The 72,089-nt window shown below is 37.7% G+C and overlaps 1 protein-coding gene across 1 annotated transcript; it reads left to right on the top strand.

Moving 5' to 3' along the window:
- Positions 1 to 29,185: 29,185 nt before the first annotated feature.
- Positions 29,186 to 47,926, top strand: LOC114289489 (triosephosphate isomerase, cytosolic). Its single transcript, XM_028233235.2, has 9 exons — positions 29,186 to 29,408; positions 29,608 to 29,683; positions 42,998 to 43,121; positions 43,848 to 43,932; positions 44,081 to 44,213; positions 44,561 to 44,655; positions 45,750 to 45,828; positions 47,383 to 47,465; positions 47,570 to 47,926. The coding sequence occupies exons 1-9, from the start codon at positions 29,370 to 29,372 to the stop codon at positions 47,615 to 47,617; spliced, it is 762 nt and encodes a 253-aa protein (XP_028089036.2). The 5' UTR covers positions 29,186 to 29,369; the 3' UTR covers positions 47,618 to 47,926.
- The last annotated feature ends 24,163 nt before the right edge of the window (positions 47,927 to 72,089 follow it).

Consider the following 72,089-nt stretch of genomic DNA (forward strand, 5'->3'; position numbering starts at 1 on the left):
GTGCCGGCCATCATCAATGGCCAGCAGTGGCTCATTGATGGCCGTCAGGGCCTCACTTTTGGCCGGCATTGGCCAATCATGGCCAGCACACTCCCATAGAGGCCGGCAACAAAAATAAGTCCTAGTCCCTGTTTTGAAGAAAGCCTAAATCCTTCATCTGGATGCCTTTTCAGGTCATTCTTGAGCCTAAACTGTAGCCCCGGAAGTCTTCTTTCCAAATTTGGAAGCCTCACCTAAAAATTCCATGTGTACGAAGAGATATCCCTCTTTTAGTGAAGACTGCTCAGTTTCGGTCCAACCGGATTGATGCCCGACTTCCAACAACCATATCTCTCCCATCCGGACTCAGCTCGAGGAGATTCTTGAATGAAAATTGAAGCCCCAGAAGTAAGCTTTCCAACGGTGGTGGCCTCATAGCTGAAATCCAAGTATTAAAATGGATAGGCCTGATTTAGCGAGGGCTGCTTGGCTCTTTCTTAAAGGTTCATGCCCAACTCCTTCCCCAATTGGGTTTCTTCTCTCCTCTCCTCTTTTCTTCAACTCCAAACCCCTAAACAAGGTGTTTTGAAAGATTTTTCAAAAGAGTTCATCTCTCCTTCATTCATTTCCACTTTGTCCTTGCTCGGTTTATCGAAAGGCGTGACATTTAACAAAATGCGAGCGTCGGGACACTGTAAGAACCTATTTTCAAAAAGGTTTTGAAAGAGAGGGTTTTAAGGTCTAAAAACCATTCAAAATAGCTTTGGTCCAAAATGGGGTGTGAGGTTATGATTTGACTCTCCTCTTGCCGAAGAAATCGAACTTTTGCCCTGCACACCTTTCACCACCAAGTAAACCATCAGTAGTACCCAAGTCTTAAGGGCGGTAAAAAATGGGGTGTCTACAGTATAATGAAAGATTTACAAAATCATAGAAGTTTAAATTTAAAGAAGAATATGACTTTACAACCAATGCAATAATGAAAAAGTGATATTTTACGTATGGAAGTGGCTTTTCTTTTCTTTTCTTTTCTTTGCAGGCAAAAGAACTGCTATTATTTGTTAAATTCAACTTCCATAGGATTGCGGGGAAAAAGAAATCGATGATGGAAACTTTTCATATGATTTGTTTTAAGATTTTTTTTGATCGCGATGAAAATTTACTATCATCGTTGATCACGAACCAAAAAAAAAAGTTTTCATCAACTTCTATCAATTTTTTCATCATTTCATCGTTGATTAGCTCTAGAGATTTTGGTGAATTGTTGGATATGTCGGAGTCACTGTTGTAAAGTGTGTAAATGTGTTTTGTGTGGTGCGTGTTTAAATTATGAGTTAGGGATATATTTAGAACATTTGATGTATGGAATGAGAAAAATATAATGTAACTATTAATAAGTGTGTAAACTAAGAAATGATGTGCACAAAGTGTAAATGGGATGTAGAAATAAAACTACCTGAAAGTTTTAAATTAACTGAAATGACGGTTACGGCCCTTATATAATTAACAATTGATTAATTTTTTCTAGATAGGATAATAATTTATTGATACTGGCCTATTTTGACATTTGAGTTAAAAGTTAATTTTTTTAATTTTTTTTAGCTGTTTTAGATCATATCATCTTAAAAAAACCAAAAAAGTCAACTTTTAACTTACTTAATTCTATTTTCACACACCTATTTATTTCTATGCATATCATTTCTCAGTACACCCACTTATTAATTTTGTTATATATTATTGTTCTCAATCTACACACCAGATGTTTCAATTATACTACTAACTCATATCTTTGTACACACACCACCTAAACCCTCCTTCCACATTTCTATTCAAAATTCTAGACCCATTTTCCGCACACTCATTTTTTATTCCATTGTAGCTTGCTTTTCGTGTTACTTTCGAATACGATAGCCCTACATTTTGGACTCTATATGGTTCTGGATCTGATTTCACAAGTGCAATGTGAAATAGATAAACACAAATGAGTCCAAATCCGACAATCTTTTAGAAAATCGATTTTGAATCAAAATGCCAAAAATAGACTACTTTGTCAGATTTCAGAGTTGTTACCTAAATATTTTTTTGAATATTTAGGAAACCAGAGACTCGTGCCAAAGGCCACTTATCCATCTTCACCAAAGTGCCTCGACTCAGGAACTTAAGTATGAGAGGGGAATGTCATGAATTAAGTACCCCACTCACTCGATCAAAGATCGGCCTCTACTAATCATGATGTGATTCTTATTTACATCATATGCTCTTGTTCTGATTATTAGGCTAACTTTACTATGTGATGCACACAAGTATAGACTAATATGTAAAAGTCGGAACACTTTGATTTGATATTTGTTTTGAATGTGTACCACTCGAAAAAGTGATCTCATATGTACATCAATCAAATTGTCCCAATTTGAGCAATTAGTTTTCATCCACTAGCATTCAGACAAGTACAACAACTAAGTACTTAGCCTCATGGAAAATATGCTTGATATGACGACAATCACATGCATGCAATAAGCTAAAGCCATAAATGCTCACCTAGTACTCCAAGGCAAGCCAAAAGGAATAAAACAATTAAAAAAATGCATGCTCTAATATGCAAGTGACTAATGCTATACAAAATGTAACTACTAGGTTCGGCTACTAGCATGACATGTTAGTCAATTCAAGGCATGCAACAAAGCACGTATTCGAATAAGGAATTTGAAATTGACATTGATTAGTATGATGAGCTGAAACCTTATGAGTGCAAGACGAATGGATGCAAGGCATGAAAAATGCTAATTAAAACATGATGCTCTATGTTATCCATCATAAGCGAGTAAATAAAAGAGAGAAAGAAATAGAGGTTGGAAGGCATATACATTATTACATGTTCACTCTCATACAAGAGGGCCCGAATAAATGCCTTAACTAATTACCAATTTAACTAGCTATTACAATACCAAAACGAATGAATTAACTATACTAGCTAATTATTATAAATTAAGATTAAACTAACTAATTAATTACAATACAAGATGAATTAACTAAGTTATTACAAATTCAAGGGAATTAACTCACTAATTAATTAACTAATTAACTAAGAGCTATGTAAACTAATTAAACTCGAGCGAGGGTTAAAGAACCATGCATGCCAATGCGAACATCCGTTCGGAAACGCCTCTGTTTTGCTGCCAGAACTATTTTGTCTACAGAAAATACTTCTGTTTTTACCTCAGCTTCTGTTCTATTTTGTAGGAAAATGACACTGCCATGCTGAAAAGAGGTGGCCGGTCGGCCAGTAAAAGTGGTTGGCCGGATGCAAATGGTGGCCGGCCGGCCACTATTCTTGGTGCTGTCCTGCTGCAGCAGAAAAGGAACAGAGCAAAAACAGAGTGTTTCCAGGGGATGTTTATCCTCTCTACTTCTCCCTATCATGGAATTGCTTAAAGAAGGGGTAGAATTGATTCATAAATCATCAATGGTTGCAAAGTTGTTGCATGATGATCTATAACTCAATTGGACAAAAGCTCAATAAGTGCAAATAAAAGACCTACAAAACCTCCTCCCTATCATGGAATTGATCAAGGAAAGTAGTTGACATTGATTCTTGAACCATTATCATCACTAACAAGTATGAAATGGCTCAAGACTCAATGGGTTCAATTAACGTCCAATTGAACCCAACTTGATTTTATTATCCTATTGCATTTTAGTCCAATGTTATTGCCTCTTTTAATTACCTTTCCATTCCTTAGTCATTTTAGTCCAAAAAATGAGATGTCTACTAAATGGAGATAAGTGTCAAACAAGAAGTTGTTTTGGACATGAGAGAGATGTCATGTCTTGGTAATGAACCTCTGAAGAGATTAAACGATTAAGCATAGAAGGGTCTCTTTCTCAAGCTTAAACAACACTCGGTTGAAGCAACTCTCAAAGAAATAAAAAACCAAGAAATGAAGGAGGTTGCAGAAATGATTATGTATGAACACAGGTATGAAAAGTATGAAATAAATTTTATCAATTCAAATAGGTTGGTGTCTAATGACTAAACCACCCCAAACCTATGAGGACCACTACACTACAAGCATGCTATATAAAGCATAAATGAAATGAACAACCTAAAATAGCTAAAAATAGTGCTGGTATTCGTAGACGTCCCCGAACGCCCCGGGAGGGAAATCCCGTTCTGTTCATATAGGCTCACTACAGTTCAGGACTCAAATGTCACGGCCCTGTATCTAATCTTGCAGGGTGCAATGCAAGACCGATGAATCATCAAAGAGTTCAAATCCGGCAAATCGTTTTTGAAAACAGATTTTTTTGAAAGAAGTGCCAAACATGGACTGCTTTGCCAGATACAGAGTCGCCACCTAAATATTTTATTTTGGAGAATTTAGGAAACCCTGACTCGTTTGCCTAAGGCCACGTGTCCGTCATCACCAAAGTTGCCTCGGCTCGGGAACTTGGGTACGATTGGGGAAGGTCACTTCGTGAGCACCCCTGCTCGCCCAATCAAAGATCGGCCTCTACTAACCATGATATCGAATTTTGAAAACATTATGTGCTCTTATTCCAGTTATTAGCCTAGATTTACTACGTGATGCGTACAGCATACAAGTATAGACCGGATCGCCTGAATTAGAACAAAACATTTCATGTTTATTTTTTAAAGCGGTTTGCTACTCGCAAGTAGGCTTAAAATGCAGATTTTGCCACCCTCAGGTGAGTTTAGAAAAACATGGTTTTGCCACTATCTAGTGGGCTTAAAACTCACAATCAATGCATTATTCAATTCAAATAACCCAACCTTCACCCACAAGCACTCAGGTAGGTATATCACATAAGCAAATAGCCTCATGGTAAGCATGCTATCATGGCAGTCACTCACACGCATGCAAGGATGCTAAAGCATAAAACTTACCGAGTACTCCAAGCCAAAATAGAAGCTGATTAGAAATCATGCATAAATCCTAACTATGCTGGAATGCCTAATGCAACACATGCAAAATGCTACTAAAATAGGCTCGGCTATTCTACAATGGCATGTGAAATGCTACAACTAACACGTATTCAACTCGGAATTGAAATACAATGCAGTTAGTATGATGCGCCGAGCCCGGTGCATGCAAGACAGATGAATGAATGCAAACATGCGAGCATAAGTATGCTAATTGAAACATGCCCTAATCTAACCATCATAAGCTGATAAATAAAAGGGAGAAAGACGTGGGGTTGGAAGACATACATCACACACACACACACTTATTACAACATTGCCCCCCTCGAGGGGTCCGAATAAATGATACAATCCGAATAAATAACAGCTACAGCTAATTATTACACAACATTAACTAATTAACAAACTAGCTAAGTAAGCATGTAAACTACATGAATGTGACTGCCTCGGCGCTGTTTTGGGTGACGATGGATGCATGCATGCATGCTCGAGTCGCCTCGTCGGGAATTTCCATCGCGATGCCTCGTCTCGCCTTTGTTTGCAACTGATTTTAGAAATTTGCACAAGGCTCCAAGAGGCTAAAACTCCACCCTAGGAAGGCTGCCGACCAGATATTGGCTTGGGAGACACCTGCCGACCACCCTTTGTGGTGGGAACCAAAAAAAGTGGTCGGCCTGCCAGAAAACCTGGTCGGCCGACCACTTTCTGCCCCTGGATTCTGGTTTTTTCTGCAACAAAGGCAAGAGAGAGAGAAGGCAATGTATTTTCAACATATGTGTGTAAGATCACTCTCCCCGTCCTTACACGAGCTCAAAGGAATGTAATCCTCGATCCTCGTGCCACCAATCACGTATCTCAATGCATGATAACCGAGGAGTCGAATTGCACGACTCAATATGAAATGAATGCACATATAAGCAAGTAAAGCCAACAACTCTATCATGGACAGTCAAGAGTGTCGGCGACCGAGATCGAGGCACGTTTCGTCACTTGGGGTACGAAACGTCCATCGTTTCCCGTGTTTGGACTAAACCCTACTCCAAACACAATGTAACAAATAAGGATGGCATGACATGCACAAATGCAACTAGCATGCAATCCTAATGCAATGCGACCTAATCAAGCAAACATGCAAGGATGAGATGCAAATATGCTACTAGCATACACAATGCTATGAACCATATGACATACACAATGTGACTAACAACCTAGCATACGCAATGCAAGAAAATGAGATGGCATACACAATGCCTAAAACAACATAACATGCACAACACATTGTAACATGGCATACACAATGCACGATGGACTTATACCAAAATGGAGAGGCCTCAACCACACCCAAATCAGTGGCCATATGATAAAAATGAGACAACCGAAATACATGCAAACATGCACGGATGCAAAGGACCAATCCTAAGGCACAACATGCAATTCTAACTAAGCATGGCAAATGATGAAGTATGGCATACAAACACACATGACGCAGCTCTGAAATGGCATAAAAGATGATCCCAAAACATGAGAATATGTCACACAATGCATGCTAGATGGCCCAGGTACCGAAACTAGTGAAACGGGTTACACTAGAGGTACACAAAGCAATGTACCAATGGAAAAACCAATCCCAAAAAGACCCCAGACAAGTCTGAAACAGTGGGGAAATGGCCTAAAATGATGGCTCGGAATGCAAAGAAATGGAGCTCATTCAATGGTCAGTAAATGAGGCATACAAGCATGACTCTCAAACGCATTTAAAGAGTACAAAACACGGGAATATGGCATTCACATAAGCTCTAAAATATGATGTATAATGGCCCCAAAACAAGAAAACATCTCAGTATATGCATGTAGTGGACCTCAAAACTCAAAGCTAAGCATGGACATTGAACTATAAGCATGCAAAACAAGCATCATTCGACCATGAGACCCAAAAAAAGAGCTAAGGCAGTCCAAAATATGCACAAAATTAGTTTAAGGTATGGCCAAAAAATTCTAAAATCACGGGTCAACAAAGCATGCAAAGAAAACTAGTGAACCATGAGTTGTACTACAACTATATGAAGCATATGAGAGCTCACCATACAAGCCAAAAAACAAGTATGCCATGCCAAAATATGCCCAAAAACCCACGGAAACTCAGTCAATGCATGCAAGAATGATAGGCTCCTTTGGAAGGCCATACAAGGGGTTATTCTACACATGTATGATGGACACACAAAATGGAAAAACCACCTTTGGAAAGAGGTTATGAGGGTCCTAAAACCTACCAAAAAGGTCCTGAAATTAGTCTAGGAAGCATGCAAGTGAAAGCCCCTTTGAAAGGCCTTGAATAGGATTGTTCTACACATGCATAATAGACACTTTATATGGCAAAATGGGCTCTAGAAAGAGCCTATGCAGACCTTAAAACTCACCAAATAAGACTTGAAATATGGCTTTGAAACATGTAAGTAGGAGCCCCTTTGGAAGGCCAACAAAGCTAGTAAACAAATCAAAGGGTGAGAGGGTCGCCCCTCTCTGATTTTGAGGCTCCAATACACAAGTTAGCCACTGAAAATCTGCTGGATTTCAGTGGCTAAAAGGCCAAACCAAGGCTAACACAAATGCTCTAATGCATACCTCAAAACATGAGGAAATGAAGCATGCAAAGGGGTAGATGACCCCCAACAGAAAAATGACCTTAAACAAACATGTTTATAAGCTCAAAAAAAAAAATTCAGTTTATGACGAAACCCAAAGATGCTTGCAAATAGAGCTAAGATATGAAGCAAAAAGAGTGCTTAAAAGGGAAGAAATGTGTTACCCTTGTAGCACAGCAACTCCAGCAGCTCTGGACCAAGAATGTGACTCCTTAGCCTCTGAAAACAAGCTCCAAGATGTTTAGATGGATGATGGGGAGGTGGTAGGAAAAGGGGTCAAGAACTATTGAGTTTGAAGCTTGAAATAGAGGGATATGGAGAAGAGGTGTATGCAATGCCTTGGCCAAATTTTCCAACCCTTGCAAATGAAGAGGAGGGCCTCTCTTATAGGAGAAGAGGTCCAAGGCTTCTTGGAGAAGCCTCAAGCAAAGGGACCAAGCTTCTAAAAGAAGCTAAACCAAAGGGGTCAAGCTTCTCTTAGAAGCTAAGCAAAAGGGACCAAATCTTCCTTAAGAAGGCAAAACAAAAGGGTTAAATCTCGGAGGATGGGGCAAATGCCTCCCAGTTAGCACAGCCGTATTGCACTCAGGGAGACAAAAAAGGAGATGGCTGGCCGACCAGTTCAAGTGGTCTACCGACCACTTGCCCTGGTCGGCCGACCAGGGGTCAAAAGGTTCAGGTTGAAAAGGTGGTCGGCCACACCAGATTGGTGGCCTCCCAGGTGAATGCAACACAATGATGGTATAGGAAACCATAAATTATGGTCTAAAAGTGAGGGAGACCAGTTTCCCAACAAGAAAACTGGCCGGAGGAGAGAGAAAAGTGGTCTCCAAGGAGAAAGCTGGTTTCCAAGGAAAAAAGGTGGTCTCCCACCCTTGTACCACCTTCCTAACAATGAAACTAGGGTCCATGCCAAAAATGAACCCTAATCGATGTAAAACGAGGGTTCGGGGGTCAAACGCGCAGCCGGGGGCCACGAAAACTGACTGTTAAACGCTGGTCGTGCGACCCCGAAGGTGGTCTCCCAGGCGACAGTGTCCCTCTAAGGAGAGGAAACAAGATGTGTGCCAAAAACCGAAGCAAACGGAGGTAGTTAAGTAGTCCCGAACCAAGGCACACGGTCGACGGCTCCGAAAAACTAGAAACTGGTCTCTAAACAGCAAAAATGGCCTACGACCACGAAACGTAGCCTACGACCACTGAGAGATGGTCTATGAGACCTCTCCCTCCCTTCGGGAAGAGAAAAAAGAGAAAATAGGACCTGGTTCGCAAACCGAGGCAAAGTACATAAGAGCCCCGAAGTCTGGAGATAAGGCTCTCAGCCGAGACTCCGCAACCTCAGAACGAGCACAATATGCATCATCACCGAGCGCTCAATCGATGATGTCTGAGTCTTAAGGTCGGTCAAAAATGGAGTGTCTACAGTATTCTAAGAGAAAAGCTTGAAAAAGTTAGCTACAATAATGGAGAAATTGAGCTAGTAAACAAGCATATGGAGGGGTGGTTAACCCCTCCATTTTTGGGACCTCAAAACAACATTTTTAGCCTCGAAAAAACTTTGAAAATTAGTGGTAAAAAGTTAGAAAAAAAGTTGAGGAAGATATGAGAAACACAAGGGCAAAAGCTTAGGAGATAAGGTTCAAAGAAAGGTAGTTAACCCTTCTACCTTAGATAGCTTTTAACCACAAATTTCAGCCCATAAAAAACAGTTGAAAAATAGTCCAAAAATAACAAATGAAGATAGGAAATAAGTAAGGGAAAGAAGCTAGAAGTTATACCTCTTGAAGAGGAGTAACACTTTGAGTTATAAACCAACAATTTCTCACCCTCAAGAGCTGGAATTCAAGCTCAATAACCTCAACAAAGAACCCTAAAATTTTGGTTTAGGAGGTCTGGGTAAGCTGTGTATATGTTGCAAGGTAGAGAGAGAGAAATATTTTCTAAGAATTTGCTTCACCAAAATTTTTTTAACCTAAATTCTAGAGGGGGGTCAAGTATATATAGAGAAATATTTATTATCTCGAAAATATCAGTCTAGAGACAGCTGGTGCAGTGCATGCACCTGTGGAAACAACTAGCACAGTTGGCAAGAAAATATCTGTTCTACCAGCATTACTAGCTGGCCGGCCACTAAAGGAGACGGTTGTACACTCATTTCTGGCCTGTCGGCCACTAGTTGGCCTGCAGGCCTCTGAATGGTCAAGCTTAGAAAAATACTATTTTGGTCCAAAAGTGGTCTAAGGTTTGTAGGCTTCTGAGACTCAAAACTGAGGTTTCTTGCTGAGGAAATCGAGCGTTTGTCCAATGTATAACTTCATCATTGGGTGAGCATTCGGAGGTGCCAAAGTCTTAAGGGCGGTCAAAAATGAGTTGTCTACATCCACCCACATTGAAAACTCTGGGAAAACCCTCCATTAAAGACATAATGAAGACCCCTTCATTGAAAACCCTCCACCTACATTGCATTTTTAATTTTTTTAACTAAAATACCCTCTATCCAAATGAGGCCTTATCATTCTAGAAAGATAACAATTCCTTGCATTGGACATGGACATCATTGTGTGTATAAATTGTATAAATTGAAGCAAACCCACCAAACCAAAACAAACACAGACTCTTTCAAACAGCAAACATCAAACATCTGACACTCATCAATACAAACCTAACCAACCATCTCAAGAACAACAAGCTGTAATAACCCCGACCTCAGATCAACGTTACTTCGTGCTTAGTTAAGCCTAGCAATAATTTAGGAAGGATTTGGAACTAAATTGCATGTGTGATTGCATGATTTTGTGTTTCTATCTGTTTGATGTAGAAATATCTGTTCACGTTTTAGTTTCGGTTAGCGAATTGAAAGTCTTATCAGCATTCGAACTAGAAATTGACTTGATTTTTGTGCTTATTAAAATTTATAGAATTTTATGGTAGGGTTAATTAAAATTTGATTCGGAGCGATTAAATTTGATTAAAATAATGTTATTTGGTTACTTTTGACCAATTACCACTTAATAGGTCATTTGAGCCCACTCACCTTCTATTATTCATTCTTTGATCACTCTTGAACTTTGAGAGGAAGAGACAAACGGCTAAGAGAGTGAGAGAAGGGGAATTGGTGTAGGGCTTGAAGATTTAATTCACAAGGAGAGGATTTGCTAGGAAAACTTGGAGACCACCACTAGCATAAGGAATTGAGGTCCCTATGTAAGAATGTTAATCTCTAGTCTTGAAATTTAGTTGATGAGATCATGAATTAATGGTGTTAGGTGGGTTAGCATGTGATTTGGACTTAAAAAGGGGATTTAAGAATGAATTCATGCATGCATGCATGTTCCATAGCATTTTGGAGTTTGATTGTCAATAATCCTTGCATGCATGTCATAATCCAAGCTTTGTTTAGAAATTCTTCATGTTCCATGTCATAATATCATAGTTGATCATGTTTTTGGGATAAACATTTGCGTTTAGTCATGTTTTGGAAGATTTGAATTCAAGGAGTTGCATACTAGTCATGTACATGAGTTAATGTTAAGTTTCATGTTGGATTTGTGCATGATTGATTTACTCTTGGGCCATGATTTCTTGAATTGAAGCTTTACACTTGTTGTTTTATGAATTACGAAGGGTTTTTCAAAGTTTTGGCCCAGAAAAATGAGTTTTGGAGGGTTGATTATCGAATTTGAGCTTGGGTGGTCAATCTGGATTTTTCAGAAAATTGACCCACGCTCGAGCGAGGACTTTCACGCTCGAACGTGAAGATTGAGTACATGCACTTCTGCTCGAGCGGGGGAATCCACGCTCGAGCGAGAGTCTGTGTCACATGCTCGAGCGGGGGTCGAGCGCCCGTCGAGCGTGAATTTCTTGTATCCAGCACTTTTTCATAGTTTACAGTACGCTCGAGCGGGGAATTTAATACTCGAGCGAAGCTTCATTGTCTGCATGTCCGCTCGAGCGGGGAAAGCCACGCTCGAGCGTGGACCTTATCTTCAGCAAAATTTGACGAATAGTTTTCAATACATTTTTGCATCCTCATTCCATCCTAGGCATTCCTAGGCCATGTTTCAGACCCCGTAATGAGGATAAGAGATTAGAAACACACTAAGAGCCAACGAAATAAGTTTTGTACAGTTAGAATGTGTGTTTCAAGTGTGCATCTGTTATGTGTTGTGTAGGTCACGTGCCACGTACTGTTTGACCAAGCTTACTCCGTCTGTCTGTCTCAAGGCCCACTGTGAGTAATAACTTTGTAAATTTATGTTCAATTATAAGTATTTTCCGAGCAATGCAAAATGATCTGTTTGCCGAGGTGATATTTTCTGTATGAATGAATGGTTATCCAGTGTTTCTGAAATGTATTCGTGACATTCTTAGCCTCAAATGATGATTGTTATCTGTTCTATTACGTCCATTTATAGGTCAACTGTACGTCTCATGAGCCAACTGTTATGGATCCTTACGTCTCTTTATGGGTCAACTGTACGTCTCATGAGCCAACTGTATCGTCTCCGTGCACGTAAGTCAACTGTATGCCTTTATGGCCGTCTCTTATGGGCCAACTGTTTCTGCTAGTGCTAAAGAATGTATCACGTAAACTTAAACAAGGGTTATGATTTCTGTCTGTATATGATCTAGACAAGCTATGATTTTGATACGAAACTGAATTATAAATTCTGAATCTGTTTGGACTCATTCATATAACCCCTTTACTCTGTTATTATTCAATGGGCTTTCGCTCACAGTTTATATTATGTATGTAGGTGAGCCGGCGTGTGACCAGGGCCAGAGTTGACGGCCTTCCGTTCTGTTTTGTCAGCCAACTGTTGTGCCTCCCGAGGAGGTTCTGGTCGAAGTCTAATGCTATGGCTGTTTTTGTGTTCACTCTAGTCTCTGCATGTGGTTTGTAAAGACAGATCTTGGGATGTAAATACTTTGTAAATATTGGTGCCCTCTGACTGGCATGCTTATGTATATATATATATATATAAGTTTTGAAATTTTCTGTCCCATGTACGTTATCACAGCTCATTGGACCTTGTCTATTTTATATTATTGCTTCCGCAGCCCCTTATTATTTGCTAATATGTCCAAAGGCCTTTGGTAATCCACGGATTACTGGCCGGTTACGGTGCTAAACCTACAGGGACGGGTTTGGGTCGTGACAGAGTGGTATCAGAGCACGTGTTCTACCGCACACACAGGTCCGTATGAGCTTAGGATGTCCTAGTAAGTGTTAGGGGCATTCCATCTGCATGTGTGAGTGTGTGGTAATGCAACTGATTATGAAAACTGAATGTACATCTGAATTAAATGAATTAAAGAAAACGAATAAGATTATGCATGTGTTTATTATCATTTGATATCTGTATAGTAAGATGGAGAATGCAAGGGGAAGTGGTGAAAGTGAATCTTCAGAGGCTCGTATGGGCCGAATGGAATAGATGTTAGCAGCGTTGACTGAAGCCTGGACACAACAATAGAGACAACAACCTTTGCCCCCTCCGCCTCCACCAGCACAAGCTGAGGCAGATAATAATGGCATCATCAATCTGACACCGAAATTCATGAAAATGAAACCGCCAATGTTCTATGGTGGAATTGAACCTTTGAAAGCAGAGACATGGCTACGTGAAATGGAGAAGTTGTATGAAGTGTTCCCTTGTACCAAAACTCAGAAAGTCTTCCTAGCCACCTATACTCTGAAAGATGAAGCCCGAAGGTGGTGGCTATTGATCAGAAATGTCAATGGGAATATGACGTGGGCACAGTTTAATGCGGTCTTTTATGATAAATATTTTCCCCAATGTTTCAGGGATCGAAAAATATCTGAATTCCAGGAACTCGAGCAGGGAAGAATGTCTGTAGCAGAGTATGAAGCTAAATTCACCGAACTGGCACGGTTCGCTCCATACATGGTAGATACTGATTACAAGAAAGCACGAAAATTTGAAGGTGGATTGGATTTGGAGGTGTTTGATCGAGTGAGCGTGTTGAAATTGCCTACTTATGTGGAAGTCTTGGACAGATCCTTAATGGCGGAAGCTACCATAGCCGCCATGAAACAAAGTAAAGCCCCAGCCGCTACAACAACTGAGTGGAGAGGAAAAAGATCCGAGTTTGGTTTTAAGAACGGCCGGTCCTTTATTAGTAAGAGACAGAACACAAGATCTACAAACAGCTCGAGTCAGAGTAATGGGTCTAACCCGGTTTGTCCCGATTGTGGTAAAAGACACATGGGTGTGTGCCACCGAGTATCTGGTGCTTGTTACTGATGTGGCCAGCCAGGTCATGTAGTGAAAGATTGCCCATTCAGGTATGACAATGCTAGCCATTCTGCGGCAAGTTCAGTTGGATCCGTCTACGTAGCCAAAACAAATGCAAAGGCCAATATTGGGAAAGAACCTCTGAGACAAGGTCGAGTGTTTGCCTTAGTGCCCGGCGACGTACCAAACACCTATACTGTGGTGTCAGGTACACTCCCTATATGTTCTCAAAATACGTGTGTGCTGATAGACTCTGGTTCTACACATTCTTTTGTATCGCATGCTTTCTCTCAAAAATTGACTAGACCTTAGAACTCATGACATACATGTTATCTGTATCTACACCATTTGGGGATTCTATGATGTGTACTCATGTTTACCCTGCATGTGATATTACGATTGGCAACATGGTATTATATATTGATTTATTGCCCTTGGACATTAATCATTTTGACTGTATCTTGGAGATGGACTGGTTGACTAAATACTGTGCTACCATTGACTGTGCAAATAAAACTATTGTGTTTAGACCACCGAGTATGCCTGAATTTACTTTTATTGGGAATGAGGTAGTTTCTCCCCCATATTTGATTTCGGCTATGAAAGCTGTAAAACTCCTTAGGAAGGGATTTAGGGGTTATTTGTGTTGTATACTGACTGCAACATCTGACAGTACTACTGTAGAAACAATCTTTGTTGCTTGTGAATTTTCCGATGTGTTTCCAACTGACTTACTTGGGGACTTAATTGATAGAGAAATTGAATTCACTGTTGAAGTATTTCCAGGGACACAGCCTATTTCCAAGACGCCCTATAGAATGTCTACCTCTGAATTGAAAGAATTGAAAACCCAACTTCAGGAACTGTTAGATAAGAAATTTATCCGTCCGAGTACTTCACCTTGGGATGCTCCAGTGTTGTTTGTCAAAAAAAAGGATGGATCTTTAAGATTGTGTATAGACTACCGAGAACTTTACAAAGTGACTATCACGAATAAATACCCTCTGCCCCGGATGGATGACTTGTTTGATCAACTTCAAGGTACCCAAGTGTTTTCCAAAATTGACCTCAGGTCCGGGTATCATCAATTAAAGGTTAGAGCCGAGGACATAAAGAAAACTACATTCCGAACTAAATATAGATATTATCAATTTTTAGTAATGCCGTTTGGGATGACCAATGCACCTGCAGCTTTCATGGATCTTATGAATAGGGTATTTAAATCATATCTGGATGAATTCATTGTTGTATTTATTGATGACATTTTGATTTATTCTAAAGACAGGAAAGAACATGAGAACCATCTGAGAACTACCTTGCAGATTTTGAGAGAGAAAAGGCTGTATGCTAAATTGTCCAAATGTGAATTCTGGCTTGACAGTGTGGCATTTTTGGGACATGTAATCAACAAGGATGGAGTTTCTATTGACCCTCAGAAAATTGAAGCCGTTGTGGATTGGCCTAGACCAACAAATGTGACAGAAGTCCGAAGCTTTCTGGGACTTGCAGGTTACTACCGGAGGTTTGTAAAAGACTTTTATAAGCTTGCCATGCCATTGACTCAGTTAACTCAGAAAAATGTGTCATTTGACTGGAATGAACAAAGGGAGGTAGCTTTCCAAGAGTTGAAAACCAGGTTAGTGACTGCACCAATCTTAACCTTGCCTAACAGTACTAATGGGTTTCAAGTGTACAGTGATGCTTCCTATAAAGGCTTGGGGTGTGTACTAATGCAAAACGGAAGGGTGATTGCCTATGCCTCTAGACAACTTCGACCTCATGAAAAGAATTACCCAACACATGATCTTGAGTTAGCAGTTATGGTGTTTGCTTTGAAAATCTGGCGTCACTACTTGTATGGGGTAACTTGTGAGGTGTACACCGACCATAAGAGCTTGAAATACTTCTTCACCCAAAAGGAATTGAACATGAGACAGAGACGATGGTTAGAGTTAATCAAAGATTATGATTTGCAGATCATGTACCACCCAGGGAAAGCTAATACCGTAGCAGATGCTTTGAGTTGGAAATTAATGGAAAGTTTGTCATGTCTGTTATCTAATCGGAAAGAATTGTTGAATGACCTAGAACAAGTTGGGCTGTCAACTGCTATTTCTGCTCAACTTGTTATTCTTGATGAGATCAAACAAAAACAATGTGAAGATGAATACTTGAAGAAGATCATAGAGGAATTTGATTCGAAGCCAAGGCCAGGATTTGTGTTTGAGAATGATGTGCTGAAATTTCAGAACCGTCTTTGTGCACTCGATTGTGGTGATTTGAGAAAACGTGTTATGACCGAAGCTCACAGTAGTAAGTTTGCTATGCATCCGGGAAACACGAAGATGTATCATAACTTAAAACAGGGTTTTTGGTGGCCTGGAATGAAAAAGAGTATTACAACTTTGTGGCTAGATGTCTACATTACCAATAGGTTAAAGCTGAGCATCAACGACTTGCTAGGTTGTTACAACCACTCCCAATATCGGAATGGAAATGGGAGCACATTACCATGGACTTCATTGTGGGATTGCCTCGTTCTTCTCGAGGTATGGACTCTATCTGGGTTATAGTTGACCGTTTTACTAAGTCTGCCCATTTTCTGCCTATTAAAACTATTTATAACGCTGACAAATTGGCCAATATCTATATGACTGAAATTGTGAGATTGCATGGAGTGCCAGTATCTATTGTGTCTGACAGGGATTCAAAGTTTGTGTTGAGATTTTGGCAGAGTTTGCAACAGACTTTGGGGACTGAACTGAGACTAAGTAGTGCCTATCACCCACAGATGGATGGCCAAACTGAACGAACGAACCAAACTCTGGAGGATATGCTCAGAATGTGTGTGTTAGACTTCCAAGGGAATTGGGAGACCTATTTGCCTCTAGCTGAATTTGTGTACAACAACAGTTACCATTCAAGCATTGAAATGGCACCTTCGAAGCGTTGTATGGAAGAAAATGTCGTTCTCCAATATGTTGGGCTGAAGTAGGTGACAAACCTTTGTTGGGACCGAAACTTGTACAAGAAACAACTAAGAAAATGAAACTGATCTAGCAACGCCTGAAAACTGCACAGAGTCGGCAGAAAGAGCTATGCTGATGTTCGAAGGAGAGATAGAGAATATGAAATTGGGGACCATGTGTTCATAAAGGTGACCCCAATGAAGGGTCAAACTCGGTTTGGTGATAAGGGCAAGTTGGCGTCGAGATACGTTGGACCTTATGAAATCCTTGAAAAGATCAATCCAGTATCGTATCGGGTAGCCTTACCACCGGTAATGGAGCACATGCACAACGTATTTCATGTATCAATGCTTCGAGAGTATTTGAGAGATCCACTCCATGTCATTGAGCCAACACACGTACTTTTGAAAGATAATTACACCTACGAGGAAAGACCTATCCAGATTATGAATCGGAGGATCAAAAGACTGAGAAATAAAGAAATACCACTAGTAAAAGTTGACTGGCAAAACCACGGAGGGACCTATGCAACATGGGAAACCGAGGAAGACATGATGAAAAGATATCCAAAACTGTTTCCATAAAAACCGATGTTCTCCTAGAATGAAGGTAATTTGAGTTTGGGGACCAAACTCTTTTAAGGGGGGGAAGACTGTAATAACCCCGACCTCAGATTAACGTTAATAATGCTTAGTTAAGCCTAGCAATAATTTAGGAAGGATTTGGAACTAAATTGCATGTGTGATTGCATGATTTTGTGTTTCTATATGTTTGATGTAGAAATATCTGTTCACGTTTTAGTTTCGGTTAGCGAATTGAAAGCTTTATCGGCATTCGAACCAGAAATTGACTTGATTTTTGTGCTTATTAGAATTTATAGAATTTTATGGTAGGGTTAATTAAAATTCGATTCGGAGCAATTAAATTCAATTAAAATAATGTTATTTGGTTACTTTTGACCAATTATCACTTAATAGGCCATTTGAGCCCACTCACCTTCTATTATTCATTCTTTGATCACTCTTGAACTTTGAGAGGAAGAGACAAACGGCTAAGAGAGTGAGAGAAGGGGAATTGGTGTAGGGCTTGAAGATTTAATTCACAAGGAGAGGATTTGCTAGGAAAACTTGGAGACCACCATTAGCATAAGGAATTGAGGTCCCTAGGTAAGAATGTTAATCTCTAGTCTTGAAATTTAGTTGACGAGATCATGAATTAATGGTGTTAGGTGGGTTAGCATGTGATTTGGACTTAAAAAGGGGATTTAAGAATGAATTCATGCATGCATGCATGTTCCATAACATTTTGGAGTTTGATTGTCAATAATCCTTGCATGCATGTCATAATCCAAGCTTTGTTTAGAAATTCTTCATGTTCCATGTCATAATATCATAATTGATCATGTTTTTGGGATAAACATTTGCGTTTAGTCATGGTTTGGAAGATTTGAATTCAAGGAGTTGCATACTAGTCATGTACATGAGTTAATGTTAAGTTTCATGTTGGATTTGTGCATGATTGATTTACTCTTGGGCCATGATTTCTTGAATTGAAGCTTTACACTTGTTGTTTTATGAGTTACGAAGGGTTTTTCAAAGTTTTGGCCCAAAAAAATGAGTTTTGGAGGGTTGATTGTCAAATTTGAGCTTGGGAGGTCAATCTGGATTTTCCAAAAAATTGACCCACGCTCGAGCGGGAACTTTCACGCTCGAGCGTGAAGCCTGAATACATGCACTTCTGCTCGAGCGACGAGAATCACGCTCGAGCGTGAAATGCGTATACCCAGAAGTTTGTGTGTTTTACAGTCCGCTTGAGCGAGGGAATCCACGCTCGAGCGAGAGTCTGTGTTATACGCTCGAGCGAGAGTCGAGCGCCCGTCGAGCGTGAATTTCTTGCATCCAGCACTTTTTCATAGTTTACAGTACGCTCGAGCGGGGAATTCCACGCTCGAGTGAAGTTTCATTGTCTGCATGTTCGCTCGAGCGGGGAAAGCCACGCTCGAGCGTGGACCTTATCTTCAGCAAAATTTGACGAATAGTTTTCAATACATTTTTGCATTCTCATTCCATCCTAGGCATTCCTAGGCCATGTTTCAGACCCCATAATGGCCCTGTTTGGTAGAGCTGTGGGAAAGTGCTTATAGCTTATGCCTTAACAGCTTATAGCTTATAACTATGAACATAAGCTGATTTCTGACTAATAAATTAAGCTTCTCCTTCCCCACTCAAAGAATAAGCTGATTTCTGACTTACAAAAAGCCATAAGCTGCATTGTTAAGCTAAACCAAACACATCAAAATAGCTTAAATTAAGCTGAAAGCTGAAATAAGCTGAAAAAAAAGCTGTACCAAACAGGGCCAATGAGGATAAGAGATTAGAAACACACCAAGACCCAACGAAATAAGTTTTGTACAGTTAGAATGTGTGTTTCAAGTGTGCATCTGTTATGTGTTGTGTAGGTCACGTGCCACGTACTGTTTGACCAAGCTTACTTCGTCTATTTGTCTCAAAACCCACTGTGAGTAATAACTTTGTAAAGTTATGTTCAATTATAAGTATTTTCCGAGTAATGTAAAATGATCTGTTTGTCGATGTGATATTTTCTGTATGAATGAATGGTTGTCCAATGTTTCTGAAATGTATTCGTGACATTCTTAGCCTCAAATGATAATTGTTATCCGTTCTGTTACGTCCCTTTATGGGTCAATTGTATGTCTCGTGAGCCAACTGTTATGGATCCTTACGTCTCTTTATGGGTCAACTGTACGTCTCATGAGCCAACTGTATCGTCTCCGTGCACGTGAGTCAACTGTATGCCTTTATGGTCGTCCCTTATGGGCCAACTGTTTCTGCTAGTGCTAAAGAACGTATCACGTAAACTTAAACAAGGGTTATGATTTCTGTCTGTATATGATCTAGACAAGTTATGATTTTGATACGAAACTGAATTATAAATTCTGAATCTGTATGGACTCATTCATATAACCCCTTTACTCTGTTATTATTCACTAGGCTTTCGCTCACAGTTTATATTATATATGTAGGTGAGCCGGCGTATGACCAGGGTCAGAGTTGACGGCCTTCCGTTCTGTTTTGTCAGCCAACTATTGTGCCTCCCGAGGAGGTTCCGGTCGAAGTCTAATGTTATGGCTGTTTTTGTGTTCATGTTAGTCTCTACATGTGGTTTGTAAAGACAGGTCTTGGGATGTAAATACTTTGTAAATATTGGTGCCCTCTGACTGGCATGCTTATGTATATATATATATAAGTTTTGAAATTTTTTGTCACATGTATTTTATCACGGCTCATTGAACCTTGTCTATTTTAGATTATTGCTTCCGCAGCCCCTTATTGTTTGCTAATCTGTCCAGAGGCCTTTGGTAATCCACGGATTACTGGCCGGTTACGATGCTAAACCTACAGAGGCGGGTTTGGGTCGTGACACAAGCCCACTTTACTACCACCACCACTCAATCACACTCTCTCCTCGAATGGAAAAAAAAAATTTGTACAAAAAAGACTTACTTTTTTATCATTGTAATTGTTATAACTAAACATATTCTTATTTGAATTTGAACTTTTATTAATTTGCAACTCTTCTATCACAAAAAGCAAGAATAATGGTAGATTCTAATAAGAAAACGTTATAACCATAGAGTATGAAGGCAGAGAGTGTTGCTATGAGAGTATTGCTTTGTAAGAAAGAGAGGACAATAGAGTGTATAGTAAACAATGGACAATAGAGTAAGTAGGAAACAATGGAGAAACTAGAGTTTAAAAACTTTTTTTAATCAAAAGATGTGACCTGAGATTTTTTGTTTTTAAAATGTGTACAGAGAAAATTTTGATTTAATATTAAGGGTGTGATTTAATATCCATTATGAACATTTTGTTGTCATTAAAATTATGTTTCATTAAATGTGTATACAAAGATAAATAGGAGTGTGAAAATAGAATTACCCTTTGTTTTGGGTAGATAGACCATATTTTAGTCAATAAGTCAGTAAAAAAAATTAAGCAGGAATTTTGTTATTTTAGTTGATTTTTTAATTTTTGAGCTATTTTATGAGATTAAAAAAAAAAAAAAAACTTGTGTTTGAGATGATTTGTGAATTTTTTTGTAATTGAATATATAGTTGTAAGAGAAAAAAAAGTGATTAATTGTTGTGTAAGATGTAACATTTTATCTTATTAACTTTTTTAACTTCTTCTTTTTTTTTCTTTTTTCTTTTTTTTTTTTTGTCTTTATTGGTTATTTTAACCAAAATCTAAGGCCATGTTTGGTTTCTATTTGTAAAATAATTTTGAAAAATATTTTTTTGGAAAGAGTTTATAAATTTGAAATTTTGTTTGGTTGTATGTTTTGAAAAATAGTTTTGGAATTTAAGATGATTTAATTATTTTTTTTGTAGTTAAATAGATAGGTGTGGGAGAAAAAATGAATGATTTTTTTTTTTTTTTTGAACTCCAAAAAAGGATGCTATGAGATGTCATTACGGCATTCGTGGGCTTAGGCCTCGGGGTAGCGGGTTGTCAGCCTGATTTAACTCAACCCAAAGGAAAGGACCCATCACCGAGGCACCAACGAAGCTCAACTATACGCCACAGACAAGTCCAAGTTTCGATCGTAGTACAGAGCAAGGTCACCAGAGTGAGCCACTAGAAGGATCAGCATTTCACTCACACCAAGAGTCGAACCTGGGTCACACTAAGAGTCGAACCTGGGCCACACCTGTGGAGAATCCTTCTCCACTAGACCACCACCCTCCTGGTGGTAGAAAAAATGAATGATTGATATTGATATGTAGGATGTGAGAAAAGAGAAAAAAAATAATTGATTAATGTGTAATAGAGAGAAAAGTAATTTTGATTTTTTTTTTAAATTGTATTTTAAGAGACAAACTAAACAAGGCCAAACACTACCTAATCTTTTCACTCTTTTATGCGTTTTTTTTTTTATAAAAAAAATTAAAAAAATAAATTTCAAATGGATGCTAAGTTTGCTTGTTTATTCTTTTTAATTCCAATATTAAAATACTAACAGTGAAAGAACGTCCAGATTTTAGTGTAGTTTATTTATTAAAAATTAAGTTAATAATTCAAAAGTAAAGTAAAAGTAAAAGTAAAAAACACCACCTAATCAGCTTTCAAAAAATTTATTTTTAACTTGTTTAAATTATTTTTACCTAATAAGCTACCAGCATAAATTGCGTTAAATAATCTAGCACAAATTTCTAAAATAAAAAATTATAAAAACCTCGCATAAATTGTGATTTGCGTCAATTATTTTATGATAAATTTATTTAAAATCACACGAAATCAATATAGTATTGTGATTTATTAATTATCTCCAATATAGTAGTGTCATTTATTAATTAACACCAAACCGATAGCCGTCTACAATTTCAAAGAACTTTTTTAGTATATTAATATTAGTTATTAATTATTTTTAATTAATACAAGTTTGTACCCTATGAATTCAAAAAAACTCTTTTACTATAATAGTGTCATTTATTAATTATCACCAAATTATTTAAGTTCGTCAATCTATTTTTTTTTTAAAAACAAACAAAATAAAATTAGATGATAGCTTTCAAATTAGGCCTAGTCTTAGGATTTATAGAGACTGAAGTCCATAATCAACTAATAAGTATCACTTAATTATTTTGAGGGCCTTCTCATTTATTTATTCAATGAAAATTTATAAACTACTACAATATAGAGTAACTAAACATAGTTCTTACAGACTAAATAAACAATCCCAAAGGAAAATACAACCTGGTTAAAGTAGAAGACTCTTTTCGTTTTGGGTAGATTGGGCTTACGAGCCCTTAGATTTTCAAATGGACGAGTTTATTTTAAGTTAATTGTGACACTTTTATTTTATTTTCTTTACCAGTTTAAAAGACACATAATATGTTACACCAACCCATAATAGGAGAAAATTCTTTTTTTTTAAACTTATTTTGGGAGCCCTAAGCCATAGTTTGGTAGACCTGGTGTGAGGGTCGGCCTTGTCTATAATAAGGTCTTGTTTGGCAAGTGGTGATTTTAGGTAAAAAGTTATTAAAAAATTAAAAAGTTAATAACTTATACCAAAAAGTCAAAGATTTCCTTTTCTTTCTACTTTTTGTACATCTTTTCGTAAAAAACTAAAAAGTCATCCCAAACATACTAGTTTTTTTACATTATATTTTAACTAAAAAATCAAAAAATTAGTAAAAAAACTTATTCCCAAACGAGGCCTAAGATGTAGATGTGATAAGAGTCCTATGAAATCAATTGTTAATTTTATATAAAAACTAATTATAGAATCGAACACAATATTCTCAAATGAGATTTGATTTTATGATCAATTTTTTCAATCATTTTTCTCATTTATTTAAGAGCTCGTTTGGGATGTAAGTTGGTTTTTAGGTTTTTGGCTATTTTAGCGTGAGGCTAAAAAGCCTTGTTTACGATAGATTTTTTGATTTTTTTGACTTTTATGAGAGAAAAAAATAGCATGATTTATGGATTTGAGTGACATTTTGCCCTATTTAACTAAAATAGTCTATTTTATTTTATATGACTATTTTAATCCAAAATGTTCCGGCACACGACCCCTAAATTTTGTTGACCAATTTCTTAAGTTAACCAAACCCTTTTAATTTTAACAATTTGACATTTTTAGGTGTATGGATACATTTGTCATTTTGGAGCTGTTTGGGAAGTAGGATTTTAGCCTAATTTAGGTCTCGTTTGCAAGTACTTGTTTTAGGCTTTGTTTGTCATAATCTAAAAAAGTTAAAAAGTCAAAAAATCACTATCTTATTTAAGCCACATTATCTTATTTAAGTCACATCATCTCTCTACCACATCACTTCAAATCTAATCCATACTCAATCTATATTTCATAAAAAGTCAAAAATTACACTTATTTAGATCATTCCAAACCACTCCTTAGTTTAAAGTCAAAAAGTTATTAAAAAAATTCAAAAAACTTATAACCTATACAAAAAAGTCAAAGATTTCATTTGTTCTCTATCTTTTGCACATATTTTTGTAAAAAATTAAAAAGTCATTTCAAATATATTAATTTTTTTATGTTATATTTTAGCCAAAAAATCAAAAATTTACAAAAATAGTCTGTTCCCAAAAGAGGCTTTAGGCTAAAATTCACAAAAAGATAAAACATGCTAAAATAATTAATAAGATAAAATGTCACATTAAATCCATAATTATTTCACTTTTTCTCTCACAAACATCACATTAAACTAAAAAAAATTTAATCATCTTTCTTTTTTTTGATCGAAAAAAAAAAGAAAAATGATTGAATTTTTTTTAACTTATTAAAATAGTCAAAAACTGAAATAATTTACTAAAATTGTAACTTTCCAAATATCATTCCTAGCCGAGAAAAAGCATAACGAATAGAAACGCAGCGGTCTCTCCTCCGTTATATCACGCTACCTTTACTTTTAGCGGGACCCACGCAGCGCCCATTAACGTTCAGAGCATCTCCAACCCATCATCCATATCTTCAAATATGGAGGATCTTCTCCCAAAAACAACTCCAACCCATCCTCTATATCCTCCTCCCAAATGGAGGAGGATGAATGGATCCTCCAAATATAAAGGGAGGATGAAAAAATGGAGGAGACTCTAAAACACTATTCACTCTATATTTCTTAATTATATTCGAAATAACTTTTAATGTGTAAATTTAATTTTTATAAAATTGACATCGATAAAAAGTATGAAATCATACCTTTAAAATGAATATAATATTAAATACGTTTTATAAAAATTTTAAAATTAAATATTTATTAATGAACAAAAATTACTTTTTAATTGGAGTTTGAATGAAGGAAATGAAGGTTTGTGGTTGGAGTATGAATGAATAGTGACCTCCTCTATATTTACTTTTTAAATAAAAAATATTATTTTCATCCTCTTGAGAAGAGGATGTGGTTGGAGATGCTCTCAGATCACGAAAAGTGCTCTGTACTAAAGTAAGGCCTGGTTTGTTTTCAGAGGTAGAATGAAGGGTATTGATAGTGAGAGAACTAATAGTGAAGGGATTGATAGTGAAGGAATTAAGTAAAATTGTGTTTGTTTTGATAATAGTTGTTAGTGTAAGGATTGTTAAATTATTTTTATATAAAATAAATAAATAAAAATACAAAAATATTAAACATTAATGTTTTAAAAAAAAAATGCCCAACACGTAAAAAATTTTAAAAAAATTAAAATAAAATAAAAAAATTTCAGAAAAAAATAAAATAAATAAAATAATAATTTTTACTTAACAAAAAATACAAAAAATTAAACATTAATGTTAAAAAAAATGCCCAACATGTAAAAAATAAAAAACTTCTAGTTCGCCGGACTATTTTTCTAATACCAAGTCCTTGAGACCCATCTAAATCCCATCTGCAAGGCCTATCTTAAGCCCTTTGGCTTATTAGTCCTTTACTCAACTCTGTAAACAAACAGTACATTAAATGGGGCCCACAGCTATCCTAATCCCAATCCTTCTCTCATACCCCAAAACAAACGGGACCTAAAGGTAAACTTGCTATCTGGACTGACACTGTTGACTTAGGCCATGTTTGGTTTTAAACTTGTTTCAATTTTTTTTTTAATAAAAAAAAATTAGATTAGTAAAAAAATATGAAAAAGTTTAAAAAATTTATCATTTTTAAATATTTTAATATTTTTTGAGGAAAAAATTAATTTTTAAGAATATATTTATGATATTTATTTTTATCAAAAGAGTTTATAAATTTTTTAAAAATTTCTGAAAAAGATTTCAGAGAATGAAACCAAACATGACTTTGTTTAAGGTGTAACTCATTTTTATTAAATAATTAAAAAATAAGTGATAATTTATTTAAAGATACTCGATTTATAAATCTAAAATTTAACTTTATTAGTGAAAAGCTTAAAATATATTGTCCATAAAAACATGTTTAAGTAAAATGATCAACATATTTTCTCCATGAGAAAAGATAGGGATCATGAAAAAACTTTCATGAAACTGGTCATGAAAAATTTATGACTCTTGGATTATCTTGATTAGTGTGTAGTGCTTTATTTTAAGTGTAATCCAAAGGTCATAAATTTTTCATGATCATTTTCATGAAAGTTTTTTCATGATACCTAGCATTGCTCTTTCTCCATACATACGGTAGTTCGAAACCAAAGTTCTCTCCATCTTTTCTCTCTTCTTTGCTTTCACCCAAACACCAGTGTCGACTCATCGTTGTCACTACCATATTCTGTCGCCTCCTCCCCTTCTTGTCATTGCTTCCACTCCACCTTCACATTGACTCCGTCGTCCACAAATCTCTCTTTGTGGAAGACGATGAATAGTTCAAAAAGAGCGTCGACAAGCGTTTCACTGCCCTAGATCTGAACAACGACGGCGTTGTCTCGATTTGAGCTATATAAGGCGTTCGAGTCATTCAAACCCTCTCATTCATTTTTGTCGTTGCCGCCGAGAGCTGTTGTAGCACGACATTTGCAAAAACAGACTCATCGACCATTGCCACCGCCGGAGCCACCGTGGAAAAAAGCCAAATGAGGCATTAGAGGGAAGATCTCACCGACGGTGGACTTCCGAAGGGTTTGGGGTGGTATGTAGCAAAATGGGCGCATTTTAAGGTCCATTTCGATAATCCGAACCGTTCAACATATCTGTAAAAAATCAAGTTAATCATATTTCGTTTATCCATTTATCCACCTACATTTGTATCTAAAAAATAAATAATAATTGTGATTTAAAGTATTTAATAGATATAAATGTGAGTCGATGAATGAGAAAACGATATCTGATTAATTTTTTTTACAGGCATGTTCTACTTCATATATTCTAAAATGTAAGCGGTTCAAATTATCGAAATGAGCCCATTTAGTTGCACAACAGTAGCTGCTATGCCCTTGCACAACAACCCCCTCAAATTGACTTTCAAAATTGCATCGGAGTGAAGATCTCAACAGATCCAAGACCTGAGATCCATCATCCAAGATCTCGCAGTGGTGATCTTAAACTAGAGCTCTCGAACCAGAACTTTGTGGAAATTGAGGTACTGTTGTTGTCGATGACCCTGTTTGGTTGCCTAGAAAATGTTTCAGAACTAAAGGATTTTCAAAACTCTATTGTTGTTGTTGATGATGATGGAACATTATTATTTATTATTATTATTTATTTTTGTGTTGAACAGATGAGGAGTCTCGTTGTTTCTCTAAGGAGTGGTATTGTTAGGATGGGGCAGATTGATGAAGAGATTCTCAAAATTATTATTATTATTATTTTTATAGTTCTTATTCAATGGTATATTTCTCAAATGTTCATTTTTTTATTTTTTATTTTTTGTAAATTGAATAGATAAAAGAATTTTAGGGAAAAAAATGAACAAATAGGCTCAGATTTCTGTTCAATACATCATTGTGATCTGTGTTTTTTTTTATTTTTTTTGTAATAGTTGATGATGATGATAATGATTAAACAAATTGAAAAAAAATCACAGATAATATATCTGTTTTGAACAGATAATAGAATAGATTTGTTCAAAATAGATAGAGACTTGGTATTGCAACAGATAAGGGTTAGTTTGGCTTAGTATCTCAACATATAGAATTTGGTTTGGCTTGGTATTTCAACAGATAGAAAAAAAATGAATAGATAATAAAATGTGAACAGATAGGAAAAAAATTAAACAGATAGATATAAATTTAAACAGATAAGGAATTTTTTTTAAACAAATAGAATAAATTTGAACATTTAGTCAACAAAAGTTAACCGATAAAAAAAAGTCAACAGATAAATTAAGGGGTAAAATTGAAAACATGTCCTTCAAAACAAATAAAGGAATATCTCATCAAATTATTTCAGAAGAGGTGAATCTTTCACCAATAAAAAAAAATTCACTAGATCTAATATTTTAGACAATCGCCAAAATAAATTTTTCAACAATTTTCTCTTTATTTAATATATATTGTAATTTCTCATTGCCTAATAATATATATAATAATATGTCAAGAGTATCTAACAATATTTTCAATTAAATTTGACTAAAATACTATTCAAAATTAATTGGTTAAGTAAATAAAGTGAATACAACATATTTTTAAAGTTAATACTTTTATAGTTTGACTTTAACTCAACTTAATAAATTTATATGCATTAATTAATTATATAAAATTTAAATTACTCGAATTTAGTTTATGATTGACTTAAAACTCACTTCAATGACGCCTCTTGAACTTTTCTTCATTGGGGCTAATAGGGATGAGCTTTCCACCATAATTTGATCTCTCTATACCTTTCCATAACTTTTTTTTATGTCTCAATTCAAATCTACATTGATAATTCAAACCATTTATCTCGTAAGTTTTGTAATAAATGTTATCGTTACAAAAAATGAGTTTTATTAGAAAATTATAAGCTTAATAAAAAAATTACATTTTGTTTGATAAAATGAATGACAAATGTGATTAGAAATTTAAACTATCCATTTTATAAAATAAAATATTTTTTTCTTCTGTATTTATCATTTTTCGATAGAGTTTATTTTTTTGCATGTATAATCTTTATTACGAAAGTTACAAGATAAATAATTCGAATCATCAGTACGAATCCAAATTAGGGACCTAAAAAGAGATATGGAGATCAAGATATGAATGGGGAGTCTATCCCCAATAAAAAAACTGATACAATTTATTTTATTTTCAATCCCCTATCATTGATATTTATTTAAGTAGTTTGACATAAGAATTGACACCAAACTATGTCGACTTGTGAGAATGTTGCCCAAGCCCTTTAGAGGGATTTTTATTTTATGAGCCAAGTCCTAAGCCAACCCATGGACTCTGCCTAACGAATCAAGATTCAAATTTTTTTGTGGAGTTTATGGGCAGGCCAACGGGTTGCCTCTCACATGCCAATGGGCTATGCCTCATGGATCAGGATGGGCTTCAAATATGAGACCCACACCAATGTCATTCATTTCTAGCTAGGCTCCTTGCGATATGGGCTTGGCTCGAGAGAGCTTGGACTGGGTCACGATGCCTTTGACCCAAATAATGATCTTAAATTTGATAAATATGACTTAATTTTTAAAAAAAATTACAAATAAACAAATATTTTCTATCTTTATATTATATTTTAGAGAAAAAAAAATGCAAATAAGGTTCCTTCTCATTGATTTTAATTTTTGCACTTTTTTTTTTCCTGTACAAAGTTACATCCAACTAAAAAATATATATATTTTTATTTTTAGTTTTTGTTTTTAATAATTTTTAAAAAATTATTTTTCAAGTCTGTCAGAGACATTTCTAAAAAACAAAATAATTAAAAAAAAATTAAAAAATTCATTAAAAACATAAATAAATAAGTCAAAAAATTTTTAATTTTTATATTTTTGTGGTCCGTCTGGTCGGGTAGAGGCAAAAAAAAAAAAAAAAAAAAACAACTAACCCTAAAAGTGTAAGCTCGGACTTGGCTTTCCTCTTGGCTCATTCGCGCTATAAAAAATCATCGCCCTGTCTTGGCGATCTCTTCTTCATTATCGATTTTGTAGTTGAAACGCAAAATGAGCAGAAAATTCTTCGTCGGCGGCAACTGGAAATGCGTACGTATCTCTGGTTTTAACTTAATTTGGACTAGTGGGCACACTCACAAGTCCAGAATCATCCACTAGTTAATTTTTGCTTTGCTTTTTATTCTAGGCCTATTTCCTAGTCTGCATCTCAGACACAACTTATGAGACGAGCGAATTATTAGTTATGCATACATTCTAAACTCACTTAGGTTGATAATTGTACCTGCAGAATGGAACAACTGAGGAGGTGAAGAAGATTGTTACCACTTTAAATGAAGCTGAAGTCCCTTCAGAAGATGATGTGGGTAAGTTTGCAAAGAGTATTAAGAGTTAACTTCCTTTCTTATTATTTTATTTAAAGCTACTTAAAGAGAAGCCTTTTGCTGCTCCAACCCTTCCACCTAGGATATCTTAAATTTTTCATCAAATTGAGGTTGGCTTGTTACTTTCATCAATTTACTGTTCATGACCAGCCGGTTGTCCCCCGAACGACCACCTCCTTACAAAAATCTATGGAAAAATTACGTTGGCCGGTGGTTTGATGAAATTCCAAATTGTTCTGTTGGAACGTGCGATATCAAATGAAATTTTTACTCAAATTTGATGAAAACAAAGGGTAAATGTTGGAGATGCTCTTAGCCGTGTGTTTAACCATGTTTCATGCTGTTATGATTTCTTTAGTTTACTTTGGGAAATCTAAATAAGATTTGGTGGTTATCATTCTTGATTGAGAACCTCATTCTAAATAAGATTAGTAAATATGGAAAACTTTTTAAATTAGTTTTACTGATGCTTTTAATGGAAGTTTCATATGAGTGTTATGTGGATGTGGGAGCCGAATTTCATTGGATCAATAGGGACGAATGGACGAGTCTAGTTCGGGACATAATATTTATTCGGCGTTGATCCTAGTCAATTGAAGAGCCGAATAAAATAATCGACATTCTAACTAGTGGAACAAAGGCCGAGTAGAAGTATATGTAAAGTATCAAGGATGGGCCTGACCCTAGGGCCCAAAGAGAATAATATAAATACTGGATCATTAGTCAGAGAAAAGTATGCTTGAATTAGTATGTTTAACTTAAGATACAAGTAATCAAGAGAGTATATACTGACTTATCCGTCGGAATGTTAATTCCGGCATCCCTGACTGGAGTGTTCATTCCTTTTCAGGTGACTAGCTGACGATTACGAGCGTCTCCCAAGATCTGAAGAATATTTCCAAACTACTCCCCCACAATTGGCGCCATCTGTGGGAATACTCAAGAACATCCAGAGCGGGCGTAACGGAAGACCCTCCGACAGTCACTGACTAAACCACACAGAGAGACGACCTCACCCCAACAAACATGCTTGGACCGGAGACTATCGCCGCAAGACGCGCTTTGAACTTCGCCTCACCCTCGACTTCAGAGCATGAGACAATGCAAGCGATCATGGAACAAGCAAAGCAAAACGAACAGAGGTTGGAGAACATAATCGCTGAGAACGAACGTCTCCGTCAGGATTTGGCCTTGGAGGTGGCGAAGTCCAAACAAGCTGTATGCCAAGATTCGGAACGACCTCTGAGGGCAGGTGGTCGACGACCTCAAGCCCGACAACAAGACATTGATAGCGACTCCGACTCATTATCCCCAGAGCCCAAGAAGAAGGGACGACTCGAAGCGTCCAGTTCCTCTGAAGAGAGTCCACGTATAAGGCATAAGCGAAGAGGAAACAGTTCAGATGAAGAAGACCAGTATGATCCCTTCGTGCGACGGATCGTAAGGGCTGTTCTGCCCAAAAAGTTCAAAGCTCCGTCGTTCACTCTCTATGATGGAAAATTAGACCCCACCGATCACATCCATCATTACAAGCAAGCCATGACATTGCATGCAGACGACGAGGCCCTCATGTGCCGAATATTCCCCAGCAGTTTGGGCCCATTGGCTGTCAGGTGGTATTATAAACTGGAGTCGGCTTCGATCAAAAGCTTCCATCAATTACAGAAATCCTTCAGGGCCAGATTCATCACCAACGAGGTCCAGCCGAAACAAGCCGACTTTCTCTGGGCAATGCAGATCCAGCCAGGAGAAATACTAAGAGCGTACTCTGCGCGCTATTGGGAGTGTTTTAATCTTGTTGATGACGCTTGCAACGACTTCATGGCCATAACCGCCTTCAAAATGGGTTTGCATCATGACAGTGCTCTCCGCAACTCCCTGACTAGACGACCTCCCAAAACAGTCTGGTCGCTGATGAAGAAAGTTGAGGAATATTGTAAAGTGGAGGATGACGCCTTGCGGGTTAAAGTCGGAAACGTGGCCAACAAAACGACCCCTTCTGAAATTGCTCAGCCGTTAAATTTTGTACCACCTCAGAGCCCTAAACCACGGCATCGGGCTAAACGAGACAAGAGATGGGATTCTCGCCGGCCAAGCGATCAATGCTCCCACCGAGAAAATGAACAACTGCAAGTTGATAGCAGGCGCTTAAGGCGCGCCGACAAGAAATATATGGAGTTGACAGAGCTGATCAGCGCGGTTATGTCCAAAGTCCAACACCTTCCGTTCTTCACATGGCCGTCCAAAATGGTGGGACCTCCCGACACGAGAAGATGGGATAGACGGTGCAAGTATCACAAGGACCATGGCCACGATACTGAGAGTTGTTATGCATTGAAGGATCACCTAGAGAAATTGGTACAAGATGGTAGGCTACAACAGTACGTCTGAAAAGGCAACTCAACCAAAGCAATAGCCTTGAGACAGGATTCCCCTCCACTCGGCGTGATCCACGTGATATACAGCATGCCAATGTCATCTGCGGTGCATATGATTCAGTCGAATCCTGACCCTCAAAATCAACTCACTCCGGCAAAACGGCCCCATGAAGCTGCGAGCATTGCTTTTGATGATTCAGATTTGGCCGGAGTGACACTTCCCCACATCGATCCCTTGGTAATTGAGTTACGCGTAAACCGATTCACCGTTGAGCGCATACTCATTGATCCCGAGAGCACATCGGAGATTCTGTATTACAAGACATTCACCAAGCTCTGCTTCTCCGAATCGGATCTTTCTCCGGCCCCTTATCCACTATTCGGCTTCAACGCCAATCCAGAATACCCATTGGGGAAAATTACACTACCCGTTCGAGCGGGCTCCCGAACAGTGGATGTGGAATTCTTGGTCGTCAAGCTGCCATCGCCGTATAATCTCATCATGGGGCGAACTTGGTTGCATTCTATGCAGGCCGTGCCAAGCACCTATCATCAACGGCTACGCTTCCCGACAGAGCACGGCGTTGAGCAAATCCGTGGCTCACAGAAGTCGGCACAAGCATGCTATCTCTTTGCTGGAAAAACGCCAAAGGAGTTGCAAGTGAATTCTATTAAGGTGCCGGATCGGGAGAGCCTCGATGATGTTGGGCAGCCCCCAAGTGAAAAGGCCACGGAAGCCCTAGATCGAGTTGAAATCGACGGAAACCCATACAGGTTCTTCATGGTCGGCGCATCCCTGAATTAAGCCGACAGACAGTAGCTGATTTCCTTCCTGCTCAGCAACCTTAATGTCTTTGCATGGACTCCATATGAGATGCCGGGTATAGATTCGTCTGTTTCGCAGCACCGTTTGAATGTTGACCCTAAATGCAAGCCGATCATTTAGAAAAGCCGACGGTCAGGCGCAGAGCACACTGCCGCCGTTGTTGAAGAGGTTGACAGGTTGCTTGACGCGGGGGCAATCAGGGAAGTGACCTACCCTACGTGGCTCTCTAATACTGTGGTTGTGAAGAAGAAAAATGGGACTTGGCGAGTGTACGTTGATTTCACGGACCTAAACAAAGCCTGCCTCAAAGATTGTTTTTCCCTACCCAGAATTGACCAACTTGTAGATGCGACAGCATACCATCAGCGTATGAGCTTCCTCGATGCTTACAGAGGCTACCATCAAATCACCATGCATCCGGAGGACCCAGACAAAACTGCATTCCTCACCCCAAGAGGAACCTACTGCTATAAGGTTATGCCTTTTGGGCTGAAGAATGCAGGGGCAACTTACCAAAGACTGGTCACTGCCATGTTCAAGGAGCAACTCGGCCACACTATGGAAGTGTACATTGCTGACATGGTGGTCAAGTCCAAAGAAGAACAAACTCATCTAGCCGATCTGGAAGATACATTCAGCATTTTACGTAAATACAAAATGAAGCTAAACGCTTCCAAATGTGCGTTTGGGATCGGCTCTAGCAAATTCTTGGGTTACATTGTCAACCACCGAGGAATCAAAGCCAACCCGAGGCAAATCACAGCAATCTTGGAGCTCGGCTCCCCTCGTTCAGTAAAAGAGGTTCAAAAGTTAATGGGGATGGCCGCCGCACTCAACAGGTTCATCAGTCGGTCTACAGATCGCTGTCGACAATTCTTCCATATACTACGGCAGGGCAAGGCTTTTGAATGGTCCGCCGAGTGCGAAGCCGCTCTCAACGGCCTCAAAACCTACCTCTGATCAGTTCCACTCTTGACAACACCTTCGGCAGGTGACCCGCTCATTTTGTATCTGGCAGTTTCTGACCAGGCCGTTAGCGCCGTACTGATGAAGGAAGAGCTGGGGGAGCAGCGGCCAGTATATTATGTGAGCAAGGCAATGGTCGACGCCGAAACACGTTACCTTCCGCTGTAAAAACTCATCCTAGCCCTAGTCATGGTAGCAAGAAAACTGATGCATTACTTCCAGGGGCATAGCATCGGAGTGCTAACAGATTACCCCCTCCGATCAGTACTACGTAGTGCGGAAACATCAGGACGCGTTTCAAAGTGGGCTCTTGAACTTGGCCAGTACGATATTCAGTTTCTACCTAGAACCTCAATCAAGGGACAGGTGTTTGTCGACTTTGTGGCCGAATTCACTGGTGGTCTTGTCGATTTCAAGTCTGATGAAATTCGACTTAAGCCGAACTGGAGAATTTATGTTGGGGACATTTGACAGTTGTACTGTGATGGATCATCCAATCAGCGGGGCAGTGGAGCTGGAGTAGTAATCATAGCTCCCGATGGCGCAATAATTGAGTAGGCCGTCAAACTCGGCTTTGAGGCGTCAAATAACGAAGCCGAATACGAAGCCCTTCTAACTGTAGAATGCACATCTTCTGGGTGCTCGGCGTCTGCTTGTATTTTGCGATTCAAAATTGGTGATCAATCAGTTAAAAGGAGAGTACGCGGCAAGAAATGACCGTATGGCGGCTTACATGAAAACATCTAACTCCTTGCTGGCAAAATTTGACCATTATGAATTGAATCAGATAACACGTAATCAGAACACACATGCAGATGCCCTAGCTTGCCTAGCCTCCGCCATTAACTCAGAGATTAAACGGACCATCGAGGTGGGTTTCATCCGGGAGCCAAGCATTGGTCCTTCGGAGGAAGTGCAGGTCAATGTCATAGAATCTGGACCGAGTTGGATGGATCCCATTGCTGCATTCTTGTCTTCCGAACAGCTCCCAGAGGACAAGAAAGAAGCGCACAAGCTGCGAAACAAAACCCTGCGATACTACTTGGATCCGCAAGGAAAGCTTTATAAAAAATCGCTTTCTGGTCCATACCTGGAATGCGTGCATCCGGACAAAGTCGAAGAGCTTCTGACTGAAATACATGAAGGCAGTTGTGGCGCACATTCTGGCGGGCGCTCTTTGGCCCATCGAGCTATAACACAAGGATATTATTGGCTGACAATGAGATCTGATGCCGAATGCTATGTGAAAAAATGTGAATAGTGCCAGAAGTTCTCCCCGTTAGCTCATCTGCCTGTTGAAGAGTTAAGCTCTATTACCAGTCCCTGGCCGTTCGCCTAGTGGGGACTTGATATCGTAGGACCATTGCCGAGTTTCCTAGGGAACAAGCGATACTTGATCGTCGCGACAGATTACTTCACAAAATGGGTCGAAGCGGAGGCATTAACGCACATTCGAGATGCTGATGTTAAGCGCTTTGTATGGAAAAATATCATAACACGATTCGGCATTCCAAGAGCTCTTATCTCAGATAACGGCACCCAGTTTGATTGTGGCGTCTACCGAGAGCTGTGCAGCAAGTATGGTATCCGGCCTTACTTTTCCACGCCAGCTTACCCCCAAAGCAATGGTCAAGCCGAAGCCTCTAACAAATCCATCTTGGACGGCATTAAGAAGAGGCTGAAGCAAGCTAAAGGCAAATGGGTTGAAGAATTGCCGAGTGTATTGTGGGCTCATAGAACTACGCTGAGGCGATCCACTGGAGAAACGCCGTTTGCTTTATGCTTTGGAACCCAGGCGATCATACCCCTGGAGATCGGCCACCCAACCCTGAAATCGCAAGTTTTTTATATGGGCCGAAATGACATGATGTTGGCTTTGGATTTGACTCTGATCGAAGAACGAAGAGACCGTGCCCTTGCGTTTATGGCATGATACCAGTAATAGCTTGCTAAGTCGTACAATCAACGTGTTCAGCTGCGCCGCTACACACCAGGAGAGTTGATCTTGAAGAAAGTACTTCTAGCTGCCAGGAAATCGGCTGATGGAAAATTGGGTCCTAACTGGGACGACCCCTATCAGGTCGATTCGATTGTAGGAGTAGGGGCATATCGGCTCAAAGACATGTCCGGAAGGAGTCTGCCACGGCCTTGGAATTCAACGCACTTGCGTAAATTCTATCATTGAACCCGACTTGTAGGGAATGATACTAGTTTTGAATGGTTCACCATGTACACTCTCCACTTTTGTAATGCAAAGATCCCTGTTTACTCATTGCAAAGTCCAGTTCAAAAGTGTTCCAACGAAAGCCTCCGGATTCGGAGCGCCCTTCGTGGATATCACGATTGACCAAATAAAGTCTCCGAATTCGAAGCCCCATTAGTGCATGACACTTTTGGGCTAATTAAGCTTCCGGATTCGGAGCGCCCTTCGTGGATATCACAATTGGCCAAAAAGACTCCGGATTCGGAGCCCCATCGGCGCATGACGCCTTTTGGCCGATTAAGCCTCCGGATTCGGAGCTCCCTTCGTGGATATCACGATTGGCCAAAAAGACTTCGGATTCGGAGCCCCATCGGCGCATAACGCCTTTGGGTCGATTAAGCCTCCGGATTCGGAGCCCCATCGGCGCATGACGCCTTTGGGCTAATTAAGCCTCCGGATTTGGGGCGCCCTTCGTGGATATCACGATTGGCCAAAAAGACTCCGGATTCGGAGTCCCATTGGCGCATGACGCCTTTGGGCTGATTAAGCCTCCGGATTCGGAGCGTCCTTTGTGGATATCACGGTGGATATCACGATTGGCCAAATAAAGACTCCGGATTCGGAGCCATATCGGCGCATGATGCCTTTGGGCCGATTATGCCTCTAGATTCGGAGCAACCTTTGTGAATATCACGATCGGCCAAGTCTCCGAATTCAGAGCCCTAGTAGTACATGACACGTTTGGGCCGAATAATCCTCCTAATTCGGATGGCCTTCGTACAAGCCGTGTAAACAAAGGCTGAAATATGCAAATATTCAAAATGAAATAGTTCAAGCCGCATAAACGTAGGCTAAAACGTGCGAACATTCAAAATAAAATGTGTCCTTAGATAAATCTATTGGCATCAAGTGCACTAATATAAATAAAAAGTACACTACAAATTGAAAACGAAGTGTTTTATTAAAATTAGCCAATAAATACATAATTTCGCTCTCAATCTACATAAGCATTACAAGGTCTGCTTCTATTCGGCGGCTCCCTCATCATCACTCTTCTTAACTTCGAAAGCGGAAAAGGTAAAATCATTCTGTTGGTACAACGGCAACGCAGAATTCACACCTGCTGCCTGGAGAGCCTCAGCTTGCTGAAGTGCCTTGATCCAGCCGTGCTTAAACCCACGATTTTCACATCGGCAAACTTCTTCGACGAGTTTCTCCATGGTCTTCTGTATTCCGACCTTTCGGCCGTCATGGAAGCCTTTTTCATAGGCCGTGGTCCTTGCAGTCTCAATCGCGAACATGCTATCCGTGTTCCGATTGGCAATAGCATCACTTATCAGCCTTTGAGTCACCCTCTCTTCCACAACCGGGTTGGGATGGTTGGCCGATTGAGACTAGGCAGACTTGATTTTCCTTAGCTCACGCTCAGCCTTCTCCGCGCGAGCTTCTAACTTCCGAATGCGTTCATCTCTCTGCTCTATATCGCGCCGAGTGGCGCGAAGACGCATGCTAATTTCATAAGTGGTGTACAGCTCCTTCACCGCCCCGTGAACGCCTTCACGAAACACTTTGAAATCTTGCCGACCTACCATCGATTGCTGGACTTTGGGTGGAAAAATCTGTCGAGCAAACTCGACTGCCACATTTGGATTTCGAACGATCGAATCCGTCTCTGTCATTGGTCTATTCCCCACGAAGACCGCAAAACTCAATGGGCGCAGAGTCGCATCGGATTCCCTTCCAGAACGGGGTTGAGGAGATTTGCCCTGTGGCTGCTTGTCCCTCTTGGGCGACCTACTTCGACGACGAGGAGATTGGTGTCTCTCCCGATCCCTCGAAGTCCTACTTCCCGTGCGCGAAGGTTCACCACTTCGACTCATATCTCCTCCCAGCTAAGCTAGCGCCCTCGCTTCCCCTCTGCTGTTAAAGAAAAGTCTATTTGACATTCGCACTTGTTTAACCTTCCTCAAAGAACTGGACTCTGAGCATATAAATAGGACCTTCATTCACGAAGTACACGCCCATTTATTCCCTACGGGGGCAGCACCTCCGAGGCGATCTTATTAATATTAAAACCTCAACAGCTCGGCGCCGATTGAGTCATGTGTCCCAATCGCCCCATGAACCTCTGTTATTCGGCATTCCAGTTCATGAACCAGCTGGGGCAAGGGCAGATTCATCAATCTAGTCGGCTTGAGTGCCACAGCCGCTCCATGAATCGATTTATCAGTACAATATTCATGAGTTCATTTTATTCGGCATTCTAAGTTTGTGAATCAGTTAGGGCAAGAGCAGATTCATCAATCTAGTCGGCTTAAGTGCCTTAGCCGCTCCATGAATCGATTTATCAGTACAATACTCATGAACCTCCATTATTTGGCGTTCTATGTTCATGAACCAGCTAGGGTAAGGGCAGATTCATCAATCCAGTCGGCTCGAGTGCCCCAGCCGCTCCAAGAATCGATTTATCAATACAATATTCATAAGTTCATTTAATTTGGCGTTCTAGTTCATGAACCTCAGTTATTCGGCGTTCTTGTTCATGAACCAGCTAAGGACAGATTCGTCAAGCTAATCAGCTTATGTACCCTAGCTGCCTTATGAGCTGACCTATCAGCACCTCATGAATTCATTTTATTCAGTCATAAATCAAATTCATTAATTTAATAGGCTAATAAGTTTGTCGTCTCACGTAGTCGTGACATTTTGTTTTAACTGTTGATTCTTTTAATTCTGTACTCATATAACAAACAATACAAGCAATAACTTGAGAGCATAGAAAATTTTCATTCATAAATTGGGCGCTAACAGCGGACATTTTACACATGAAAATCCAAAAAAGATGAAAATCAACTAACAAAGAACATACATTCAAAACACCTAACAAAACTAAAGTGTCCCCCAAATCAATCCTCGAAATCAGACTCAAGCGGCTCAACGTCCACTTGCACGTATGGAATTGGCATAGCCAATGTCACTCCAGCGGCAGCAAGGGCTTTGAGCCAGCCATGTTTGAATCCCCGATTCTCGAATTTGGGGACTTCTTCTACGTAGTTTGCAAGGGCGGCGCTCTTCCCAGCCTCGAACGCTTCGGAAGCCTCGGAGTCGGCTTTTTCTTTGCCTTTTTCGACTCCTCCAATTCGGCCTCCAGCTTGACAAGCGCCTCCTCGGCTAACTTGAGCGATTCCTCGCTTGCGTTTGCCCTCTCCTTGGCTTCCGATCTGAGCTTATCAGCAGTCCACGCCCTTTCCTTCTCAGCATCGGCCCGTGCACTTTCCATTGTCGCTCTGGTCGCCTTAAACTCGGCCCTGCTCCTTTCACCCTTGACTTCCGACTTCAAACGGCCAATTCTTTCAATGGCATCATGCTGGCGGCAGCCTATTTCGGCTATCCTTCCGACCGTCTGCAAAACAAGAAGTTAGGATTGTCACATACCAAGAAATACCGTCTGCAAACCGAACCAAAACAAGGAGTTAGGATCAAGTCATTTACCAGAAGAGCCGACTGGGCAGCTAATGCTATTGCTACCAAATCCGGCTCCTTACGAAAGGTTGCCTTATCAGCCGGCAACGAGACCGAGGCAGCCAAGCTCAACGCCACAACCGGATCTGTCAAGGCCGACGCTTCAGAGGAGATCGGCATGTTTTTTATCTTTGGCTCAACAACAAAAGGAGCAACCACACCCGACTCCTCTAAACGTGGCCGTTTATCAACGAAGTCCTCCTCAGAGCCGGCCTCGCTCTCGGCGGCACATTTTTCTCCCCGTTCTTCTGGAATCGGCCGTTCTTCTGCCTTCTCCGTCTCGGCCACATGAACTTGAGCCGTCTCTTCTACAATAATAGGTTCGGAAGATTCAGTCGGGGCAGGAATAGAACGGGTGGCCTCGGCTTTTCGTCGGGCAGCCATGCATTTGGCGTTTCTCTTTCTTGCCAACTACGTGAGATTTTCCCCAGCCATACCCTCAGAATAAGCGCCAGGAAGGTCTCCCAAATTTGTGAAAATATCTTCGAAGGAGGCGTCCCCTCAGCCTGACGTTGACGGAGGGTTGGACGAGTTGAGTCCGGCTTCCTCAAAGGTCGAGTTAAGAGCTTTGTCAACTTCCACTGCCAACTGGTCCGGATCCTCGGCGATTGGTTCGGCCACTTGTTCTTCTACGTGTTCAAAATCGGATGTTTCTAAACCAATCTGTCTTAAGTTCTTGAAGCTGGGGAAGATAAGGACTGTAAGATGGTTGTCGCCTCGCGGGATCGAAATGTTGTCTGCAGCCGAGAATGTCGTGTAAGTTGGCTCGTACCGCAGGAGAATGTGGGCCGCCCTCCCTTGTTTTTGAAGGTTTGGACGGCCGACAAACCGTAACACGGTTTTAATTTCTGCAAGCACAGCGTCGTCGCCTGAAACCAACACTCTCTTCAAGTCGTTGCCTGCATAAACAAAGCGATTAGATGTATATAGTGTCGAATACAGATATTGTAATAACAGAAACAAAAGTGATCTAATCGGCTACCTGGTTCGTCTTTTCGCCTTGGCACGGGGTTTAGGCGATCTTCACCTTCGCCGAATTCCCAATTGCCTCAGACAACGACCATCACGTCATCGACACGCTTGCCAGAGAGCTGGCAAGCATGGTCACTAAGTGATGATCAGTGTCCTTGGCTCTAAGAAAGTAGCGTCCTAGCCGGCCAGTAGATTTGGCTAGGACATAACAATGCCGAATGGCGGGTATACCTAAATTAATCCTAAGACGCCGGTTTAGCTCTACAATCCCCATTATGATGTGAAAAAAATTCACATTGGGCTGGGAAGGGATTAGACCCCAGTATTGAAAAATAGCCCTAAAAAATGGGTGGAGGGGAAAGCGGTCTCCGCCCTCAGCAATTGACAGGAGAGGAAAACCGATTGTGCTCTCATCTTCCCTCTCCATATCAGTGGTGCTGTCTGCCAAAAATGACAGATGGATGTCGTCGGGGATGGAAAAACGGCATCGAAAGCCGGAGATTTGATCCGCTGAAAGGAGCTCCTTTAGATGTTTCGCCATACTGGCCAGCCCAAGGATTATGGGAAACTAAAAGCAAACAAGGAAGTGGGATCGGAAGTGAAGGAGAAGAAGACTTACAGGAGATGAAGGGAAAAATGAGGAATAAGGAGTTGCAGAAGCCGCGAAGTGAAGGAGTTGCACTAGAAGGTGAACTGGGTATTTTTGAGTATTCAAAACATGCATTCGAAGAGACAATTTTAAATCACATTAAATGGAGGCAGAGTACGAAGGGGCGGAAAATCGTTATAGTGACCAAAAAGCGTATGCGCGTTCTGAATGCATCGGAAAGAGGATTAACCGCTGAATTTTTGACTTTCCAGGCTCAAAGCCAAACACACCGACTAACTGATGCTAGTGGGGTGTTTGGGGGGCAATTGTGGGAGCCGAATTTCATTGGAGCAATAGGGACGAATGGACGAGTCCAGTCCGGGACATAATATTTATTCGGCATTGATCCTAGTCAATTGAAGAGTCGAATAAAATAATCAGCATTCCAACTAGTGAACAAAGGCCGAGTAGAAGTATATATAAAGGATCGAGGATGGGCCTGACCCTAGGGCCCAAAGAGAATAATATAAATACTGGATCATCAGTCAAAGAAAGGTATGTGAGAAGTATACTTAACTTAAGATACAAGTAATCAAAAGAGTATATGCTGACTTATCTATCGGAGTGCTAATTCCGGCACCCCTGACCGGAGTGTTCATTCCTTTTCAGGTGACTAGCTGGGAATTATGAGCGTCCCCCAGGATCTGAAGAGTATTTCCAAACCACTCCCCCACAGTGGAAATCGTCATGTTTTCTGGATGTTAGATATGCAATCTCTATATACCCTAAAGTTTAGAAGATCTTTTCTCGAAAGATCGTAATTTGGCAATGAGAGAGTAATGCATTGGGTGTCTTATGCTTGTTTTTACAGAGGAATGTTAAATTAGCTCATTCACTCACTAAGTTGTTTGCTTTTTTCCCTCTGATTTTGGGTGCTATGGTGAGAGCTATGATTGCACTCCCCACTGTAAGAATATAAATGAGATGTCCACTTGGGCCCAATGTCATGTAACGTTCTGCTGGATAAACGCATATGCGTCCTCTTGCGAAACATTGAGATATGCATAATATTCATAAATTCAGATTTTGCAATATCGAAAAAATTATTAAATTCATCGACTGCAAATCTTTATGTACTGGTCGAGCTTTTTAGTACACAATTTATATTAGTTTATGTTGGTAAACATAAAGTTCATTTGGGGCCAAATTTTTGGAGGTTGAGCTTGAACTAGATTGACCAGAACAAGCTTGTGTTAAAATTACGGTTGCACTTGGTTCAGAATCTGCTAACAGTTGGTTTGGGCTTTTCTCGAGGCACAGGCAACCTGACCTTACGAGGACCCACCTATGCATATTCATAGTAGTGTACTCGTATTACATCTTCTAGAAGTGTTTTGACCATATAACAGAAGGTTTGATTTGTGCATTATACTCATTGAATACTTATGTTGGAAAAACTATAGATTCATCAATTAGATTAAACAGGGGAAATAGGCATGCACACCCCTTATTGCAAGTTATACGTTCCTGCTCAACTTATGTCATGTAGCCTGCTTCCATTTAGTTCATCTAAACTATTGTATTTATTTACAATGGATACTTCCTTGAAGTTTTTAAGCTTGATTTGCTTCAATGAATACATTTCTTCGTTAAGAAGTTAACGATAAAAATTAATAATAATTCTGCCAGAGTTTCCTGGTGTTGTATTGTCTCTCTCTCTCTCTCTCTCTCTCTCTCTCTCTCTTGTGGACTTTTGCACGGGTGTATCTATATGTTCTTGTAGTTTAACTATTTTTTGTCTTCAAGGTTTTGATATGGCATGGACGTGTTTTGCTTGCAGAGGTTGTTGTAAGCCCTCCATTTGTGTTTCTTCCTGTGGTAAAAAATTTATTGCGCTCTGATTTCCAAATTGCCGCACAAAACTGTTGGGTTCGGAAAGGAGGTGCTTTTACCGGTGAGGTTAGGTATGTCATGATCTGCTCCTATTGTCCAGTTCATTGGAATCCTTGCCTTGTCATATTTTAGATTGAAATTCTTTGTGACAAGTGATTATGGATTCATTGCATAAAAGCTTGTCATTTGTATTGTAAAATTGTTATCCATTTTGTCATTGTCATCTGTTCTAGTTATTGGAAGATTCGTGTAGTGTTCTTTCCTTATAGTTTTGACTTGAATTTAAGCTTCCTTATCTGGAGTTTACACGTGGACATTTCTTTTCGTCTTTACCCAACCTATTCCTTGTATGTTCCATATACAATTTCCATTATTTTTGTGGATATTCAATAATTTGGTGTACCTACTGAATTCAACTTAAGGCTTGGTTTGGTTTGGTTACTTACTGAATTCAACTTGGGGCTACATTTGCTCAACTTTGTGTAATGTTCTAAGGTGGTCTGGAGCCTACTATCTTTTAGCTGAATATTTCACATAATAGTTCTTATCCATTGAGGAGGCTATTAAAAGGAAATAGAAACCGATTTGACAATTAATCACTTAAACATTTGAACCTTTTGTTGTGTGATACTATTAATTATGAGGTTTAATTTAATGTAATGCAGAAAATCAATTTGTTCTCTTTTGCTATTTGCTTGAGTCAAAGATGGATCTTTGTTCATGAACAACTGACTTGCTGCAATATGTGGGTTTTAATTGTTTTTTTGTGTTTAAAGTGATTTCTCTTATTGTGACAGTGCTGAGATGCTTGTCAATTTGGGCATTCCTTGGGTCATTCTTGGTCATTCTGAGAGAAGACTTATATTAAATGAATCCAGTGAGGTAACTTTTGTACCTTCTTATATATGAAAAATGCTGTGCCGCACAAAATGTTGTGTCACACATCAGTGATTATTGCTTTGTTTTTTGTTATATGGAGTGATCTGCCATTTATTTCTTAGAATCTGGTTCACTTGGAATTTTAATGCAGTTCATTGGAGATAAAGTTGCATATGCTCTTTCAATGGGCTTGAAGGTGATTGCCTGCATTGGGGAGACCCTTGAGCAGCGAGAATCAGGATCTACAATGGCTGTAGTTGCCGCACAAACGAACGCAATTGCTGGTACATAGATATCTACCGTCCTGAAACCAAAATACGCAAGCAATTATATGGTAGTCTGGTACTTTGCTTTAATGTGGGTTCTAGAGATATTCCTACCACCAGCATTTTCTTGTTATTTATCAAAAAAAAAAAAAAAAAGGAAAAAATCTATTGTCTACTGTTAGCTTCTGAGAAATACAAGTTTCTTTTAGTTGTTTTGGTTCTGGATCTTCCAGATATAATATTTTTTATTGGTTTTACACTTATCAGTTTTTTATTATTTTTATTTTATAGTTATTTTTTGCTGGAAAAAATTCTATATTTCTTCATAAATACATCTCGAATAATTTTCAACTGTTCTCTTGCAGAACGAATATCACACTGGTCGAATGTTGTTATAGCTTATGAACCAGTTTGGGCCATTGGAACGGGAAAGGTTGCGACCCCTGCTCAGGCTCAGGAAGTAAGTTCCTTCTTGTCTTGGCGGTTGTCTTATTGAGTTCAATGTTTTATTACCAGGGATCCTTAAACAAGCAATCATGTTTTAGTTTAGCCCTTTTCATTAAACCATGAGATGCTGCTCTGGTGTTAGTTCAAAGAATGGTGTCAATGTGAGTCAGCTTTTTGGCAAAAGAAAATATTCCAAGTGGTTTCTGTCTCTATTAATTTTGAAGTTTTTTGTGGATGTTTGTGATGGATCAAGCTACTGCTATGAAGTTCATTTCTGCTTTGATAGTGTGGACAATCTGCACTTGAAGTTAATTTCTGTTAATAAAGCTTATTCTTCCGATTCCACATTGGAATGGTTAAAAGGGTTTGTTGCTTTAGTATTGATTCTTCCTGTATCTCAGTTATGTAGCCAATTGTTTTTGGGTCTTTCACAACTTTATGCACTACGCAATAACTCTTTTTTGATTTGTTATACGTAGCAGAGGTTCTATCAGAGTTTTTCCTTTTGTTATGAAATGTCTGTTATACAACACATTTCTCCTTGGCAAGTATCTATGGGCTGTTTCATTGGCTACTACCAGGGCCATCACCTAGCTTTGCTTGTGCAACTTGATAATTACTATTCAAGCTAGGTTATTTATCATAAGAATTCTTTTACGCTGTGTTTGGTTGGGGGATTTGGGGAGGGATTTAGAAAATGAAAGAGAAAAGGTGTGTGAAATGTAGGTATATTTTATTCATATTTCACTTATTTTTTCTCTTTTCCTTTCCAAATCCCCCAACCAAACACAGCATTAAGCTAGGCAGTTACCTTTCCTCTGGACTGTTCACCAATGTACTGAGGCAACCATTTTGACCATTTGATACCTCAATAGTAGCTTCTTGTACTCCAAAAAAGGGTAGCAATACCCTATTGTATGGGCTGAGCCACTTCTACATTTTTGTTGCTAAGCAATCCCATTTTATTGCATCCACATTGAATACTTATTCATGATGTTTCCTTTATCACTTTTTAAATTCTTGTATGTTTATTTTCTTATTACTTTGATACTTCAAGTAATTCTTTGACATAGTCTATTCATAACAAATGGTGTACGTTTATTCCAGGTCCATTTTGAATTGAGGAAATGGCTTCAGGATAATTCTGGTGCTGAAGTTGCGGCGTCAACCCAAATTATTTATGGAGGTATTCTTGTCCTTTTTGCTATCAATTTGCTAATCCAATACCCTTTTTTACATATTTTTTACTTTGTTTTATATACTAACTGTAAGGTGCCAATTTAATATCAACCATTTGAGTCAATTCTGGTTAATTCTCGAGTCAATTCTGGACTATTTGAAGCCTGGACTGTTTGAGTCAATTCTGGTTAGTTCTTGATGTTGAAAGTTGAAGCCTGGACTATTTGAGTCAATTCTGGTCAGTTCTTGATGTTGAAAGTTGAAGCCTGGACTTTGGTTTTGTGATTATGGTACTCACCAACTAAATGTGGTTAGGTTTTTTAGGGTCTCAGCTAACTGATCATGGTTTCCATATTGGTATTATAAGGTCAACTCTCCTGTTTGGGAAGCTAATAAATTAAGGATTGCAGGGGTTAGTAGCTATGCTTGGGGGGTTCACTGCCAAGGATGGAACTAGGGGGATGCGGGCAGGTTCAGTCGCACCCCCAAAAGCTTTAAAAATTAAGTATATTATACTAGTAATTAGTAAAATAATTTCAAACTATGGTATTTCGCACCCCCAAAATTTCAATAATTTGCACCCTCAAAATTATTCACATTACAAAATTATAAAAATAGTTTCTAAATCAAGTTTTATGAAATGTTGATCTATTTTATTTGTTTTTTGTATTTTTGTTATATTTTTATATTGTTTAGAGTTACTTATAGTCTTTTATTTGTTTTTATTTATTACTAATTTTGTTTTTTGTTCATATGTGATTTATGTTCTTTTTTTTCCTTTTATAAATCACACTTTAATTTGTTTATGCATCTTATTTTATATTCATTCTTATTTGTTAATTCTTTAGAAATAAGAATATTATCTGGAAATAAAAATATTTTCTACTTCAACATAGCATTCTTAAAAATAAGTTCATTAATTTTAATACCACTTATTAAAACGGATTATCATTATACTCATAAAAACATACATTTTCAATGTAAAACTCTTCAAAACTAAACTAAACCAATAAGATGGAAGCAAATTTTGTAACAAGTTAAATGATCATATTTGTTGAGAAAGATGGTTAAGGTTTTGATGCCGAGTCTATTATAAATGTTTATATGTATATATATTATAAAAGTAGTGATTATAACATTTTTAAATAGTTAACTTTAGTTGACGGAGACATGATAATAGTTAATATTTTTGTTAAGCTAATGCAGACAAAAGAAATATGCTCAATTATATTTTTGTTCTTAATTATGTTGACGAAGAATGTGTAATAGTAATATTATTTATTTTTTTGTTCTGGCATAAATCAAAATTTAAAATTTTGTAATAATTTTTTTCATTGAAAAGTTACTTGTGTTTTTGCCTTCCCTCGAATTCTTGATCCAACCCTGTTCACTGCAATAACAGAAAAAAAAAAAAAAAAAAAGCTGGCTAATTCCACTGCCCTCCATGATTCATTGTCCCAGAATAGGCTTGTGGTCTTGCTTCTCCCCTCCCCTTCCCTCTCTCTCTCTCTCTCTCTCTCTCTCTCTCTCTCATGAATGTCCTCTTATATGCTAATTGCAGGTTCTGTGAATGGAGCAAACTGCAAAGAATTGGCAGCACAGCCAGATGTGGATGGATTTTTGGTTGGAGGAGCTTCCCTAAAGGTGTTTTTTTTTTGGTTTATTACAGCATTATTACTTGTTATCAATTGGTTCTTTTTCGCTGAATTCGGTTACTTGACTCTTTTTACCCCCTTCATACTTACCAGCCTGAATTCATTGACATCATCAAGTCGGCCACCGTGAAGAAGAATTAAAGAAGTTGGAAACCAGGTAATGGTGCAATCATACCTTGTAGCTCCTTCCTAGAATGTCTTTTAAGCTACTTTGAGTAATAATTTTGCGGTTATCCTTGGACTAAACATTTAACCATTGTGGTTGTGTGTGAAATATATTAGAGACCTTTTCTGTGCATACTTGCTTCATGTATTTAAATGTGACCATCTTTTTATTTTTATTTTTATTTTCTTTCGTTGGACATGATGATTTTATATGTATCATTTATCAATGGAGTTGTTTGGTTACTGGTTTAAATTCTATTTTCGGACCAGGGTTGGAAGTGGCAATGATCTAGATGTTCCATGTGATAATGTTTTTCTTTTTTCCCTTTTCTTTCTTGAAAGTTGTCAATTGTTATTATTTTCTCACAAAAAATCACATTAACCAAATATATATATATATATATATATATATTTCACTTTTCTTTCTTTTACAGATTCACTTCCACTTTTATCATATTTGTCACTCTAATCAAATGGACCATAGAGTTCTTGAAATACTAGTAGAAACACTTCTTTTTTCATAAAAATACATAAATTGGCTGGCTCTAGCTAATAAAGATAAAAGATAAAATAAATTAAAATAATAATAAGATAAAATGTCACATTTAAATTTTAATTTTTTTAATTTTTTTTCCTCACAATATCAAATCTATTATTAAAAAAAAAATTAACTGCCATTCTAAACATAACTTTTTTATCAAAAAATCAATTAAAATAGTCAAGTTTTCAAACAAGTCCATTATCCAAAGAGCTTAGTTACAACCTCTCCCGATACAAAGGGAAAGGGAGAGAGGGCTCCTGATTACAATTAAACACTTGACCCTATTTGTTTTTTTTTTTTTTTTCATTTCAATTATACAGTTGACTTTAGATCAATATTTTCATGAAATTTTGTTCATATTGCTGTAAAATAGATAGGGTTTGACATTTTGGTGAAGGGTCACAGTTAATGGAAGTCTTTCGTACACTGAAAGCCCTATTTTTCTGGTGATAATGATTTGAGTAATGATTGAGATTTTCACATTCCTCACATCATCTTATGTGAGAGAGTGGCAAAGACAAAAACAAAAACACACATAGAACAGTCGCACATATTTGGAGGTCATGGAGTTCTCAAATTGGGAGTCCCAAACTTTTTCTAATGATTTAATGGAAGTCTTTCGTACGCTAATACTGTTTAATTGTCTCAAAAAAAAATTTAATTGAATGAATTATATAATTGCACTAATACGATTGTAAAATGGAATATCTAAAATAATAAGCAAATTTATGATTTTCTTGATGGTTCAAGTTTGGTAAATTTTTTAAGAGATAGGATAACAATCTAAAATTGAGGGAACAAAATTGTTATGCTTTGTGCGCAGGAAAAACCTGAATCGTGTTCATTTATTAAATAATTCAAAAAAAAATTGAATTAGTTGATTTTGAGTAAAAATAATTTCATTTGCACAACTGAATGTGTTTTGATACCATATTTACAATAAATTAAGATTATGTTTAGATTTTGGATTTATAAAAGAAAAAACTTGTAAAAATTAAAATACTTTTATTTCATCCATTTTTCATTTTTCTTTTCTTTCTCTTCACAAATTTATTTTACAAATTCAAAACCTAAACCTATTTTGTTTTTATTTTTGTGTGTATATTGGTTGCTCCAAAGTTATTTGAGAAATTCGTTAAAAGTTGATTTTTTGATTTTTTTGTCATTTGTGTGTAAAAAATATGAGAGGTGATATTATTCAAAATGGGTTAAAAGCTAAAGTATATTTTATACCATCTTCTCCCCTTTCCTGTTACACAACCAACAACATCCATGTCGAACCAAGAAAAATTAAAGTGAAAGGTCATAATTCAGTCATATTGTTCTATATAAAAATATTAATAAATTTCATATTTGTAAAACATGACCCTTATTTGAAAATATGAGCAAAACCAAAAATATTTACGCTGTGTTTGGTTGGAGGATTTGAGGAGAGATTTAGAAAGGAAAAGGGAAAAATTAGGTGAAATGTGAATAAAATATATCTACATTTCACTTAGTTTCACACACCTATTCCTTTTCTCTTTTTAAATTCCTCCCCAAATCCCCTAACCAAACACAACATTAGTTGACATTGGCCAAATTTTGTAAATACAATCTCAATCAATGTCAAACCAATATCCAAATTAGATATATTAGTTAGCCAACTTACCAAATCCAAAATTCAACCCAGTAGACTGCTCAATTAGTTAAAGTTTTATCACAAATGAAATAAAATAAAGACCCATGAAAACATCTTCTTTAAAGTCATTATTAGCAAACAAAGTACATTTTTTTTTTATATTTTTATATTTTGAATAATAAAAAAAATCCAATGCTTCTAGATGACGACAAACATCAATATTGTACCTGCAGTTGACTCACACTATGCAAAGGTAAAAAAATATTTATCATACCATTAAAAAAACAATTATGCTTGGCCCAATGGTTGACCATTCTTAACATTCCCCAAGTTTCAACATCAATTTGTCAAATAATTAAATGCTATAATTGATTTACAATACTTAATAGTAGCAATTTTGGGTCAAAAGTTAATAATTTAAGTACAAAGTAAAGTAATTTTCAGTTCATCTTTCATTTGGCTAAAGTTATAAAGTCAAATTATTTTTTCTATTTATTTTTTGTCTTTTGAAAATTTTTTTTCTACTTTTGAGTAAAAAAAATTATTTTTTGTCTGAATTCTAAAAGTTTAATAAAATTTGAGTCAATTTTTTAAAAAATTATTAAAATTGAAAATAAGCTAAATTATTAAACTTACATATAAACATTTTACTTATTAAAAATGAAAAAAATTATATACTATTGCTCCGTTTGGGAAGAAAAAAGTCAGGCTTTTTTGGTTAAAATAACCACAAAAAACAAAATAGGCTATTTTAGCCACAAAAAACAAAGTATCAAATCCAACCCATAATCATTACAATCTTTTCTCACAAAAAAAAAGTCAAAAAAGTCAAAAAGTCAAAAAATTCTTCCTAAACCAGGCTAAAATAGCCAAAAAGTTAATTCACTTTCCAAACAGAAGCTATATAAACTTACAAAAAGTTGCATTTTTATTTTTATGGATTTTTATTTATTTATTTATTTTTTGGATAAATCTGCAATCAAACTTGACTTTTTTATTGTATAAGGGCCCACCAATGTGAGAAGAAACAATGAAATCAAGTTGGGGATGAGAATTTTATTTATTTATTTATTTTTTTGAACTGATGGGTTGTGAATTTTGTGCCCTTTTATTTTATATGGATTGGCTTCTCGCCATGAGCAAGGATCCTCTAGAGTATTTTTTTCCTAAAGTTTCCTAGAGTGGTGCATTGTGTGGTTGAGATTTAATGACAAGTCACATCAATTTTTCAACATTAAATCTCAACCACACAATGCACCACTCTAGGAAACTTTAGGAAAAAAACACTCTAGAGGATCCTTGGTGTCTCGCCATTCCACCATCGGATTGGAGGATACAATTGGACTGTAGTGGCTTCTAATCTGAATCTATATTTTTGTGATTCAAGTTATACAATATATAGAGCCCGTGGAATATATTATTTGTTAAAAAATTATGATTATCGACAAACATTTTATCATATTACAATTCTTATTAATGGTAAATATAATTTTTAAAATAAATTGTGACAAAAATATGATATGATCAAATAACTATTAATATTTAATTAATATAACTTTTTACAAAAATAATATACTCAACAAATTTTACACATTAAATAATTTAAATTATCAAAATAAATCCAGATCAAGGTCTACCACGACCCAACAATCAAACCAGAGAAAGGAGTCAGATCCTTTATTTATAAAGTTGAATGGCTAACTATGAAATTATTCTTTTTTTTTTTTTTCTTTCCAATAATGATTGAAAAGATAAGAGGTGTTGTTTGGCAAGTTAGATTATAGTTAAAATAGTCACAAAAGACAAAATAAACTATTTTAACTATAACAAACAAAATATCACATCTAACCCATAATTATTATATTTTTCTCTCACAAATAAAACTAAAAAAGTCAAAAAGTCAAAAAAAAAATTTCTAAACCAAGCGTTTTAGTCCAGGCTAAAATAATTAAAAAAGTCAAAAAGTCAACCAACTTCCCAAACGGAAGCTTAATTTAATGCCTTATGAGCTATGTCAAATCCAATGAAAATATCAAAATCATAGTTGGTATGATACCATGTTATAATGCTTCCTCAAATGGTACAGCCTATAGGAAATTGATCAACTCTCAATTGTGCTTTTTATCATGTCATCCTTTGGTTTGGAGGATGGAAGAGAGGCAGATGTGCGATTTTGACTGTTTTAGAGAGAATGTGTGTGATTTGTCTATTTTATACTTGTAAATTTATAAAATGGTCACACCTTGCACACATGAGCAATTTATGACCAAAAATAGAATAATGGTCATAGATTGTGCTTATTTGGTAAAAATTGTAAATTTCTAAATTGATATAATAAGAAAATGCAAGAATTACTAATGTAATTTTTTTTTAAAATCAAACTTTGAAAGTTGAAGGAGTTGCTTCCGTTTGGTAACGTTTACGTTTTTAATTTATATTTACAAAAATTTTATAAATTGATTTTTGTTTATTTTAAAAAAAACATAAATTACAAACGCGTTTAGTTTGAACAAAATGTTTGAAAATTTTAAAAAAATATAAACTAAAAATTATGTTTGTTCAGGTCTAAAATATTTATATTTATTTTTTATTATTTCTGACAATGGGATCATACATATTATAATTGAAAAAAAAAATAATTAAAAAAATTAATTAGAAAAAAAATTAATTGAAAAAAAATTTTGTTAGTCAAAATTTTAAATTTATGTTTAAAAATCAACGTAAACTCATTTTTTGAATTTCAGTTTTTTTTAAAAATTTATAAGCTGAGACAATCATTTATAAATCAAAAAAATTATCAAATAAATTTTTATAACAATTTTCAAAATTTTTATAAATATAAATTAAAAATTAAAAACGAAATGATTATCAAACATGTCTCACTAAGCTTTTGATAACACTATCTTCATTTTGTCTACTTCTTTGATAGACAATGGTTATTGGTACATAATGAGAGCAAATAGATATTAGGCCTAATGTAAAAAAGTAAACCTTAAACAGACCAAAATGGAAATAAAGGGCCAGAGTGCAAATTACTCTTCCTTTTATTTATTTATTTATTTTTATTTTTTTAAGGAAACTGATTTGATCAAGTTAAACTTCGCTTTCCCACAGGCATCATGTTGCATGATTAAGCTGACCAAAGGTCCTATCCATGTTAAACCCCATTTGGGCTTGGACCACCACCACCAACACTTTTTTTTTTATTATAAAATAACCAGGTGCTCCGGTACGTCAATTTGTGCATTACTTCAATTAATTTCGTGATTTTGAATTGAACAATCGAACAGATTCCTAATACTGCTTTAGAATAACTCAAATTCGAAATCTTGAATTTTATCTTTAAATTTCGACTACTTAATCAATTTCTTGAGGCTGAACCACCACCACCAATAGCCACTAATGATAGGGAGGTAAGAAAAATCAAAAAAATCGACTAAACCGATTGAACAAATCGAACCGGTCATATTTGGTCAATTTTTTAAATACGATTCGATTTGTTCAGTTTTGATTTTTTTTATTTTTTATTTTCAATTCGGTACCAATTTTGACATATTGTATACTGATGTCCACCAAAACCGACCATAAATATTTACATATAATAAAATTATTGTTTTAAGTTTTGGTTTTGTTTTGATGTGAAGATTTTGATTCTTAGATTATATTTTATTTCTAATTCTAATTCAGTAAAAGTTTCAAGTATTAGTATTTATTAATTTTTTGTTTGTATTTTTGTGAATGGTTGGATTGGATATGGTTAAAATTGTGTACAATTGGCTAATTTAATATTTTTTTTATAAATTATTTATTATACTGCAAATTTAAGAAATGACTCATTTTGAAAGTATTTAAACCGATTAAACCGCTTTAAGCTAAATCATTTGAATTGGTGCGATTTGGTAAAAAATTTGGTCTGTATCGGTTTTTAATATAATAAAACTGAAATTATCAGTTTGGTATAAAATTTTACCTAAATACCGACCATCCCAAACCAATTACATTCCTAACTAGGGGTGTTCAAAATATCCAGAAAACCGAAGAACTGAACCAAACTGATCTCTTTGGGTTTGTTTGGTTTGGTTTTTTAGTACATTGATTTGGTTCCGGATCTTCAAATTGTTAAACTGATAAGATTGAGTTGGTTTTTGCTTTAGACCTTATCTAAACCGAACCAACTTGAAAATCAAACCTCTATACGTATATATAATTTTTTTTTATTTTTTCTTATATTGATGTGTCTTTATATTATCATAGTCTTGTATGTTACTTCAAAATTCCCATTTTCATGAAGTTTGTGCAATTGAACAAATTTTAAATTATTGGTCCAACAGTAATAGACTATGCTTCAAGTTAAATGTTTTAGCCTACTGACAAGGTAAATGATTTAGTATGGAGAATAAGAGAACTCATAAACCGTATGTATGTACATTATGAAATACTATATTCTACTTCAAGTTATTCTTTAAATAGGATGAGTCAAAATTCAAATAAAATTGAAGTTGATGAGCTCATTAATAGCCCTCGTTTGGCACGGGGCTACCAGACTAAAATAATCACAAAAAGACAAAATAGATATAACGATTCTAGTTTAAACTCGACTGGTTCATTGTTTTGAATTCGAAATTTCTTGTCTTGATAGTTGCTCATGTTTTCTTCCATCCTATTCCTTATTGAATTTGGTTATCGGAATGTCTTGGTTGTATTTGAAATAAGTTGGGAGTTAGTTTTTCAAAATTGTTGCTGCCCAGATTTTTGCTCGTTCGCTCAAGCGAACTTTGAAAACTTCCAGTACTTTTGCAAGTCTGCAAAACTATTAGGAGTATGACATTCTTCGCTCGAGCAGTGTTTCTTGCGCTTGAGCAATCTTGGCTCGAGCGGTGTTCCTTGCGCTCGAGCGGTCTTTTAGAACTCTCAATACTTTTGTAGGCCTGCAAAACTACTGGGATGGTGGTGGTTTTAGTTTAAGCGATCATTTTTGCGCTCAAGCGGTTAGCCTTTGTCTGCAAAACTTCTGAGAGTTTGTCATTGTGCGCTCGAGCGGTCTCACTTTTTGTGTCTGGTCGCTCGAGTGGTCTGCGAGTATATCAGTTCCGAAAAGTCACTTTTTTAGTCACATTTTCATATCTCTCTCTCTAAACATTTCAAAACTTTAGATCTACACACTCTCTCTCTAGTTCTTGAACATTTGACCCAAATACTCTAGATTCATACATTTTCTCACCTTATTCCCTTTGATAAAAAGCTAGAGCACGTCGAGGGTTTCGTTTTAATCGGAGAAGTTTGCATTTTCGGTACTGTCAAGTTCTACCCATCTTTCCTTTGTGTCTTCTTCTTTGAGGTAGGGATTACTTTGACTCTTTTTGTGATTTTTAACTTAGTTATTTGTCTTTTAAAAAGGATATTCTGAATTAGAGATTTTTTGATAAAACTTAGGGTTTTGGCTTTAAAATCAAAAGAGAGGTTTTCAAAATAGTTTCTTGGAAATGATTGTGGGAATGTAAATGTGGTTGAGTTGTGATAAAATGATGTATTTTGATCCTTGGAATTGATTTATAAAGAAAAATGGATTTTTGCACTAAAATCTTGGATATTTGGTTTCGTAAAAAGGAAATGAAATTGATATTGGTTTTATGAAATTGGAACGATGATGATGATGGTGGTGGAGTTGGATATGAATTATCACTCCTCTCTTGAAATGTTGGAAAGTATATCTTTGTTGGAAATTATTTATCTGTTTAAAGATATCTATTTTGGGCTATCAGCGAAGGATAGCTATGATTGTTGTAAAAATTACATGAGAATTAGGTGAATTGAAACTGATTTCTCATCCATTTGCATTGAGCATTGTAACATATTTGACACATTAAAAAATGGGTGAATACCTTAGTGAATCTAGGTAGGGTGTGTAGTTGTGATATTAAGTTGGCATGTGTGTCCTTGGTAAAAGTCCAGAAACCCGCGCTAATAGATGCCGAGTCTTTCGGTTAGTATTAGTAAAAATGACAATTGGCAATGCTTGTAGCCTACTTGCAGATATATCATAGAGATTCCCAGTGTTGTATCCACTGCTCTGTTTTGTATTGTAAATATATGATTTCATGAACTGTGATATAAGCTTGGCATTGCATGATTTTTGGAAAGAGATATAAAATGTTTGACACGAGCAATTCATATACATTCACCTTATTACTCTATTAATGTAACAACCCCGACCTGTGATTAACTGCTAAACCATGATTAAGTATGCCTAATAAGTAATTAAGATGAAATTCTGAATTAATTAAATGTGTGGTGTATTATTTGTGTTTCTATCTATTTATCGTAGAAATATATGTCTATGTGTTTGTTCTGTTCTGCGAATTGAAGGCCTTATCGGCATCCAAACATGAAATTGACTAAAATTACGTGTTGTTTAAGATTTTTAGAAATTTATGATAGATTTAATTGGAATTCGATTCAGAACCAAAATAATTAGAATAAATAATGTTAATTAATTAGTCACTAATGAAGTTTCATTATTAAGCCTATATAAGGCAACTTGATGACTTAATGGCCATTACTTACACTCTCGTTCTCATATTTTGAGCTCAAAAATTTGTGAGAGAGAGAGAGAGAGAGAGAGAGAGAGAGAATTGAGATAATCAAGGGAATTGCTAGAATTTGGAAGAAATTAGCTTGGAAGTCAAGGATTTGGGCTTGGAATCTTAGTGTATTCACCATCTAGAGCATTATTGAACATCTAAGGTAAGACTTCAACCCTTAGACTTGATCAATATGATATCTAGGACATGAATTCTAGAGAATTAAGTTGAGTAATGTAAGAATTGAGCTAGAAATGATTGAATTTAAGCCATACCATGCATGCATGCATTTTCATCACATTTTAAGTTTGAATTTCAAACAAACCTCATATGCTTGTGTCTATCTTGGCTTTGGTTTGAGAATTTATCGAGTTTCTCACCATTTTATTTAAATTGATCATGTTTTGGACAAGTTTGAGTTCATAGCATTGCATACATGTTATATACATGAAAATTTCAAACTTGGGTTGAATAATTGACTTACTCTTGGACCTTGATTTTGCGAAATGGTTTTGAATTCATGATGCTTTGCAAATTTACACAAGTTTCGTTCAGTTTTTGGCCCAAAAGAACATAATTTGCAGCTTTGAGTTGAGTTTTGAAGCTCGGAAGCAAATCTAGAAATTTCAGAATTTTGCCTTTCCACTCAAGCGACAGATTCTGCGCTCGCGCAACCACTCTTTATTTTGTACTTTCGCTCGAGCGACCAAAAGTTGGCTCGAGCGTAAAATGCATGCTTCCAGAAGTTTACTATTTTTGCAGACCGCTCGAACGACGAGAATTGCACTTGAGTGAAGACCTCAATCTTACGCTCAAGCGACCGTCGAGCGATCGTCAAGTGAAAAATTCACACAACCAGAACTTTTGTAGAGTTTACAGATCGCTCGAGCAACAAAAGTTGTGCTCGAGCGACCACCCTTATTTTTGACCCTCTACTCGAGCGAAGAAAGTTATGCTCGAGCGAGGACCCTATTTTCAGCAAAATTTACCAAGTGTTGAACAGCATGTTTTCGCATCCTCATTCCATCCTAGGCATTCCTAGGCCATGATTAAGACATAATAATGAGGATAAAGACTAGAAACACACTAAAAACGAAATGAAATAAGTTAAGTACTATCTGAGTGTGTGTTTCAATATGTATGTTTGTTATGTTTATGTAGGTCACGCGCCATAAGCTATTTGATTTGTCTACTCTGTATATCTGCTACTGGAGTCATCTGTGAGTAATAACTTAGTAAAGCTATGTTCAATTTTATAAGATCTGTTTTCTGAAATGTTATATTTTGTACAATGAATAATTATCCAGTTTCTGACAAGTACTCGTGGCATCCTTAGCATAAGGCCTTAGCTCGGGGGTAACAATACCATGGTCTATGAGCGTAAGGCCCTTGCCCAAAGGTAATAATACCGTGGTCTCATGGCCCTCCCCCAGGGGTAACAATATCGTGGCTCAAGTATGTTATATGTTCCCGGTACTGGAGGTTTTTTTATAGAATTGGTCAAGTATGACCCTTAATGCTCTGTATCTAATATGTTAGTGCTAACGGGTGTACCACATATGATCCTCTGTGAAGTTGAATAAATATATAATTCTGATCTCTGAATAACAATATGAATTCGTTTTTGCTTTCTGAATCTGATATGAGACATCATTCATTAAACTCTTTACTCTGTTATTATCACTAGATTTTCGTTCACTATTTATATTATGTATGTAAGTGAGCAGGCACGTAATCAGGCCTAAGCTGCTGCTTGGAGAGTTTGGGTCAACCAGCCACCCTGCCTCCCGGGGAGGTTCTCGTTTGAAAAAGTCAAGTTTTGTGAATCATGTTAAGGATGTTTTTGTTTTTGTTTTGTTTGTTTAAATGTACTTTGGGCTCAATCCCCTTTTGATGATACCTGTACAGTGTTGCATGACTTATGAACTTTTGACGTCATACATATGGATAAGGTTTTAAATTATCTATCTCATGTATGTCTGCACAGCTCAATAGACGTTATATTTTGTATACTTGCTTTCGCAGCCCCTCTATTTATATGATTTTTAGGTCAAAGGCTTTCGGTAATCTCAGGATTACTGGCCGGTTACGACGCTAAACTTATAGGGGCTGATTTGGGTTGTGACAATTAAGGTTCATATACTGTGTTAGAGTATCTTCACTGGACTTTGGTTCATCCTATGTGGAAAACTATTTTCAGGTGTTGATAATATGCCCCTGCAAAGGCCGTAGCTTGGGAAGACTTGGAGCCGAGAGCTTTTTGTTTTGTTTTTGTTGTATTTATTTTGTACAAGCCTAGGGTTTAACTTGTATTGAGTTTCAAACTCACTTTTGTGTAACCAAGTATTGACTTGGAAAGTTGTAACTATTAAGGCATTCATTTGCTTGTTTAACTTTTATTTCTTTTTTATTTATTTTTTTTTTTAATTTTGCTTATGGCATATGCTATAGATTTAGGATTAGGACTTATGAACGTGTTACTGCATGTGTTACACTTTTGTAAAAAAATGGAATCATATAAATGGAATGATAGTATGTTCGAGAAAATGTATTGTTATTTAATAATTGTCATGGGGTAAATGATGGTTATTATTTCGAGGAGTTACAATAGGCTAAAAAATCAATAAGACAAAATGTCACATCTAAATCATAATCATTTTATGTTAAAAAAAAAACATAATAATTTCATTTTTTCTTTTACAAAAGTTAAAAAAATCAAAAGCTCAACCCAAACGTGACTTTTTAGCCAAAGTTAAAATAGCTACAAAGCTAGAAAATCGACCCACTTCCCAAACGAAGCCAAGTAATTGTGGTGAACATGTGAAGTATCTTCGATCAGAATTTTGAACATGTGAAGTCTCTTCAATCAAAATTTTTAAAGCATTTGGAAGAAGAAGAAAATGTTGATAGGAAATCAGAGGTAAAGAAATCAAAAGAAAATGTTGATTTAATTATTTTTAATATAACGGAACCGTGATTCCAAACCGAACCAATTCGAGGTACACTGAATTGGTCTGGATTGATTCTAGTGTAGGATTTGTTTGGTTCTAGATTCAAAAATATAAAACCAATCATAATTATATTAATCTCAAAATTAATGTCAAACCAAACTGAACTGACCTACGAATCCCTTAGCCTCTATTTAGGGTTCGTTTGGGAAGGGCTTTTTCGGGCTTTTTTGGCTATTTTAGCCACAAAAGACAAAATAGGTTATTTTAGCCACAAAAAACAAAACATCACATCCAACCCATAATCATTACACTCTTCCCTCACAAAAAAAGTCCAAAAAGCCAAAAAGCCCTTCCCAAACCAAGCTTTTTAGCCCAGGCTAAAATAGCCAAAAAAAACAAAAAGCTAACCCACTTCCCAAACGGAGGCTTAGAAAGATGGGTTGGGTTGGGTTTGGTTTGGGGTTATTTTAGTCACAAAAAGATAAAATAGATTTTTTAATTCAATAAAACAAAACATCACATCTGACCCATAATCATTACATTTTTTCTCTCACAAAATATCAAAAAAGCCAAAAAATCATTCCCAAACAAGATTTTTTAATCCCAAACTTTTTAATCCCAAACTAAAATAATTAAAAAAATAAAAAGTCAAAAAACTAATTCACTTGCCAAAACGAACCCTTAAGGACCACCCAACCTATTGTTGTGGTGCAATTTTGAAACCTATTGTACGGGCTGCATTGGAGTATAAGATTTTTTTATTTTGGTTCGAAAGACTTTTAAATGTAGCTTCCACCATTTCCTAAACTATCTATTATATATATATATATATATGAGAGGGTAATTTTTGGGAAAAATTGGGCCGAGCTGCGAGTTGGGCTTTGAGGCCCAAAACGCAAAGGACTAAGTAAAAAGGCCGTAATGGATACTCCGGCCCAAGGAGGTGAGATTACTCCGGCTCAAGAAGAGATAGTTGCGTCGGCCCAAGGAAGAATAAAGCTACTCCGGTCCGGAGGCAACTCGGAGTTAGGCCGGTCTCAGAGTTAGTCCGGTCACAGTATGTTCTGGGAAGGCCGGTTTCGGAATTAGTCCGGTCGTGACTTACAATGGTTAGGTCGGTCAGAACTGGTTACTTGGAAGTTTGATCTAAGCACACCAAGGTTGAACAGGGCAGCCGAAGTAAGGAGTTAGAGGAGAAGACCGAGTTAAGGATAGTTCGGCCCTCTGTGGCTCGGTATAGCCAATTTTACTTCGGTCAAATGGAAGTTCGGCCACAAAGAAAACCATCCCACTTGGTTTAAGCAGTGGGGGAGGGTGTAAAAGGATAAGCATTATCCTTAGGAGAATGAATCCTAGGAGGACTCTGCATGGAGAAATACAAGTCCTACTAGGATTGTGCCACGGGAAACTTATAAAAGCTCACAAGCATCACCTTGGAGGAGGTAATTGAACATAATTCTTTCTGAGAACATAGAGCTTTGTCTATTTGTCAAGTTTTCTGACTTAGGCATCGGAGAGGTTTCCGGCACACACCCGCCGGCTAGCTCACGTTTGTGTTTTCAGGTGACAAAGCGACGTCGTACGGAGGAGCGTGGACTTAGTCAACAGGATTATACGAGGAGAATTATTTCCTCCCCGTACAATTGGCGCCGTCTGTGGGAAGAACAGACAAGAACAAAAACCTCTTGACTAAGCTTCTCCTTTTCTCATTCAATGGCACACATTGAAGACTTGCCGCAGTCCGCCGTCGACGGACTAACTCCAGAGGGGGGCGCAAGGCGCGAAGGATTACCCTCTGTCCCTCCTATGGCAGATCTGGAGCCCCAACAACATAACTCCAGGAGGAGTGGCAGGGGAAGGCGGAATAGCAGCCCTCGACATTCTCAGAGTCCTGACAGGCAAAGGAGGAGGATGGATCCTCAAGCCCTGGAAGATCGCGTGAAGGAACAAGATGAACTAATTCGAAAGATGGCGGCGGACATGGAGGCTTTAAAACGCCAGATGAAGACTAAAGATGTGGCGACAGGAGAGGGGCGCAAGCATAAGACGCCCCCTCGCCACTCAGAGAATCGTAGTAGGAATACTACGCCCTCCCAAGGAGAGAGCAGAAGCCTCAGGACAGGCGACACTCACTCCTTGTCTTCAAGAACTCGTCACTCCAGGTCTGAGAGGACGAGATCCGAAAGATCATACACTGAAGGAAGCACGTATTGGCCTTCACATTCACACCAAACCAGATCTAGACAAACAGAGCTGCCCAGGTCATCCGACTTACGAACCGTGCTAGAAGAGAAAGCACGATGCAAGGAGGATGCCAGGGCAAGAGATCCACACCGAGTTTCGGCCTTACAACGGTTGGCTCCTCGGACGCATGGAAGCATCGAGGTTGGAATGCCAATACCGCAACCGGCCTACGAACCAACGGACAAGGCATTGGCAAGACTACAGACTTCGCCGTTTGTCCCAGCGATCGAAAACGCACCCCTACCATCAGGCTTCCTTCAGCCGAAATTCAATACATATGAAGGGAAGACGGACCCGTATTCACACTTGAGCCACTTTCGCCAAGTCATGGCTGTGTACAGGCGAAACGAGGCCTTAATGTGCATACTCTTCCCGTCAAGTCTTGGCGACCTAGGCTTGACTTGGTTCGAGAAGCTCCCAGAGGGCAGCATAGCCTCCTGGGCCCAATTGGCAGAAGCGTTCGTAACGAGGTTTCGGACAAATACTAAAACACCGGTGGAGATAGACCAGTTACTCTCCATCGACATGGGTGAAAAAGAGACCCTCAGATCTTACAACAGTCGCTACTGGGAGACATTCAACCAGATTGGAGACTGCCCCACCAATCTAGCCATCGCGCAATATAAAAGAGGCCTACCAGTAGGGAACCGACTAAGGGATTCAATTACCATGACGCCACCCCTCACCATGGAGGCCCTGATGGAGAGAGTGCATCAGCACATCAAGGTAGAAGAGGATGACGCACGTGCAAAAGCAAAATCTAGCGCGACCGTAGTACCAGAAAAGAAGACCTCAGCAAAGGTCAATACAGTAGATCGGCAGAATAAAAACGGGCGTGGCAGACAAGATAACGGAGAAGACCCAGACAAAAGATGGTTGAGAATCCGCACTGCCATAACAACGGTGTTCAAAAAACCAATATATCGGATTCTGAGCGAAATAAAAGACGAGCCATTTGTGAAGTGGCCAGCCAAGCTAGGGGAAGCTCAGAAGAATTACGACGACAGATCACAGTGCACCTTCCACAAAGAAAAGGGGCACCGAACTGAGAATTGCACGCCACTGAGACAGCACTTGGAAGAATTGGTGGCAGCAGGCCACTTGGACAAATACATTGAAGGAGGAGCGCAACCGGCCCCCCAAGATCATAATGACTATCCCAATAGAATGCCAGAAATTCGCGCACCAAATACATCAACCAGCAAGAGAACTCCTACCCTTAACTAGCCCATGGCCTTTCGCAATGTGGGGCTTGGACATAGTAGGACCACTTCCAACAGCACCCGGGGGCAGAAAATTCTTTCTTGCAGCAACAGACTACTTCACAAAGTGGGTGGAAGCAGAAGCATTGGCGTCAATCAAAGAAAAAGACGTGAAGAAGTTTGTTTGGCAGAATATCATCACTCGGTTCGGTATACCAAAAGCATTAATCTCAGACAATGGAACTCAGTTCAACGGCAGAATCTTTAGAAGCTTTTGTGAAGAATACAAGATAGAGTTCTACAATTCCACACCGGCATATCCTCAAGCTAATGGACAGGCTGAAGCTTCAAATAAAGTCGTCTTGGATGGACTAAAGAAAAGGCTAGAGAAAGCAAAAGGCAAGTGGGCAGATGAACTCCCTCACGTCTTATGGGCTTATCGCACCATGCCCCGGCGATCAACTGGAGAAACACCATTCTCCTTAGCATATGGAATGGAAGCGGTGATCCCACTAGAAGTTGGCCTCCCCACAATTCGAAGCGAAAATTTTGATCCAGACTTAAATGGAGAAGCCATAGCCTTAGAACTCAACCTTGCAGAAGAAAGAAGAGAAAGAGCGCTGGTCCACATCGCCTCATACCAACGAGAGTTAATCAGAAAATACAGCAAAAAGGTCCATCCAAGACAATTCAAGATTGGGGATTGGGTACTACGCAAAGTAATGGGAAATACCTTGATCCCAGGAGACGGCAAGTTAGGCCCAAATTGGGAAGGTCCTTATAAGGTGGTTGGGTTAGCAGGCAAAGGGGCATACCACCTAGAAGACAAGGATGGCAAGGCAATCCCCAGGCCATGGAATACGGCCAATCTCAAGTTATTTTACTTTTAGCTTTTCTTTTTCAAACATATGTAATTTTCTCTTCCTTCAATAAAATGAGAAATTCTTTTTGGCACAAATTACTCTTTGTAAAAGTTAGCTTTCAAAACTCAAGTATATTACAAGCATTTTATTCTAAGTTAGCTGGAAAAACTAACTTAGAGGTTGGCTGGAATAAACCAACACCCTTCCTAAGCCCAGGATAAGGATCCAGGCTGCAGGACGTTTGGTCGGAATAACCAAACATTATTCTAAGTTAGCCGGAAAAACTAACTCAGAGGTTGGCTGGAATAAACCAACACCCTTCCTAAGCCCAGGATAAGGATCCAGGCTGCAGGACATTTGGTCGGAATAACCAAATACTATAAGTTAGCTGGAAAAACTAACTTCGATGGTTGGCTGGAATAAACCAACTCTTGTTACTCTTCAGCCGAAGTAAGTGCATGGCTGAAGAGTGGTTGGCTGGAATAAACCAACTCTTGTTACTCTTCAGTCGAAGGAAGTGCATGGCTGGAGAGTGGTTGGCTGGAATAAACCAACTCTTGTTACTCTTCAGCCGAAGTAAGTGCACGGCTGAAGAGTGGTTGGCTGGAATAAACCAACTCTTGTTACTCTTCAGCCGAAGTAAGTGCATGGCTGAAGAGTGGTTGGCTGGAATAAACCAACTCTTGTTACTCTTCAGCCGAAGTAAGTGCACGGCTGAAGAGTGGTTGGCTGGAATAAACCAACTCTTGTTACTCTTCAGCCGAAGTAAGTGCATGGCTGAAGAGTGGTTGGCTGGAATAAACCAACTCTTGTTACCCTTCAGCCGAAGTAAGTGCATGGCTGAAGAGTGGTTGGCTGGAATAAACCAACTCTTGTTACCCTTCAGCCGAAGTAAGTGCATGGCTGAAGAGTGGTTGGCTGGAATTAACCAACACTTTGTACTCCTTAGCCGAAGTAAGTATATCGGCTAAGGAGTGGTTGGCTGGTAAGCATAGATTAAAAAGCCAAAACCGAAATAGAAGTTGGAGTAATAGAAGACATTACAAAATGCAAGCATACACACAACAACCGGAAAAAGAGTAGCGTAAAATTTTCATTCAAAAGAAAAGTCATTACAAAGGGGCATACTTCGGTTACAAAGAGAAGAAAAAATTAAGAGAAAAGTTCATCAATTTCAGCATCAAAAGCCGCATCATCACTAACTCAAAGACCGGTCTCAAGAGGAAGCTCACTCTCGGCTGCCATGATTCCTTCGGTTGGAACCACGTCTTCATTCGGCTGCTCGTTAGGAAGGTCCTCTACCATGGGTTCCAACCGAAGTGATGGGTCGGCACCAACAACCGGAATGTCTTCAGGAGCAGAGGAGTCATCAGTGTCAGAGTCCTCCAGGAACTCTTGTTGCAAGGCATCTGCATACGCCGCAAGGGACTTCGGTATAAAGTACGCTGGAGGGTCGAAGACCTCGGTCTGTTCATCATGACCGAGCTTCTCCACAGCCGCCCTCCAGCCGCACTTGAAGAAAAGCTCCTTGGCGGCGTCGCATTGTTTGACATAGGCCTCCTCTGCCTCCTTGTAACCTCGCTTGTACCCCTCCTTTTCGGCCGCCTCCATGTTCTTTTTTAGTTCGTTTATTTCGGTGTCTTTTCTCTTCTCAAGCTTCAGCAGCTCACGCAGATATTTGTCTTTCATTACAATGGCCGCTTTTTGCTTCTCCGCTTCAGCCGAGTTAACCAGATCGGCAAGTCGGCCGTTCTCTGCTTGAAGCTCGGTCATTTTCCTTTCGGCCTCCACTAGTTCGGCCGCCTTTGCTTCGGCTTCCGCCATCGCTTGCCTTGTGGTTTTGCGGAGTTCTTGGACTTTCCTATAAGTGATATTGTTCTTTTGCAAGGCCTGGCAAAACAAAGATTTCTTCTCAGCCGAAGTAAAAGTTGGAAAAATTTAGACAGAAAAAACTGACAGAGTTACTTACCAAGATCATGGACTTGGAGGCAGACCGAATCGACTTCATTTCGGTGTTCAGTTGTTTCAAGTGGTGCTCCATGTCCTTGGGGAGGCACACACTTTTGGCCAAGTTAAAGGCCAATTGGTGATCTTTTTCAGCCACGACCGAGTCAGTAGCTTTGATGTCTCGGTTGTTGAAAGTCAACAACGGGGCCCACTTCGGAGATTCAGGTCAGTCAGTTTGCTCCGGTTGGGGGGAAGGTTGAGGACTCTGGGGGATGGATTCAACCTCATCGACAAGTTGCTGTTCGGTCGATGTAGGTCGGGCGCGTTTGGAAGGGCGAGATGAAGAAGGCCGCTGAGAAGGGAGGGCCACAACGGCAGGTTGTGCCTCGATGGATGGCTGTACTTCGGCTCTGGTTGTTGAAGTTAGAAGGGCCCTGACTCTGCTCTTCTTTGCCATTTCTTCCTCAGCAGTTAATGGAACAAGTCTTATTTCGGGCAAAGTTGGGTCCGGTTCTGGGTCTTCCTCAAGAAGAAAATCGGTTACCCTTGCTTTTCGGCGACCGCTGTACCGGTAGGTCGGCTCAAAGTTCAGAAGCTTAGCCCAACTCCTCTCTTGGCACCGTAGTGCGGCTCGCAAAATTGCAAGGTTGGGATAGCTATATAGAGAACGGAGGTGGGCAAAATCTGCCAAAAAAAAAAAAAAGTGTTAGTTCGGTCAACAGACTAGAAAAACCGATATAAACGTACAAGGAAGAAGACCGAAGTTGAATTACCAGGCTCTCCCATTTTCCAATTTATAGGTCGGCCAGGAATTTGGGCTTGAAAATCCTCAAAGTTCCCAGAGACCCAAAAGAAATCATCATCATTAAGATCTTTATCCGGTGTGTGTTTAACTATCTTCTCTCGGCGACGGCGAATCCTAAGGTAATAGACCCACCCAGCATTCTTTGAGCCAATGGAGTACTGATGAAAGATTTCGGCCAGACCAAGGTTTAGTCCGGTTTGGTGGTTCAGTGCGGCTATTCCCATTATAATACGATATGTATTGGTGGACAGTTGGGTGGGGCATAACCTAGTCTGTCTAAGAAATTCGCAGATTAGCGGTTGGACAGGAAACCGTAGTCCGGTTTCTATTATGGATTGAAGGGTAAAAAGGACGAAGCCTTCATTGTCCCAGGGAGTAGCATCTTTTTTGGCCAACGTCAGATGGACGTCGTCAGGAATTTGGTAATCTTCCCTAAATTCGGCCAGGCCACCAGGGGTCTCAACTAGATATCTATACTTACCCATCTGGTGAATAAATTACTTATAATTTATGTCGGTACAAAAATTTGGCTCAGTAGCTCGGTTGAGCACACGCAGGAGTGCCTGGGCAACCTAAGTCTGCAAAGTAGAAAACAGGGGGTTAAAGCACTGATCAGTGGACCGTGCTACAATTTAAAAGCAAGGTATAAGAGCCCTACTTCGGCCTCAAATTAGCTGGTTCTATCTCGGTTCATCTAAAGGTTTGGCAGCTCGGTTTGAGCAGTTTGCTCGGTAGACCGGTTTAACGTCTAGGGGCAGCTTTCTGAGTTCGGTCTAAAAAACTAAGAGAGCTGGTTTAGCCCCAAGGCCTAAATCGGCTACGGTGTGAATAGAGTTACTTCAATTAAGCCTCTGGGGGCGGCTTTCTGAGTTCGGTTTAGGAACCAAGAGAGCCGACTTGGCCCCAAAAAGCTTAGTTCGGTTGACCACCGAGGTTCCTAGTTTGCTATATTCAAAACTTGGTGATCTTATTTCGGCTAAAGCGAGTTCGGTTATTGACTACAAAGATCTACCTATTTGGGGGCAAACAGGATCCTAGTTCGGTTGCTATGTGATTTTGGATCTAAAAGTGGTTTTCTACATAACAGTTCATACACACATGGAGTTCTACTGGTTTTTTTATAAAAAGTACGAAAGTAAAGCAACATCACTTGAAAAATGTTTGCAAAAAACATACAAAGCATGGAAAGTAAAGCACGAAAACATAGAAAGCAAGATTGTTAGATTTTCTTACCAGAGAAGAGAGAAAGAAGACTGGAGTCGGAAACAGTGGCAGCAAGTAAAGAACTCAAGCTTGGGTATGGAAGGAGTAGAGGCACAGAGAAGATGAAAACAGTAGAGTAAGTGATTCAAGAGGTAGAAAGGTTGTTTTGTGAAAGAAGGGAGAGAAAAAGGCGGCAAAAAGAGGCGGGAACAGTACAAAATTTCTGAAGGGCGGCATGACAGTTGGCCGCAGCTTATCAGAGCTTGCCACGTGTCACTGGAATGGGAAGCGTTACAGTCGCTGTGATTGAAGGGACGTTTTGACCGGACATAGTGATACCCGAGGTAAAATTAGCTCGGTTGGAGAGCCTGAGGGTTTTACGCTCGGCTGAAGAGGCTAAAGGGTTTTTAGCTCGGCTGGAAAGGCTTAATAAACTCTAGCTCGGCCAGTAGACTGATAATCCCAATCATGTTGCGCAGATGGAATTAAGGGGCAATTGAGAGGGTAATTTTTGAGAAAAATTGGGCCGAGCTGCGAGTTGGGCTTTGAGGCCCAAAACGCAAAGGACTAAGTAAAAAGGCCGTAATGGATACTCCGGCCCAAGGAGGTGAGATTACTCCGGCTCAAGAAGAGATAGTTGCGTCGGCCCAAGGAAGAATAAAGCTACTCCGGTCCGGAGGCAACTCGGAGTTAGGCCGGTCTCAGAGTTAGTCCGGTCACAGTATGTTCTGGGAAGGCCGGTTTCGGAATTAGTCCGGTCGTGACTTACAATGGTTATGTCGGTCAGAACTGGTTACTTGGAAGTTTGATCTAAGCACACCAAGGTTGAACAGGGTAGCCGAAGTAAGGAGTTAGAGGAGAAGACCGAGTTAAGGATAGTTCGGCCCTCTGTGGCTCGGTATAGCCAATTTTACTTCGGTCAAATGGAAGTTCGGCCACAAAGAAAACCATCCCACTTGGTTTAAGCAGTGGGGGAGGGTGTAAAAGGATAAGCATTATCCTTAGGAGAATGAATCCTAGGAGGACTCTGCATGGAGAAATACAAGTCCTACTAGGATTGTGCCACGGGAAACTTATAAAAGCTCACAAGCATCACCTTGGAGGAGGTAATTGAATATAATTCTTTCTGAGAACATAGAGCTTTGTCTATTTGTCAAGTTTTCTGACTTAGGCATCGAAGAGGTTTCCGGCACACACCCGCCGGCTAGCTCACGTTTGTGTTTTCAGGTGACAAAGCGACGTCGTACGGAGGAGCGTGAACTTGGTCAACAGGATTATACGAGGAGAATTATTTCCTCCCCGTACAATATATATATATATATATATAATACTATTCCAGTACACAGATTAGCTGCATGTGAATGCCATATAACTAGGGGAAAGAAAGCTTTGTTTGATTTGATCTTTAGGATTTATTTTAAGATTTTTTTTTAAAAAAAAATAAAAATTATTTTGATTAAAAAATAAAAAATACTTATCATTGTCATAAAATTTTATCTTTTCAAAAAGCATGAACAATTTTTAAAAATTTTAAAATATCTTTTTTGGTGTTTGTTTTTGTATCTTAGTTTCTATTTTTTCGAAAACAATTTATGGAAATCAAACCAAACAAATGCTCTAACAAAATTTTTGTGATAGTAATATTTTTATAATTAAATATTATTTTTAATGAATACTTAATTTTGAAATGATAAGTTCTAATATAGTCACGTTATTTTAGTCGGTATACAAATTTTATATATGTATTTTTTTATATTTTTATATAGTATTAAGGGTGTGTGGCATCTCCTTTTAGTTTTTCTAAGCCCCTTTTACTTTTTGCCCTTGTTTGGGATGGAGGTTGATTTTTTAGCATTTTGATTTTTTTGACTATTTTAATTTGGGGTTAAAAAGTTTTATTTGGGATAGGTTTTTTTAATTTTTTTGACTTTTGGAAGAGAAAAAATAAAATAATTATGATTTAAATGTGACATTTTGTCTATTAATTTTTAATCTTTTTTTTTTTTTTTGTAACTATTTTAACAAAAAAAATTTATGCCCAACATAGTGTGAAGTTGGCATGCACTAATCATAAACACATTAGAAAAATAAATAAAAAAATAACCATATACTTATTAGAGACCTTTGTGGTAAGAAAACCAATGTTGTATTAAACACTCAAATGAATTAAAAATATATATAACACATTTGGAATTGTTAACAAATTGAGTTGAAGTAAATAGTAGAACCGCTACACGGTTAAATGGCTCTATTGTGTAATATTACTTAAAAGTAAATAATAGATTATTAAGTTTAACTCAAAAACCTTGGTTTGGTTTCTAGAAATCACTTTTTAGAAAATTCTACATTTTTATTTTCGTATTTTTTTTTTAATTTTTATTGATTTTTAAAAATATTTTAAGCATTTTTTTTTAATTTTTAGACACACTTAACATAAATACACTTAAAAAGTATAATTTTTGTGAAAAAAATCTTTAAAAAATTCACTAAATACCAAAATAATAAAAATACAAAAATTTAATATATTTTTTATATTTTTGTGTATTTATTAATTTTTTTAAATATTTTTTCACAAATGTTTTACTTTTTAAATACATCTAAATAAGGTACATTTAAAAAAGTAAAAAAAATTACTTAAAATTTTAAAAAATTTCACTAAAAACAAAAAAAATACAAAAAATAAAAAACTCAATTTTCAAAAAATTGAATCTAGAAAATTGAAACCAAACACATTGAATGAGTTTTCAAATATATTTAAATTTAATTTTAAAACTTAATAAATTTTAAATATATTTAAACTTGATTTGTTTGTATAACGAGTAAATCTAAAATAAGTTTTTAACAAATTGAACATGATTAGAACTCAAATAAATTAATTCATTTTACACCTTACGCATTTGAAATGGAAATTTTAATTTAAAAAAACAAAGCAAAACAAAACAAACACACTTCTTTCGTTTTTCAAATAATTTTTTTCATTTACTTGAACTATTTTTGCCAATAAGTCATAAACAGAAATTGTACTAAATAATTTGATACAAACTTCCATAATGACAAATATATATATAAACAACTTAGATAAACTACACCAAATAGTCTCTTTGAATCATTCAAAACATTATACTTACAAATTATGTTTAACTTTTGAATTTATGAATAAAAACGGATGAAATATGAAATATAAGAACATAACAAAGTAACATTTTTTTTTGGGGGGTTGGAAAAATGATAACAAAAAAGTCAAATTTATATTTGCCGAACAATTAATTTTTTTGTTTAACAAACTATGAAAATAAGTAAATCAAATAATTTTATTTTATTTATATTTATATCAGAAGACGAAATAGGGTTTGGTGAGCGCCAATCTCGTTCGTAAGCGACAAGTTGCCACGCTATACATTTGACTACATAGTGCCTCACTAAAAACTTTTTTCTATATCTAATTCATATGACTATTATATTATTTATGGAGTATTATATTTGCATTTATAGATATAGTACTAGAAGGTTTGTTAACATCATCTTCAACGGCTCATTAAATCTAATATTAAATTTAAAATTTAGTGAAAAAGGCACTTTTTGAAGCTTTAACGGTTTCACCAAACTGGTATCAAATTGAGAATTGAACAAAAAAATTATCAAACTGAGAACATGATACAGATTTTAGCAAATCACTGTTTGTGACCGTTGGAGGAGAGGAACCAGTCAACCAGCCGGTTGCTCGGCCGGTTGACCAACCGGTCGACCACTAAAAGGTTCAAACAGTTCAATGGGTTAGTTCAAACAATTCAAAAAAAAATATATTTTTGCCTTACCGGTCGACCACTAAAAAGTTCAAACAGTTCAAATAGATAGGTTCAAATAATTAAAAAAAAAAAAATTTTTTTGCCTTACCGGTCGACCAATCGGTTGTCCCTGGAACAGATTTGATAAAAATCAACCATTGAAGCATTCTGTATCAAATTGAGATGGTCATTTTTTTACTCAAATTTATTGAAAAATTAGATGAACCGTTAGAGATGCTCTAACGTTAAAACCCCCAAAAACACAAGCTCTTTAAATCAACCCATGAAATAATTGTTACCACAAAGAAGTTAAATTTAAGCACCATTTGGCATCCTTTACATTAGTATTTTTTTTAAATCATATCATCTTTTTATTTTTCTACATATTTTTTTTTATAAAAAATCAAAAAATATACTTATTTAAATCACCTTAAACACCCTCTTAATATTATATTATAAAGTAGGGTCAAATTACTTTTCTATGTTCTAAGATTTCTAATTAGTACTTCTACTTTTCTCCTTATCCTTGTCACAAAGCATAATATGGGTTCAAAGTTCATAATTAGTGTCATAACATTATGAAACATTGTCCTTAATAAGTAAAAAAAAAATTTAAAAAGTAGATTAAGTGAATCATTTCTTATATTTAACCTATTTAATAAAAATATAGACAATATTTTGTGTAACAAATATATAATATATATA

Source organism: Camellia sinensis, chromosome 3 (genome assembly GCF_055761805.1).
Source record: "Camellia sinensis isolate YWXY chromosome 3, ASM5576180v1, whole genome shotgun sequence".
NCBI classification, from domain to species: Eukaryota; Viridiplantae; Streptophyta; class Magnoliopsida; order Ericales; family Theaceae; genus Camellia; species Camellia sinensis.

Coding starts and splice junctions, on each gene's coding strand:
- LOC114289489 (XM_028233235.2), top strand. CDS start 29,370: ATGAGCAGAAAATTCTTCGTCGGCGGCAACTGGAAATGC. Junction 44,214..44,560: donor ACAAACGAACGCAATTGCTG/GTACATAGATAT, acceptor GTTCTCTTGCAG/AACGAATATCACACTGGTCG. Junction 47,466..47,569: donor TTGGAGGAGCTTCCCTAAAG/GTGTTTTTTTTT, acceptor CATACTTACCAG/CCTGAATTCATTGACATCAT.